General features: G+C 38.3%; 3 protein-coding genes across 3 annotated transcripts; 2 read left to right on the top strand and 1 right to left on the bottom strand.

The window, feature by feature from the left end:
• Positions 1-18600: 18600 nt before the first annotated feature.
• On the bottom strand, positions 18601-21062 carry LOC144020083 (uncharacterized). Its single transcript, XM_077523125.1, has 4 exons — positions 20728-21062; positions 20496-20579; positions 19743-19944; positions 18601-18810 (listed from the first exon to the last, which is right to left on the bottom strand). The coding sequence occupies exons 1-4, from the start codon at positions 20803-20805 to the stop codon at positions 18653-18655; spliced, it is 522 nt and encodes a 173-aa protein (XP_077379251.1). The 5' UTR covers positions 20806-21062; the 3' UTR covers positions 18601-18652.
• Positions 21063-30217: 9155 nt separating this feature from the next.
• Positions 30218-45574, top strand: LOC144020858 (uncharacterized). The gene is made up of 19 exons (XM_077524723.1): positions 30218-30389; positions 30473-30748; positions 30886-30979; positions 31200-31267; positions 31392-31457; positions 32058-32210; positions 32354-32419; positions 32506-32634; positions 32806-32859; positions 33073-33144; positions 33257-33328; positions 33648-33719; positions 33835-33906; positions 34222-34293; positions 34403-34474; positions 34793-34861; positions 35224-35292; positions 35535-35598; positions 45130-45574. The coding sequence occupies exons 2-19, from the start codon at positions 30530-30532 to the stop codon at positions 45144-45146; spliced, it is 1500 nt and encodes a 499-aa protein (XP_077380849.1). The 5' UTR covers positions 30218-30389; positions 30473-30529; the 3' UTR covers positions 45147-45574.
• A 14110-nt stretch (positions 45575-59684) lies between these two features.
• Positions 59685-61390, top strand: LOC144020788 (heterogeneous nuclear ribonucleoprotein A0-like). Its single transcript, XM_077524584.1, has one exon. The coding sequence runs from the start codon at positions 59763-59765 to the stop codon at positions 60660-60662; it is 900 nt and encodes a 299-aa protein (XP_077380710.1). The 5' UTR covers positions 59685-59762; the 3' UTR covers positions 60663-61390.
• Positions 61391-72089: the final 10699 nt, after the last annotated feature.

Raw genomic sequence — 72089 nt, 5'->3', positions numbered from 1 at the left:
GCTAGGTGAAACGTACAACCGGGAATGCTTTGTTAAAGAGGAGTTTTTTAGCTCAAAATGTGATGCCCGGCCCCTGGGGGACTTCCTGTTAGGTTAAGCACATGGCACCAAGAGACTTTTTTGTACATCCTGGACTGTTACATATGTCTACAATTTTTCATCGCTCTAGCTGCTTCGTACAACTGGGAATGCTTCATTAATAAGATTTTTTTTCCTTTGCAAAAAGTGCATGCCACGACAACAGCGTGTGACGAAATAAAAAACTTTCAATAACTTTTCATTTTCAACATCTTAAGATGAATCACACCAAGTTTGAAGATGATCGGATAAAATCTGTAGGAGGAGTTTGTTAAAATATGACCCCTATGAAATGGCCAAAAAAAATGGCAACACATTCCAAAGTAAATCAAAATGGCGGACGTCCTGTTAGGTTTAGCATATGGTTCAAAAGGAGTTTTTTGTAGGTCATAGCCTGTTACATATGTGTACCAATTTTCGTAGCTCTAGATTAAACGTACAACCGGCAATGCTTCGTGAAGTAAGAATTTTTAAACTCTAAATTTGATGCGCCGCCGCCGTCATATAGTATATCAAAAACTTTTCATTTTTCACAATGATGTTGTCCCAGGTGTTGAGATGGTACATCCCAAGATTGAAGTCAATCGGGTTAACCGTGTAGGAGAAGCGGGCAAAAGTATGACCCCTGTAAATGTGCAAAAATTGGCAAAAATTGGACATTTAAATACTCATACCTCACTTTCTGTCTATTTTAGGGTACACACTTCAAAGAGGTTTTTGTTCATTGGGATGTGCTACAGGTGCCACACAATTTTCATAGCCGTCGGACAATCGTAGCGGGACAGGGATCCGTTTAACCTATGTAGGGGGCGCTAAGGAGCCATTTTTCTGTTATCATGTATGGCGACTTTAAAATATAAAATTTTTCGCCAGGCCTGATGTGCGTGTAAAGTTTGGTGAGTTTTCGTTCACGTTTAGTGTCTCAAAAATGCGATTGTTTGCGGAGAAGAAAAAGAACTAGAGCTGCGAGCAGCTATAAAGGGCCCTCGCAGCCCGGGCCACGTTGGGGTACTTGCACGTTGGGGTACTTGCACGTTGGGGTACTGGCACGTTGGGGTACTGGCAAGTTTAGGTAAGGCACATTGGAAGCAGAATTTCTTTGAAAATGGCATGATAAACCTTGACATGTGGATTTTTTTTTTTTTTGTAAAAATACCGTTAAGTTGGTGTATTTTTTTTTATGCCTCTAGGGCTAGGTGGCGCTGTATATATAATGGAATGTTGTCATAGGGATACCTTCAAGCCTTGACTCTAAACATACATGTCAAGTGTGGGATTTTTTTGGAGCATGTACCGTGGAGTTATTAAGCATATCCTTCATTCACGATATTGCTTTTAATGTCCATTAGAGGCTATCAAAAATAAATAAAAAAGTACATGTTTGGATAAGTCTAATGCCAGTGAACATTTTGAGTGGTGGAAAGTAAAAGAATATTCATAAATGACTTAGTTATCACACTTAGAATGAGTTTACATTTTTTGTACAAAATACCGTATGTGGGGTATTTTTTTGTTTTGCCTCAAGGGCGAGGTGGCGCTGCATATATAACTGAATGTTGTCATAGAGATACCTTCAGGCCTTGACGATAAACATACATGTCAAGTTTGGGATTTTTTGGAGCATGTATCGGGGAGTTATTAAGCATATCCTTTTTCAGTGCGAAACACAAATTTTGATGCCCCGCGCTCATCATATAGTATTTCCAAAAGTCAAGATTTTTCCGTCTGTTGTTGGCTCAGGTCTTGGCATGGTCCAGGTCAAGTCATAAGTCAGTCGGATAAAACATGTAGGAGAAGTGGGCAAAAGTATGCCCCCTGAAAATGTGCAAAAATCGTCAAAAATGGGACATTCAAAAATTCGTACCTCACTTCCTGTTCATTTTAGCATATGGGTCCAAGAGACTTTTTTGTAGGTCTTTGGCTCCGTCATACACGTAAAAATTTTCGTAGATCTTGCTTAAACGTAGAATCGGGGCTGCTTCGTTAAAAATTTCTAGGGGGCGCTATTGAGTCATTTTTGTAAAAATAGTACAATCAACAATAAAATATTGTTCATTTTACCAGGCCAGATGTGTGTGCCAAGTTTCATGAGTTTCTGCGCATGTTTAGACCCTCAAAACTAGCGTTGTTTTCTTGGCGAACAGTGCTTAGCCACGCCCACAGCGATTCGCGAAAACTCACAAACTTCGTGTTGTGACATCATGAAGGCCGAAACCCTCATCTGAGCAAATATGAGGTTGGTCCAGTTAACGTGTTTGGAGAAAAATGTACAAGAAAATTCGTAAGAAAAAAAATTGCCACTAGGTGGCGCTATCAGTAAGATGAAATATAAGTTCGTAGATGTCTTTAGGGCTGGACTCTCATCAAATGTGTGAAATTTTGAGAAGATAGGATCATCTCGGTCAAGTTCATGCAGCTTTTATTGTCACGAAAAATTTTCGGACTTTGCGTCACCGTAGCGGCCACGCCCTTTGGCGAAAAGTTACAATATTCGGTGTGGGGCATGATCAACATCTTAAGGCTTTTCTGACCAATTTTCAACTGGATCCCTTCAACGAGCTCGGCACAGTAGCTAAAAACGTAAAGTATGACATTTATTGTTACCACTAGGTGGCGCTATATGTATAACTGAATTTTATCATATAGATGCTTTCAGGCCGTGACTATTACGTTGCCTGAGAAGTTTGAGATTTTTTGGAGCTTGAACATGGGAGTTATCACACTTAGAATGAGTTGACATTTTTTGTACAAAATACCGTATGTGGGGTATTTTTTTTTCACGCCTGAAGGGCTAGGTGGCGCTGCATATATAACTGAATTTTGTCATAGAGATACCTTCAGGCTTTGACTATAAACATACATGTCAAGTTTGGGATTTTTTGGAGCATGTACCGGGGAGTTATTAAGCATATCCTTTTTCAGTGCGAAACACAAAATTTGATGCCCCGCCCTCATCATATAGTATTTCCAAAAGTCAAGATTTTTCTGCCTGTAGTTGGCTCAGGTCTTGACATGGTCCAGGTCAAGTCTAAAGTCAGTCGGATGAAATGTGTAGGAGAAGTGGGCAAAAGTATGCCCCCTGAAAATGTGCAAAAATCGTCAAAAATGGGACATTCAAAAATTCATAGCTCACTTCCTGTTCATTTTAGCACATGGGTCCAAGAGACTTTTTTGTAGGTCATGGACTCCCTCATACACCTAAAAATTTTCGTAGATCTTGCTTAAACGTACAATCGGGGCTGCTTCGTTAAAAATTTCTAGGGGGCGCTATTGAGTCATTTTTGTAAAAATAGGACAATACATGATAAAATATTGCTCATTTTGCCAGGCCAGATGTGTGTGCCAAGTTTCATGAGTTTCTGCGCATGTTTAGACCATCAAAACTAGCGTTGTTTTCTTGGTGAACAGTGCTTAGCCACGCCCACAGCGATTCGCGAAAACTCACAAACTTCGTGTTGTGACATCATGAAGGCCGAAACCCCCATCTGAGCAAATATGAGGTTGGTCCAGTTAACGTGTTTGGAGAAAAATGTACAAGAAAATTCGTAAGAAAAAAAATTGCCACTAGGTGGCGCTATCAGTTAGATGAAATATAAGTTCGTAGATGTCTTTAGGGCTGGACTCTCATCAAATGTGTGAAATTTTGAGAAGATAGGATCATCTCGGTCAAGTTCATGCAGCTTTTATTGTCACGAAAAATCTTCAGACTTTGCGTCACCGTAGCGGCCACGCCCTTTGGCGAAAAGTTACAATATTCGGTGTGGGGCATCATCAACATCTTAAGGCTTTTCTGACCAATTTTCAACTGGATCCCTTCAACGAGCTCAGCACAGTAGCTAAAAACGTAAAGTATGACATTTATTGTAACCACTAGGTGGCGCTATATGTATAACTGAATTTTTTCATATAGGTGTTTTCAGGCCGTGACTATTACGTTGCCTGAGAAGTTTGAGATTTTTTGGAGCTTGTACATGGGAGTTATTCAGCATTTGCTCTTTCTGGACAAATGAAATTTTAAAGGCAATATTTGATGCCCCGCCCCCGTCATATAGTATTTCGAAAACGCAAGATTTTTTGCCTAGTTTTTCTCTTAAGTCTTGAGATGATAAATGCCAAGTTTAAAGTCAATGGGATGAAAAATGTTTGCATAGGGGGAAAAAGCATGACCACAGTGAATGTGCCAAAATAGGCCAAAATTGGACATTAAAAAATTCATAGCTCACTTCCTGTACATTTTAGGAAATGGCTTCCACTGACTTTTTTGTGCGTCTCGTAGTGCTACACGTGCCTGCCATTTTTCGTAGCTCTAGCTCAAACGGACCGGGATTGGTTTTTATTTTTCTACGCTAGGTGGCGCTATAGAGTCGCGTTGTTATGACAACTACATAATATCAAATTTTTCGCCGGGCCCGAAGAGACTGCAAAGTTTGGTGAGTTTTCGTAAATGTTTAGGCCCTCAAAAATGCGATCGTTTACGGAGAAGAAGAAGAAGAAGAATAATAATAATTCTTACAAAAACAAGAGGGACCTCGCAGCGGTCGCTGCTCGGGCCCTAATAATAATAAGAAGAATTCCTACAAAAACAATAGGGCCTCGCAGCGGCACCGTCGCCGCCGCTGCTCGGGCCCTAACTAGAGCTGCGAGCAGCTATAAAGGGCCCTAGCAGCCCGGGCCAGGTTGGGGTCCTTGCACGTTGGGGTACTTGCACGTTGGGGTACTGGCACATTGGGGTACTGGCATATTGGAAGCAAAATTTCTTTGAAAATGGCATAATAAACGTTTACATGAAGAATATTTTTTTGCCAGTGTGTGTATCAAGCTCAACGGGTTTTGGTGATTGTTAAGACCTGCAAAAATCAGCGTCCTTTTTTATTTTTAGGCAATGAGTTGCCCTGATTGGTATTTTTTTGTAAAAGTGTATATACACATCATCGCTCGTTGTACTCATTGCACAATGTTACTTTTATTGTCCAAAGGGGCAATCAAAAATGAATAAAACAAAATGGAAACGTACATACGTTTGGATCGGTGTGAAGCCAGTGAACAATTTGAGTGGTGGAAACTAAAAGAATATTCATAAATGACTTAGTTATCACACTTAGAATGAGTGTACATTTTTTGTACAAAATACCGTATGTGGGGTATTTTTAATTTTTTTTTATATAAGCCTCAAGGGCTAGGTGGCGCTGTATTTATAACTGAATGTTGTCATAGAGATACCTTCAGGCCTTGATTATAAGCATACATGTCAAGTGTGGGATTTTTTTTGGAGCATGTACCGTGGAGTTATTAAGCATATCCTTCATTCACGATATTGCTTTTAATGTCCATAGAGGCTATCAAAAATAAATAAAAATATATATATGTTTGGATAAGTCTGATGCCAGTGAACATTTTGAGTGGTGGAAACTAAAAGAATATTCATAAATGACTGAGTTATCACACTTAGAATGAGTTTACATTTTTTGTACAAAATACCGTATGTGGGGTATTTTTTTTTTCATGCCTCAAGGGCTAGGTGGCGCTGCATATATAACTGAATGTTGTCATAGAGATAACTTCAGGCCTTGACGATAAACATACATGTCAAGTTTGGGATTTTTTGGAGCATGTACCGGGGAGTTATCAAGCATAACCTTTTTCATTGTGAAACACAAATTTTGATGCCCCGCCCTCATCATATAGTATTTCGAAAAGTCAAAATTTTTCCCCCTGTCGTTGGCTCAGGTCTTGACATGGTCCAGGCCAAGTCTTAACTCAGTCGGATGAAACGTGTAGGAGAAGTGGGCAAAAGTCTGCCCCCTGTGAATGTGCAAAAATCGTCAAAAATGGGACATTCAAAAATTCGTAGCTCACTTCCTGTTCATTTTAGCATATGGGTACAAGAGACTTTTTTGTAGGTCTTGGGCTCCCTCATACACCTAAAAATATTCGGCGTTCTTGCTTAAATGTACAACCGGGGCTGCTTCGTTAAAAATTTCGAGGTGGCGCTATTGAGTCATTTTTGTAAAAATAGCACAATCAACAATAAAAAATTGCTCATTTTACCAGGCCAGATGTGTGTGCCAAGTTTCAGGGGTGTCTGTGCATGTTTAGACCCTCAAAACTGGCGTTGTTTTCTTGGCGAACAGCGCTTAGCCACGCCTACAGCAATTCGCGAAAACTCACAAACTTCGTGTTGTGACATCATGAAGGCCGAAACCCTCCTCTGAGCAAATATGAGGTAGGTCCAGTTAACGTGTTTGGAGAAAAACGTAGAAGAAAATTCGTAAGAAAAAAAATTGCCACTAGGTGGCGCTATCAGTTAGATGAAATGTAAGTTAGTAGATGTCTTTAGAGCTGGACTCTCATCAAATGTGTGAAATTTTGAGAAGATAGGATCATCTCGGTCAAGTTAATGCAGCTTTTATTGTCACGAAAAATCTTCAGACTTTGCATCACCGTAGCGGCCACGCCCTTTGGCGAAAAGTTACAATATTCGGTGTGGGGCATGATCAACATCTTAAGGCTTTTCTGACCAATTTTCAACTGGATCCCTTCAACGAGCTCAGCACAGTAGCTAAAAACGTAAAGTATGACATTTATTGTAACCACTAAGTGGCGCTATATGTATGACTGAATTTTGTCATATAGATGTTTTCAGGCCGTGACTATTACGTTGCCTGAGAAGTTTGAGATTTTTTGGAGCTTGTACATGGGAGTTATTCAGCATTTGCTCTTTCTGGAAAAATGAAATTTTAAAGGCAATATTTGATGCCCCGCCCCCGTCATATAGTATTTCGAAAAGGCAAGACTTTTTGCCCAACTGTTCTCTTAGGTCTTGAGATGATAAATGCCAAGTTTGAAGTCAATGGGATGAAAAATGTTTGCATAGGGGGAAAAAGCATGACCACAGTGAATGTGCCAAAATAGGCCAAAGTTGGACATTAAAAAATTCATAGCTCACTTCCTGTACATTTTAGCTACATGGTCCCAATAGACGTTTTTGTGCGTCTCGGGGTGCTACACGTGCCTGCCAATTTTCGTTGCTCTAGCTCAAACGTGCCGGGCTTGGTTTTTATTTTTCTATGCTAGGGGGCGCTATAGAGTCGCGTTGTTAGAACGACTTCATAATATCAAATTTTTCGCCGGACCTGAGGAGTGTGCAAAGTTCGGTGAGTTTTCGTGAACATTTAGGTACCCAAAATCGCGATTGTTTGCGGAGAATAAAGAAGAAGAAGAATAATAACTAGAGCTGCAAGCAGCTATAAAGGGCCCTCGCAGCCCGGGCCACGTTGGGGTCCTTGCACGTTGGGGTACTTGCACGTTGGGGTACTGGCACGTTGGGGTACTGGCATATTGGAAGCAAAATTTCTTTGAAAATGGCATAATAAACGTTTACATGTAGAATATTTTTTTGCCAGTGTGTGTGTCAAGCTCAACGGGTTTTGGTGATTGTTAAGACCTGCAAAAATCAGCGTCCTTTTTTATTTTTAGCAATGAGTTGCCCTGATTGGTATTTTTTTGTAAAAGTGTATATACACATCATCGCTCGTTGTACTCATTGCACAATGTTACTTTTATTGTCCAAAGGGGCAATCAAAAATGAATAAAACAAAATGGAAACGTACATACGTTTGGATCGGTGTGAAGCCAGTGAACAATTTGAATGGTGGAAACTAAAAGAATATTCATAAATGACTTAGTTATCACACTTAGAATGAGTGTATATTTTTTGTACAAAATACCGTATGTGGGGTATTTTTTTTTTTTTTATATATAAGCCTCAAGGGCTAGGTGGCGCTGTATTTATAACTGAATGTTGTCATAGAGATACCTTCAGGCCTTGATTATAAGCATACATGTCAAGTGTGGGATTTTTTTTTGGAGCATGTACCGTGGAGTTATTAAGCATATCCTTCATTCACGATATTGCTTTTAATGTCCATAGAGGCTATCAAAAATAAATAAAAATATATATATGTTTGGATAAGTCTGATGCCAGTGAACATTTTGAGTGGTGGAAACTAAAAGAATATTCATAAATGACTTAGTTATCACACTTAGAATGAGTTTACATTTTTTGTACAAAATACCGTATGTGGGGTATTTTTTTTTCATGCCTCAAGGGCTAGGTGACGCTGCATATATAACTGAATGTTGTCATAGAGATAACTTCAGGCCTTGACGATAAACATACATGTCAAGTTTGGGATTTTTTGGAGCATGTACCGGGGAGTTATCAAGCATATCCTTTTTCATTGCGAAACACACATTTTGATGCCCCGCCCTCATCATATAGTATTTCGAAAAGTCTCAATTTTTCCCCCTGTCGTTGGCTCAGGTCTTGACATGGTCCAGGCCAAGTCTGAACTCAGTCGGATGAAACGTGTAGGAGAAGTGGGCAAAAGTATGCCCCCTGTGAATGTGCAAAAATCGTCAAAAATGGGACATTCAAAAATTCGTAGCTCACTTCCTGTTCATTTTAGCATATGGGTACAAGAGACTTTTTTGTAGGTCTTGGGCTCCCTCATACACCTAAAAATATTCGTCGTTCTTGCTTAAACGTACAACCGGGGCTGCTTCGTTAAAAATTTCGAGGGGGCGCTATTGAGTCATTTTTTTAAAAATAGCACAATCAACAATAAAATATTGCTCATTTTACCAGGCCAGATGTGTGTGCCAAGTTTCAGGAGTTTCTGTGCATGTTTAGACCCTCAAAACTGGCGTTGTTTTCTTGGCGAACAGCGCTTAGCCACGGCCACAGCAATTCGCGAAAACTCACAAACTTCGTGTTGTGACATCATGAAGGCCGAAACCCTCATCTGAGCAAATATGAGGTAGGTCCAGTTAACGTGTTTGGAGAAAAACGTAGAAGAAAATTCGTAAGAAAAAAAATTGCCACTAGGTGGCGCTATCAGTTAGATGAAATGTAAGTTAGTAGATGTCTTTAGAGCTGGACTCTCATCAAATGTGTGAAATTTTGAGAAGATAGGATCATCTCGGTCAGGTTAATGCAGCTTTTATTGTCACGAAAAATCTTCAGACTTTGCGTCACCGTCGCGGCCACGCCCTTTGGCGAAAAGTTACAATATTCGGTGTGGGGCATCATCAACATCTTAAGGCTTTTCTGACCAATTTTCAACTGGATCCCTTCAACGAGCTCAGCACAGTAGCTAAAAACGTAAAGTATGACATTTATTGTAACCACTAAGTGGCGCTATATGTAGAACTGAATTTTGTCATATAGATGTTTTCAGGCCGTGACTATTACGTTGCCTGAGAAGTTTGAGATTTTTTGGAGCTTGTACATGGGAGTTATTCAGCATTTGCTCTTTCTGGACAAATGAAATTTTAAAGGCAATATTTGATGCCCCGCCCCCATCATATAGTATTTCGAAAAGGCAAGACTTTTTGCCCAGCTGTTCTCTTAGGTCTTGAGATGATAAATGCCAAGTTTGAAGTCAATGGGATGAAAAAAGTTTTGCATAGGGGGAAAAAGCATGACCACAGTGAATGTGCCAAAATAGGCCAAAATTGGACATTAAAAAATTCATAGCTCACTTCCTGTACATTTTAGCTACATGGTCCCAATAGACTTTTTTGTGCGTCTCGGGGTGCTACACGTGCCTACCAATTTTCGTTGCTCTAGCTCAAACATGCCGGGCTTGGTTTTTATTTTTCTATGCTAGGGGGCGCTATAGAGTCGCGTTGTTATAACGACTTCATAATATCAAATTTTTCGCCGGACCTGAGGAGTGTGCAAAGTTCGGTGAGTTTTCGTGAATATTTAGGTACCCAAAATCGCGATTGTTTGCGGAGAATAAAGAAGAAGAAGAAGAAGAAGAAGAAGAAGAAGAAGAAGAAGAAGAAGAATTTTTACAAAAACAATAGGGACCTCGCAGCGGTCGCTGCTCGGGCCCTAATAATAATAATTTTTACAAAAACAATAGGGACCTCGCAGCGGTCGCTGCTCGGGCCCTAACTAGAGCTGCGAGCAGCTATAAAGGGCCCTCGCAGCCCGGGCCACATTGGAGTCCTTGCACGTTGGGGTACTTGCACGTTAGGGTACTGGCACGTTGGGGTACTGGCATATTGGAAGCAAAATTTCTTTGAAAATGGCATAATAAACGTTTACATGTAGAATATTTTTTTTGCCAATGTGTATCAAGCTCAATGGGTTTTGGGGATTGTTAAGACCTGCAAAAATCTGCGTCCTTTTTTATTTTTAGGCAATGAGTTGCCCTGATTGGTATTTTTTGTAAAAGTGTATATATACATCATCGCTCGTTGTACTCATTGCACAATGTTACTTTTATTGTCCAAAGGGGCAATCAAAAATGAATAAAACAAAATGGAAACGTACATACGTTTGGATCGGTGTGAAGCCAGTGAACATTTTGAGTGGTGGAAACTAAAAGAATATTCATAAATGACTGAGTTATCACACTTAGAATGAGTTTACATTTTTTGTACAAAATACCGTATGTGTTTTTTTTTTTTTTTATATAAGCCTCAAGGGCAAGGTGGCGCTGTATTTATAACTGAATGTTGTCATCGAGATACCTTCAGGCCTTGATTATAAGCATACATGTCAAGTGTGGGATTTTTTTTGGAGCATGTACCGTGGAGTTATTAAGCATATCCTTCATTCACGATATTGCTTTTAATGTCCACAGAGGCTATCAAAAATAAATAAAAATATATATATGTTTGGATAAGTCTGATGCCAGTGAACATTTTGAGTGGTGGAAACTAAAAGAATATTCATAAATGACTTAGTTATCACACTTAGAATGAGTTTACATTTTTTGTACAAAATACCGTATGTGGGGTATTTTATTTTTATGCCTCAAGGGCTAGGTGGCGCTGCATATATAACTGAATGTTGTCATAGAGATAGCTTCAGGCCTTGACGATAAACATACATGTCAAGTTTGGGATTTTTTGGAGCATGTACCGGGGAGTTATTAAGCATATCCTTTTTCAGTGCGAAACACAAATTTTGATGCCCCGCCTTCATCATATAGTATTTCGAAAGGTCAAGATTTTTCCCCCTGTCGTTGGCTCAGGTCTTGACATGGTCCAGGTCAAGTCTTAACTCAGTCAGATGAAACTTGTAGGAGAAGTGGGCAAAAGTCTGCCCCCTGTGAATGTGCAAAAATAGTCAAAAATGGGACATTCAAAAATTCGTAGCCAACTTCCTGTTCATTTTAGCATATGGGTCCATGAGACTTTTTTGTAGGTCTTGGGCTCCCTCATACACCTAAAAATATTCGTCGTTCTTGCTTAAACGTACAACCGGGGCTGCTTCGTTAAAAACTTCTCGGGGGCGCTATTGAGTCATTTTTTTAAAAATAGCACAATCAACAATAAAATATTGCTCATTTTACCAGGCCAGATGTGTGTTCCAAGTTTCATGAGTTTCTGTGCATGTTTAGACCCTCAAAACTGGCGTTGTTTTCTTGGCGAACAGCGCTTAGCCACACCCACAGCAATTCGCGAAAACTCACAAACTTCGTGTTGTGACATCATGAAGGCCGAAACCCTCATCTGAGCAAATATGAGGTAGGTCCAGTTAACGTGTTTGGAGAAAAACGTAGAAGAAAATTCGTAAGAAAAAAAATTGCCACTAGGTGGCGCTATCAGTTAGATGAAATATAAGTCAGTAGATGTCTTTAGGGCTGGACTCTCATCAAATGTGTGAAATTTTGAGAAGATAGGATCATCTCGGTCAAGTTAATGCAGCTTTTATTTTCACGAAAAATCTTCAGAATTTGCGGCACCGTAGCGGCCACGCCCTTTGGCGAAAAGTTACAATATTCGGTGTGGGGCATGATCAACATCTTAAGGCTTTTCTGACCAATTTTCAAATGGATCCCTTCAACAAGCTCAGCACAGTAGCTAAAAACGTAAAGTATGACATTTATTGTAACCACTAGGTGGCGCTATATGTATAACTGAATTTTATCATATAGATGTTTTCAGGCCGTGACTATTACGTTGCCTGAGAAGTTTGAGATTTTTTGGAGCTTGAACATGGGAGTTATTAAGCATTTGCTCTTTCTGGACAAATGAAATTTTAAAGGCAATATTTGATGCCCCGCCCCCGTCATATAGTATTTCAAAAAGGCAAGATGTTTTGCCCAGTTGTTCTCTCAGGTCTTGAGATGATAAATGCCAAGTTTGAAGTCAATTGGATGAAAAATGTTTGCAAAGGGGGAAAAAGCATGACCACATTGAATGTGCCAAAATAGGCCAAAATTGGACATTAAAAAATTCATAGCTCACTTCCTGTACATTTTAGCTACATGGTCCCAATAGACTTTTTTGTGCGTCTCGGGGTGCTACACGTGCCTGCCAATTTTTGTTGCTCTAGCTCAAACGTGCCGGGCTTGGTTTTTATTTTTCTATGCTAGGGGGCGCTATCGAGTCGCATTGTTATGACGACTTAATAATATCAAATTTTTCGCCGGGCCTGAGGAGTGTGCAAAGTTCGGTGAGTTTTCGTGAATGTTTAGGTACCCAAAATCGCGATCGTTTGCGGAGAATAAAGAAGAAGAAGAAGAAGAAGAAGAAGAAGAATAACTAGAGCTGCGAGCAGCTATAAAGGGCCCTCGCAGCCCGGGCCACGTTGGAGTCCTTGCACGTTGGGGTACTTGCACGTTAGGGTACTGGCACGTTGGGGTACTGGCATATTGGAAGCAAAATTTCTTTGAAAATGGCATAATAAACGTTTACATGTAGAATATTTTTTTTGCCAGTGTGTGTCAAGCACAACGGGTTTTGGTGATTGTTAAGACCTGCAAAAATCAGCGTCCTTTTTTATTTTTAGGCAATGAGTTGCCCTGGTTGGTATTTTTTGTAAAAGTGTATATATACATCATCGCTCGTTGTACTCATTGCACAATGTTACTTTTATTGTCCAAAGGGGCAATCAAAAATGAATAAAACAAAATGGAAACGTACATACGTTTGGATCGGTGTGAAGCCAGTGAACAATTTGAGTGGTGGAAACTAAAAGAATATTCAGAAATGACTTAGTCATCACACTTAGAATGAGTTTACATTTTTTTGTACAAAATACCGTATGTGGGTTTTTTTTTTTATATAAGCCTCAAGGGCTAGGTGGCGCTGTATTTATAACTGAATGTTGTCATCGAGATACCTTCAGGCCTTGATTATAAGCATACATGTAAAGTGTTGGGATTTTTTTTGGAGCATGTACCGTGGAGTTATTAAGCATATCCTTCATTCACGATATTGCTTTTAATGTCCACAGAGGCTATCAAAAATAAATAAAAATATATATATGTTTGGATAAGTCTGATGCCAGTGAACATTTTGAGTGGTGGAAACTAAAAGAATATTCATAAATGACTTAGTTATCACACTTAGAATGAGTTTACATTTTTTGTACAAAATACCGTATGTGGGGTATTTTTTTTTTATGCCTCAAGGGCTTGGTGGCGCTGCATATATAACTGAATGTTGTCATAGAGATAGCTTCAGGCCTTGACGATAAACATACATGTCAAGTTTGGGATTTTTTGGAGCATGTACCGGGGAGTTATTAAGCATATCCTTTTTCAGTGCGAAACACAAATTTTGATGCCCCGCCTTCATCATATAGTATTTCGAAAGGTCAAGATTTTTCCCCCTGTCGTTGGCTCAGGTCTTGACATGGTCCAGGTCAAGTCTTAACTCAGTCAGATGAAACGTGTAGGAGAAGTGGGCAAAAGTCTGCGCCCTGTGAATGTGCAAAAATTGTAAAAAATGGGACATTCAAAAATTCGTAGCTCACTTCCTGTTCATTTTAGCATATGGGTCCAAGAGACTTTTTTGTAGGTCTTGGGCTCCCTCATACACCTAAAAATATTCGTCGTTCTTGCTTAAACGTACAACCGGGGCTGCTTCGTTAAAAACTTCTAGGGGGCACTATTGAGTCATTTTTGTAAAAATAGCACAATCAACAATAAAATATTGCTCATTTTACCAGGCCAGATGTGTGTGCCAAGTTTCATGAGTTTCTGTGCATGTTTAGACCCTCAAAACCGGCGTCGTTTTCTTGGCGAACAGCGCTTAGCCACACCCACAGCAATTCGCGAAAACTCACAAACTTCGTGTTGTGACATCATGAAGGCCGAAACCCTCATCTGAGCAAATATGAGGTAGGTCCAGTTAACGTGTTTGGAGAAAAACGTAGAAGAAAATTCGTAATAAAAAAAATTGCCACTAGGTGGCGCTATCAGTTAGATGAAATGTAAGTCAATAGATGTCTTTAGGGCTGGACTCTCATCAAATGTGTGAAATTTTGAGAAGATAGGATCATCTCGGTCAAGTTAATGCAGCTTTTATTTTCACGAAAAATCTTCAGACTTTGCGTCACCGTAGCGGCCACGCCCTTTGGCGAAAAGTTACAATATTCGGTGTGGGGCATGATCAACATCTTAAGCCTTTTCTGACCAATTTTCAAATGGATCCCTTCAACAAGCTCAGCACAGTAGCTAAAAACGTAAAGTATGACATTTATTGTAACCACTAGGTGGCGCTATATGTATAACTGAATTTTATCATATAGATGTTTTCAGGCCGTGACTATTACGTTGCCTGAGAAGTTTGAGATTTTTTGGAGCTTGAACATGGGAGTTATTAAGCATTTGCTCTTTCTGGACAAATGAAATTTTAAAGGCAATATTTGATGCCCCGCCCCCGTCATATAGTATTTCAAAAAGGCAAGATGTTTTGCCCAGCTGTTCTCTTAGGTCTTGAGATGATAAATACCAAGTTTGAAGTCAATGGGATGAAAAATGTTTGCATAGGGGGAAAAAGCATGACCACAGTGAATGTGCCAAAATAGGCCAAAATTGGACATTAAAAAATTCATAGCTCACTTCCTGTACATTTTAGCTACATGGTCCCAATAGACTTTTTTGTGCGTCTCGGGGTGCTACACGTGCCTGCCAATTTTCGTTGCTCTAGCTCAAACGTGCCGGGCTTGGTTTTTATTTTTCTATGCTAGGGGGCGCTATAGAGTCGCGTTGTTATAACGACTTCATAATATCAAATTTTTCGCCGGACCTGAGGAGTGTGCAAAGTTCGGTGAGTTTTCGTGAATATTTAGGTACCCAAAATCGCGATTGTTTGCGGAGAATAAAGAATAATAATAACTAGAGCTGCGAGCAGCTATAAAGGGCCCTCGCAACCCGGGCCACGTTGGGGTATTTGCACGTCGGGGTACTGGCATGTTGGGGTACTGTCAAATAGGAAACCATCTAAATTGTAAACGTTTTTGCCATGCTTTGTGTTTGTAAAGGTTCATGGAAAGGCCAAAAATGATGCACAATTAACAAAAAAAAAAAAAAAAAAAAAAAAAAAAAATCCAAATGGATTGGCACATGGCTATATAGAATACTTTTTGAATATATTCGGCATGCCTGCCAATATTCACACATCTAGCTGAATCATATAAACGGAAAGACTTCATAAAAATGTCTAAAGGGCGCTATTGAGCCATTTATTACAATTGCACAACAAATATCTAAATAAAATATTCATGTTCCAGACAGGTCTGGTGTGTGTGCAAAGTTTTGTGTGTTTTCGCCCATATTTAGACTCTCAAAGAAGCATTTTTCTTCACAAACAATGCATGGCTAGAGCAAAGGCGTGTGACAAAATAAAAAAATTCAATAACTTTTCATCTTAAATATCTTAAGATGAAACACGCCAAAGAATGAAGACGATCTGATAAGTTCTGTTGAAAATATGACCCCTATAAAAGGCCCCAAAAAATGGCTACAAATACCAAAGTAAATCCAAATGGCAGACTTCCTGTTTGATTCAGCATATGGCTTTAGAAACCTTTTTGTAAGTCTTAGGCTGATAGGTATCCCAATTTTTACAAATCTAGCTGAATCATAAAATACAAAACATTTGCAAAAGCTTCATAAAAATGTCTAGAGGGCGCTATTGAACCATCCATCCATCCATCCATTTTCTTGACCGCTTATTCCTCACAAGGGTCGCGGGGGCTGCTGGCGCCTATCTCAGCGGGCTCTGGGCAGTAGGCGGGGGACACCCTGGACTGGTTGCCAACCAATCGCAGGGCACACAGAGACGAACAACCATCCACACTCACACGCACACCTAGGGACAATTCGGAGCGCCCAATTAACCTGCCATGCATGTCTTTGGAATGTGGGAGGAGACCGGACGCTATTGAACCATGTATTGCAAATTGAATAAGAAATCTCTAAAATATTCATGCTTATGACAAGCCTGATGTTTGTGTAAAGTTTCATGAGTTTTTGCACATGTTTAGACCAAAAAAAAAAGCATTATTTTACTTGGCAAACAATGCATCACCATGACAATGGCGTGCGACAAAATAAATAACTTTCGATAACTTTGCATCTTAAACATCTTAAGATGAAGCACACCAAGTTTAAAGACAGTCGGATAAATTTTGTAGGAGGAGTCCGTTAAAATATGACCCCGAAAAAAGGCCACAAAAAATGGCTACAAATCCCAACGTAAATCAAAATGGCGGACTTCCTGTTTGGTTTAGCAGATGGTTCCAAGAGACTTTTTTGTACATCGTGGGCTCTTATGTATGCCTCTAAATTATCATAGCGCTAGGTGAAACGTACAACCGGGAATGCTTCGTTAAAGATTTTTTTTAGCTCAAAATGTGATGCCCGGCCCCTACGGGACTTCCTGTTGGGTTTAGCACATGGCACCAAGAGACTTTTTTGTACATCGTGGGCTGTTACATGTGTCTCCAAATTTTCGTAGCTCTAGCTGCTTCGTACAACTGGGAATGCTTCATTAAGAAGGAATTTTTTCCTTTGCAAACTGTGCATGCCACGGCAACAGCGTGCGACAAAATAAAAAGCTTTCAATAACTTTTCATCTTCAACATCTTAAGATGAATCACACCAAGTTTGGAGATGATCGGATAAACTCTGTAGGAGGAGTTCGTTAAAATAAGACCCCTATGAAATGGCCCAAAAAATGGCAACACGTTCCAAAGTAAATCAAAATGGCGGACTTCCTGTTCGGTTTAGCATATGGTTCAAAAAGAGTTTTTTGTACCTTGAGGGCTGTTACATATGTCTTAAAATTTTGGTAACTCTAGGTGAAATGTACAGCCGGGAATGCTTCATTAAGTAAGAATTTTGAAACACAAAATTTGATGCCTCGCCTCTGGCGGACTTCCTGTTAGGTTTAGCATATGGCACCAACAGGCTTTTTTGTAGATCATAGTCTGTTACATATGTGTACCAATTTTCGTAGCTCTAGATTAAACGTACCACCGGCAATGCTTCGTTAAGTAAGAATTTTGAAACTGTAAATTTGATGCCCCGCCACCGTCATATAGTATGTCAAAAACTTTAGATTTTTTACCATGATGTTGTCCCAGGTGTTGAGATGGTACAGCCCAAGTTTGAAGTCAATCGGGTTAACCGTGTAGGAGAAGCGGGCAAAAGTATGACCCCTGTAAATGTGCAAAAATGGGCCAAAATTGGACATTCAAATACTCATACCTCACTTCCTGTCTATTTTAGGGTACACATATCAAAGAGGTTTTTGTTCATCTGGATGTGCTACAGGTGCCACACAATTTTCGTAGCCATAGGACAATCGTAGCGGGACAGGGATCCGTTTAACCTATGTAGGTGGCGCTACAGAGCCATTTTTCTGTTATCATGTATGGCGACTTTAAAATATCAAATTTTTCGCCAGACCCGATCTGCGTGTAAAGTTTGGTGAGTTTTCGTTCATGTTTAGTGCCTCAAAAATGTGGTTGTTTGCGGAAAAGAATAATAACAAAGAAAAAGAAGAAGAAGAAGAAGAAGAATAACTAGAGCTGCGAGCAGCTATAAAGGGCCCTCGCAACCCGGGCCACGTTGGGGTATATGCAAGTCGGGGGACTTGCACGTTGGGGTACTGTTAAATAGACAAGGACCATGGAAAATAGAAATGCATTTGCCGTGCCTTGTGTGTAAAAAGGTGCAGTAAAAGGCCAAAAATGATGCACAATTCCCAAAATAAATTCAAAAGTGTGGACTTTCTGATGTGTGTGCAAAGTTTCATGAAAAGTCGCTCGTTTGATATTCAAAACCAGCATCTGTTTATTTGAAAACATTGCATGGCACAGAGATGGTGTGTGATCAAATAAAAAGCTTTTTGATGACTCTTAATGTGGTGTCGCTGTGCAACACATATGTATTCATGACATAGTGAAGTATTGTGACAGTTTTGTAGGGTCCAGCAAACAGTAAATGTGTGACAGTTATTCAAGAAAAAATGTAGCTTTGAAGCAGGCTAACCAATGACATCATCTAAAGGGGAAAAAAGCACATGAGCAAGCATAGGTATAAGTAGAGGAGAAAAAGAGATGAAAGAAGTGCGAGAGATGGAACAGGAGAGGAATGCAGCTGTTTATGTATAGCTGTTGTAACAGGACAGATTAAATAACACTTTAACCTGGGGTTAACAGCGCCCTAGGATAGATAAACTCTTTAGTGTAAAAGTTTTCTGGGACAGATGAATCCCTTGGGGTCAAAGAGTTTGGGTTAGCACATAGTCTGTCTTAGGATAATGTAACCTCCATGGATGAATTAGTCCTAGGACGCTTTGACCTGCGGGCTAAAACTTCAGGGGGGTTAACCTGTCCTGTTATATTGTGATCATCGTCTTCGTGCATGTCCTCAGTGGCTTCTTCTGTCTGTGTGGCAGCATTTGATACATCTGTAGAACAAAAAAGAATGAAGAATCATGTTAGATCTGTGAAGTTTGGTTGTCTTAGGTGTAGTTTACAGAACAGTCGTGTGCATATTTTTAGCATGGTAGTGTCTTAATACAAATGCATATTATGTAATGCACTGTATATGGATATTACAGACGTAATATTTGACGGTGATCTTATATTCATAGTTTTTGCCCGTTAATAAATAATATAGCTAGTAAGTAATAAGACACGCAAAAATGGTATAGTTGAATCCTCTGGGTCAAAAAGCAATGTTTTAGGATTGTGTGATGAAATGATGAATAAAAGTAAGGATACGACAGGTACATAAATGGTTATGTAAGTGTAAAATTTGGCATGGTGTGTCCAGATACATGCAGGATAAGTATAAAATATTATGGTGTGTGATTGATTTTTTCTTAGTAAAAATTAGTATTGTAAAGGTCAAGTCACAGTATGTCCAAAATTTGTTTTAAAAAAAATCTATGGTATAGAAACATCATAATCAGGGGCAAAGACATAAACATAATAATAGTAATTAATAATGATAGAATTTAAATACAATCTTTTCCATGAATATGTCAGTTATTTTGAGAAGATACAGAAAAAAAAGAACTTTGAAGTGTCTATCAGTGGATGAAAGAGGGCAAGATCACAGCATAGCTACATGATATCAGTCACATTTGAAAGTAATCAAGTGTAGTATGTATTCACATTATATACATTGAGAAATTGCGGCTCAATAATCAGTCAGTGTTTTAGTTAACAGTCCAATGTTACCTTCAAGATATTCCTAACAGAAAAAAAGGAACGTGCATTAACAAAAAAATGTAAAAATGTCCATTGTCAAACATGTCATTCATTATACACAATGTGTAGGATGGGGATGCTTGCTGTGTTAGTGTTTGTGTGTCTTCCATGTCATATAGCTTACCATCACGGACAAATGCATCACATGCATCCTTTATATCCAATGCAGTCTGGAGTTCTTTCACAAGCTTGGTTTTGAAGTCTATCTGTTTTTCAAGTGCTCGATTGACTCGAGTCACATGGACTAGTTGGTTCATTTGGGAATGAAGATCAAGGCTGCGCTGGTATAAGTCGTTGCGACTGAAAGCATGATCAATGCATGCATACTGTAATGACAAAGCATTCAATGAAAATCAGTCATGTTAGATTCCATGATTCTAAATAGCAGAGGTAACGTGTTGGTGCAAAACGTTGTGGTCGTGTTGCATGTTACTCAATGGCTGTGTGTGTCAAAACGAGTTTATTTGAAAGAATATACAAATATATACACACGGACATATATATTTATACAGTATAACAGTACCGCATGTATTGGTTTTAAGGAAAGAGTTGAAAAGCAGTATTCAGAAAAAAGCATAAGACGCACAAAGTACCATTTCACTACATGTAATAAGTTGTCAAGTAGACATGTGAATTAAGTGGTTAAGATAGTGGCTACTGTGCAAGTAAGCTTCAATTGTCTCTAAAAGGTTAGCATATGTGTTCTACATGATATCAATGGCTAGACGTGCTCGTGGAGAAACATTACAAACAGAAAAACACACTAAAGGTGCCTTTAACAAACCTGTTAATAAATGAGAACTTAATACATATATGTATGGCATACTGTATATGATTGAGAAAGTTGTCCTGTTTAGTTTATGTATTGTATACTTACGGAAAAAAGTTGGCAATCTTTGCGTATGGAGATGATTAGAGGGTCTTTATCAAAAGAGAATTTGCTTGGTGATTTGTTCATGTTCTGTAGAAAAGCAAAGGAGTAGAAATAAATACAGTATCATACTTCATAAACATACAAGAAATTTGTAGCTGTATTAACCATTGTTGGTATTTGAAGTGATAATTTAAGAATAGAAGTGTAGTGATTGCAGAATTTATAGAGTGCTTACCTTGTATGACTTTGTAGATGGAAATGTCTTTTGTTGAAAGAGCTCTTTGTTGTCTACTATATATGCAAGGACAAGCATAAGTAGGTGTGGTTATGAAGTTCTTGACCATTGAAATAAAGCAGTGGTATCAAATGTATGGACCGTGGTTTGGCTCAGGCCTGCAAAGGGGTTTAATGTGGCACAAGAGATAATCTTGTAAGGTACAAAAAATAATAATAATATAATAGGTATGCCTCTGAGTTTTCACAAATCTAGGTCAAGTCAAGTCATCTTTAGTTATTTCGCGCTTGAATCATCCAATCGGAAATGCTCCATAAAAAATGTATAGAGAGTGCGATTTATTGCAAATTGCACAAGAAATCTCTAAAAATTCATGTTAATGACAAGTCTGATGTGTGTGCAAAGTTTCACGAGTTTTCACACATGTATAGATAAAAAAAAACAAAGCAGCACTTTACTTGGCAACCAATGCATCGCTATAGCAGCAGCGTGCGACAAAATAAAAAACTTTCGATAAATTTGCATCTTAAACATCTTAAGATGAAACACACCAAGTTTGAACACGGTCGGATGAATTTTGTAGGAGGAGTTAAAATATGACCCCTAAAAAAGGCCACAAAAAAAGGCTACAAATCCCATCATAAATCAAAATGGCGGACTTCCTGTTTGGTTTAGCACATGGTTCCAAGAGACTTTTTTGTACATCGTGGGCTCTTATGTATGCCTCTAAATTATCATAGCGCTAGGTGAAACGTACAACCGGGAATGCTTCGTTAAAGAGGAGTAATTAGCTCAAAATGTGATGCCCGGCCCCTACGGGACTTCCTGTTGGGTTTAGCACATGGCACCAAGAGACTTTTTTGTACATCGTGGGCTGTTACATTTGTCTCCAAATTTTCGTAGCTCTAGCTGCTTCGTACAACTGGGAATGCTTCATTAAGAAGTAATTTTTTCCTTTGCAAACTGTGCATGCCACGGCAACAGCGTGCGACAAAATAAAAAGCTTTCAATAACTTTTCATCTTCAACATCTTAAGATGAATCACACCAAGTTTGGAGATGATCGGATAAACTCTGTAGGAGGAGTTCGTTAAAATAAGACCCTTATGAAATGGCCCAAAAAATGGCAACACGTTCCAAAGTAAATCAAAATGGCGGACTTCCTGTTCGGTTTAGCATATGGTTCAAAAAGAGTTTTTTGTACCTTGAGGGCTGTTACATATGTCTTCAAATATTGGTAACTCTAGGTGAAATGTACAGCCGGGAATGCTTCATTAAGTTAGAATTTTGAAACACAAAATTTGATGCCTCGCCTCTGGCGGACTTCCTGTTAGGTTTAGCATATGGCACCAACAGGCTTTTTTGTAGATCATAGTCTGTTACATATGTGGACCAATTTTCGTAGCTCTAGATTAAACGTACCACCGGCAATGCTTCGTTAAGTAAGAATTTTGAAACTGTAAATTTGATGCCCCGCCACCGTCATATAGTATGTCAAAAACTTTAGATTTTTTACCATGATGTTGTCCCAGGTGTTGAGATGGTACAGCCCAAGTTTGAAGTCAATCGGGTTAACCGTGTAGGAGAAGCGGGCAAAAGTATGACCCCTGTAAATGTGCAAAAATGGGCCAAAATTGGACATTCAAATACTCATACCTCACTTCCTGTCTATTTTAGGGTACACATATCAAAGAGGTTTTTGTTCATCTGGATGTGCTACAGGTGCCACACAATTTTCGTAGCCATAGGACAATCGTAGCGGGACAGGGATCCGTTAAACCTATGTAGGTGGCGCTACAGAGCCATTTTTCTGTTATCATGTATGGCGACTTTAAAATATCAAATTTTTCGCCAGACCCGATCTGCGTGTAAAGTTTGGTGAGTTTTCGTTCATGTTTAGTGCCTCAAAAATGTGGTTGTTTGCGGAAAAGAATAATAACAAAGAAAAAGAAGAAGAAGAAGAAGAAGAATAATAACTAGAGCTGCGAGCAGCTATAAAGGGCCCTCGCAACCCGGGCCACGTTGGGGTATTTGCACGTCGGGGTACTGGCATGTTGGGGTACTGTCAAATAGGAAACCATCTAAATTGTAAACGTTTTTGCCATGCTTTGTGTTTTTAAAGTTTCATGGAAAGGCCAAAAACGATGCACAATTAACAAAATAAAATCAAAATGGATTGGCACATGGCTATATAGAATACTTTTTGAATATATTCGGCATGCCTGCCAATATTCACACATCTAGCTGAATCATATAATCGGAAATACTTCATAAAAATGTCTAGAGGGCGCTATTGAGCCATTTATTACAAATTGCACAACAAATCTCTAAATAAAATATTCATGTTCCAGACAGGTCTGGTGCGTGTGCAAAGTTTTGTTGAGTTTTCACCCATATTTAGACTCTCAAAAAAGCATTTTTCTTCACAAACAATGCATGGCTACAGCAAAGGAGTGTGACAAAATAAAAAAATTCAATAACTTTTCATCTTAAATATCTTAAGATGAAACACGCCAAAGAATGAAGACGATCTGATAAGTTCTGTTGAAAATATGACCCCTATAAAAGGCCCCAAAAAATGGCTACAAATACCAAAGTAAATCAAAATGGCAGACTTCCTTTTTGATTCAGCATATGGCTTTAGAAACCTTTTTGTAAGTCTTAGGCTGATAGGTATCCCAATTTTTACAAATCTAGCTGAATCATAAAACACAAAACATTTGCAAAAGCTTCATAAAAATGTCTAGAGGGCGCTATTGAACCATTTATTGCAAATTGAATAAGAAATCTCTAAAATATTCATGCTGATGACAAGCCTGATGTGTGTGTAAAGTTTCATGAGTTTTTGCACATGTTTAGACCAAAACAAAAAAGCAGCATTTTACTTGGCAAACAATGCATCGCCATGACAACGGCGTGCGACAAAATAAATAACTTTCGATAACTTTGCATCTTAAACATCTTAAGATGAAGCACACCAAGTTTAAAGACAGTCGGATAAATTTTGTAAGAGGAGTTCGTTAAAATATGACCCCTAAAAAAGGCCACAAAAAATGGCTACAAATCCCAACGTAAATCAAAATGGTGGACTTCCTGATTGGTTTAGCATATGGCTCCAAGAGACTTTTTTTGTACATCCTGAGCTCTTATGTTTGCCTGCAAATTATCATAGCTTTAGGTGAAACGTACAACCGGGAATGCTTTGTCTGTTTAATCAAAACGCAAAATATGGTGTGCAATTCGATGCATTGCTATGTCAACAGCGTGTGACAAAATAAAAAACTTTCGATTACTTTGCATCTTAAACATCTTAAGATGAAACATACCAAGTTTGAAGACAGTCGGATAAATTTTGTAGGAGGGGTTCGTTAAAATATGACCCCTGAAAAAGGCCACAAAAAATGGCAACAAATCCCATCATAAATCAAAATGGCGGACTTCCTGTTTGGTTTAGCACATGGTTCCAAGAGACTTTTTTGTACATCGTGGGCTCTTATGTATGCCTCTAAATTATCATAGCGCTAGGTGAAACGTACAACCGAGAATGCTTCGTTAAAGAGGAGTTTTTTAGCTCAAAATGTGATGACCGGCCCCTACGGGACTTCCTGTTGGGTTTAGCACATGGCACCAAGAGACTTTTTTTGTACATCCTGGGCTGTTACATATGTCTACAATTTTTCGTCGCTCTAGCTGCTTCGTACAACTGGGAATGCTTCATTAAGAAGGATTTTTTTCCTTTGCAAAAAGTGCATGCCACGACAACAGCGTGTGACGAAATAAAAAACTTTCAATAACTTTTCATTTTCAACATCTTAAGATGAATCACACCAAGTTTGAAGATGATCGGATAAACTCTGTAGGAGGAGTTTGTTAAAATATGACCCCTATGAAATGGGCAAAAAAAATGGCAACACATTCCAAAGTAAATCAAAATGGCGGACGTCCTGTTAGGTTTAGCATATGGTTCAAAAAGAGTTTTTTGTACCTCGAGGGCTGTTATATACCTCTACAAATTTTGGTAACTCTAGGTGAAACGTACAGCCGGGTATGCTTTGTTAAAGAGGAGTTTTTTTAGCTCAAAATGTGATGCCCGGCCCCTGGGGGACTTCCTGTTGGGTTTAGCACAGGGCACCAAGAGACTTTTTTGTACATCTTGGGCTGTTACATATGTCTACAAATTTTCGTAGCTCTAGCTGCTTCGTACAACTGGCAATGCTTCTTTAAGGATATTTTTTTTCCTTTGCAAACAGTGTATGCCATGACAACAGCGTCCGACGAAATACAAAGCTTTCAATAACTTTTCATCTTCAACATCTTAAGATGAATCACACCAAGTTTGAAGATGATCGGATAAACACTGTAGGAGGAGTTCGTTAAAATAAGGCCCCAATGAAATGGCCAAAAAAATGGCAACACGTTCCAAAATAAATCAAAATGGTGGACTTCCTGTTAGGTTTAGCATATGGTTCAAAAAGAGTTTTTTGTAGGTCATAGTCTGTTACATATGTGTACCAATTTTCGTAGCTCTAGACTAAACGTACAACCGGCAATGCCTCGTGAAGTAAGAATTTTTAAACTCTAAATTTGATGCGCCGCCGCCGTCATATATTATATCAAAAACTTTTCATTTTTCACAATGATGTTGTCCCAGGTGTTGAGATGGTCCATCCTAAGTTTGAAGTCAATCGGGTTAACCGTGTAGGAGAAGCGGGCAAAAGTATGACCCCTGTAAATGTGCAAAAATTGGCAAAAATTGGACATTTAAATACTCATACCTCACTTTCTGTCTATTTTAGGGTACACACTTCAAAGAGGTTTTTGTTCATTGGGATGTGCTACAGGTGCCACACAATTTTCATAGCCGTCGGACAATCGTAGCGGGACAGGGATCCGTTTAACCTATGTAGGGGGCGCTAAGGAGCCATTTTTCTGTTATCATGTATGGCGACTTTAAAATATCAAATTTTTCGCCAGGCCTGATGTGCGTGTAAAGTTTGGTGAGTTTTCGGTCACGTTTAGTGTCTCAAAAATGTGATCGTTTGCGGAGAATAATAATAATAATAATAATAATAATAAGAATTCCAACAAAAACAATAGGGCCTCGCAGCGGCACCGCCGCCGCCGCTGCTCGGGCCCTAATAATAAGAATTCCTTCAGGAACAATAGGGACCTCGCAGCGGTCGCTGCTCGGGCCCTAATAATAAGAATTCCTTGAAAAACAATAGGGACCTCGCAGCGGTCGCTGCTCGGGCCCTAATAAGAATTCCTTCAGGAACAATAGGGACCTCGCAGCGGTCGCTGCTCGGGCCCTAACTAGAGCTGCGAGCAGCTATAAAGGGCCCTCGCAACCCGGGCCACGTTGGGGTATATGCAAGTCGGGGGACTTGCACGTTGGGGTACTGTTAAATAGACAAGGACCATGGAAAATAGAAATGCATTTGCCGTGCCTTGTGTGTAAAAAGGTGCAGTAAAAGGCCAAAAATGATGCACAATTCCCAAAATAAATTCAAAAGTGTGGACTTTCTGATGTGTGTGCAAAGTTTCATGAAAAGTCGCTCGTTTGATATTCAAAACCAGCATCTGTTCATTTGAAAACATTGCATGGCACAGAGATGGTGTGTGATCAAATAAAAAGCTTTTTGATGACTCTTAATGTGGTGTCGCTGTGCAACACATATGTATTCATGACATAGTGAAGTATTGTGACAGTTTTGTAGGGTCCAGCAAACAGTAAATGTGTGACAGTTATTCAAGAAAAAATGTAGCTTTGAAGCAGGCTAACCAATGACATCATCTAAAGGGGAAAAAAGCACATGAGCAAGCATAGGTATAAGTAGAGGAGAAAAAGAGATGAAAGAAGTGCGAGAGATGGAACAGGAGAGGAATGCAGCTGTTTATGTATAGCTGTTGTAACAGGACAGATTAAATAACACTTTAACCTGGGGTTAACAGCGCCCTAGGACAGATAAACTCTTTAGTGTAAAAGTTTTCTGGGACAGATGAATCCCTTGGGGTCAAAGAGTTTGGGTTAGCACATAGTCTGTCTTAGGATAATGTAACCTCCATGGATGAATTAGTCCTAGGACGCTTTGACCTGCGGGCTAAAACTTCAGGGGGGTTAACCTGTCCTGTTATATTGTGATCATCGTCTTCGTGCATGTCCTCAGTGGCTTCTTCTGTCTGTGTGGCAGCATTTGATACATCTGTAGAACAAAAAAGAATGAAGAATCATGTTAGATCTGTGAAGTTTGGTTGTCTTAGGTGTAGTTTACAGAACAGTCGTGTGCATATTTTTAGCATGGTAGTGTCTTAATACAAATGCATATTATGTAATGCACTGTATATGGATATTACAGACGTAATATTTGACGGTGATCTTATATTCATAGTTTTTGCCCGTTAATAAATAATATAGCTAGTAAGTAATAAGACACGCAAAAATGGTATAGTTGAATCCTCTGGGTCAAAAAGCAATGTTTTAGGATTGTGTGATGAAATGATGAATAAAAGTAAGGATACGACAGGTACATAAATGGTTATGTAAGTGTAAAATTTGGCATGGTGTGTCCAGATACATGCAGGATAAGTATAAAATATTATGGTGTGTGATTGATTTTTTCTTAGTAAAAATTAGTATTGTAATGGTCAAGTCACAGTATGTCCAAAAAATTTTTTAAAAAAAATCTATGGTATAGAAACATCATAATCAGGGGCAAAGACATAAACATAATAATAGTAATTAATAATGATAGAATTTAAATACAATCTTTTCCATGAATATGTCAGTTATTTTGAGAAGATACAGAAAAAAAAGAACTTTGAAGTGTCTATCAGTGGATGAAAGAGGGCAAGATCACAGCATAGCTACATGATATCAGTCACATTTGAAAGTAATCAAGTGTAGTATGTATTCACATTATATACATTGAGAAATTGCGGCTCAATAATCAGTCAGTGTTTTAGTTAACAGTCCAATGTTACCTTCAAGATATTCCTAACAGAAAAAAAGGAACGTGCATTAACAAAAAAATGTAAAAATGTCCATTGTCAAACATGTCATTCATTATACACAATGTGTAGGATGGGGATGCTTGCTGTGTTAGTGTTTGTGTGTCTTCCATGTTACTCAATGGCTGTGTGTGTCAAAACGAGTTTATTTGAAAGAATATACAAATATATACACACGGACATATATATTTATACAGTATAACAGTACCGCATGTATTGGTTTTAAGGAAAGAGTTGAAAAGCAGTGTTCAGAAAAAAGCATAAGACGCACAAAGTACCATTTCACTACATGTAATAAGTTGTCAAGTAGACATGTGAATTAAGTGGTTAAGATAGTGGCTACTGTGCAAGTAAGCTTCAATTGTCTCTAAAAGGTTAGCATATGTGTTCTACATGAAATCAATGGCTAGACGTGCTCGTGGAGAAACATTACAAACAGAAAAACACACTAAAGGTGCCTTTAACAAACCTGTTAATAAATGAGAACTTAATACATATATGTATGGCATACTGTATATGATTGAGAAAGTTGTCCTGTTTAGTTTATGTATTGTATACTTACGGAAAAAAGTTGGCAATCTTTGCGTATGGAGATGATTAGAGGGTCTTTATCAAAAGAGAATTTGCTTGGTGATTTGTTCATGTTCTGTAGAAAAGCAAAGGAGTAGAAATAAATACAGTATCATACTTCATAAACATACAAGAAATTTGTAGCTGTATTAACCATTGTTGGTATTTGAAGTGATAATTTAGGAATAGAAGTGTAGTGATTGCAGAATTTATAGAGTGCTTACCTTGTATGACTTTGTAGATGGAAATGTCTTTTGTTGAAAGAGCTCTTTGTTGTCTACTATATATGCAAGGACAAGCATAAGTAGGTGTGGTTATGAAGTACTTGACCATTGAAATAAAGCAGTGGTATCAAATGTATGGACTGTGGTTTGGCTCAGGCCTGCAAAGGGGTTTAATGTGGCACAAGAGATAATCTTGTATGGTACAAAAAATAATAATAATATGAGTAATGTCTTACCAATTAATCAGATGGCCAAAATCAAAACAAAGAAATCTGTCATTTCAAAAGTAGTTTTTAGATGACCAATCAATTAGAACACGGAATGGATCAGCATGTCATTATTTTACACACAAGCTAAAGTTATGGATTGTTGGGGAAAAAAAGACAGACAAACATAAATGTGCTGAATATGACACTCATTCAGTTATTGGTAACACAAACACAATATGGTGTGAATTAATGTCCAATAACTTCATTAATTGTGTCACACAGTACATTGTAGAAATAATATATATATGAAAGACAGGTAGATATAACACGCTCGGAACTCATATAGGCAGTGTTGCCACGTTCCATTTGCATGTGAGTTATTCTTAGGAAAAATGTATTTACAGTTGAGCCTTGCTATTTAGGGCTGTTCTACAAATAGCAAAAATCTGTCTATAACTGATGCCGATTGTATTTAAGTTATATATCATGATGTTATCAGTCTAGCCAACTTAGTTATAGAGTATATTGTCCTTCATGTGGCCACTGAGCTAATAAAAGTTGATAAAAAAGCATGATCACAAGTGGTGAGTGACAATTAGTAAGAATAATAATTGTATCTATGTTGTGTGCTACAATGAAAGTATTGATAGTGACATGTTATGATATATAATACAATTTTCTAAGTAGCATTTGAAACATCAGTATCTTTAATTGATTGACAAGAAAACACAGGAATGTATGGATATTGATGTTGACAGATCAAAAAGCAATATTTTCTACATACTATCAGTTAGCATTACAAGTATTTCTAGTAAGTAAAATAAATGCTGTTAATTGTGAAATTGGAGTGCTAAAAATTATTTAAAATTTTCTTGTACATGTGAAGTAATTGTAATCATTAGCAAAGGCAATAGGAAACAAACAGAATGCACATAGCTTACAAAACATAAAAGTAGTTGTATAAAAGTGTTGATGTTTAAATTTCATTGTGTAACAGTGTTGATGTTTAAATTTCATAGAAGTATCATATTTCGCCCGCCCCTTCTGTTCTTATTGGTCAAAAGTCTGACTCTTTCAAGGGCGGCTACATTTAAACCACCGTCACTGAAAGAGACTTCCTCTTGTTGTTCTTCACTGGTTTTGCGTCAGCAGATTCAGAGAGCACAGACAGCAAGATTTCCACAAACGTTATTTCAGCTGTTGGAGTATCTTCTAGTTTATGTATTTATTTAGTAGTAACAGGTAATTGTATATTCAATATTTATTATTTAATTGGAGTGTAGATACTTAGCTTCTCAGATGCCTCGGGGGAAAGGCTATCATCGTTCGCAGGCAGCCACAAAGAGGATGACTGAACGTCTTCAACTTGGTGATGTTCAGCAATCATTTCATGCAACTCGCACACGTAAGTAGCTACTATTTGTGTTTAATATTTTAAGCACGAAGATGTCTGATGAATAATTGTGGAGAAAAATTTAAACAGTGTTTTATTACCTTTGTTGTCATGAAATGTAATTCAATAATGATTATTTCTGTATGTGCTAATAGGTGGTGGTACAGGTGGTCGTCACAAAGTGCAAGAATGGGCAATTTCTTGCGTTACTGGTCGAAGCCACAAGTTGGTCATACCCTCTGAGTGTCCAAACAAGAAGGTATAAATGGTTTCTACATTTAAGAAAAAAGTACAATAGATGGTGATTGTGCTAAATGAAATACTGTACATTATGTCATGTAGTTTGTCTTGCTCATTGGAGACTCGCACCTACGGAGCATCGCAGATGGTTTTGTGGAGATGCCAAAGGGTTCTTTTTCCTTTGGTGTCATGTCGACACCCGGAGCTTGTGCAACTGAGTTGACTACTGAGGTGCAGCATGCTGTTGTGCCTAGAACACCAGACGTGGTTTGTCTTTTGGCTCCTAGCAATAACCTGACATCCAGCCGCACCCCTGACGAGGCAGGAGCAGATTTCTGCAGACTCCTTGGTATTGTCTGTGGTCGCTGGCCTAATAAGGTACATGTATATCATGTTTATTAATAGATGAGCAATACTATTATGAGGATGTATACACGATTGTAGTGTGATGTAGAAATATTTTCATGGGTAAAATAGTACAAACATTAGTTATAAACACTGCTTGTTTTGAATAGGTGTTTGTCTTGGACTTTCCTCCACGTCTAACCGTGGATGTGACTCAGCAGGATTACTTGCGTCAGGAGTTTCATCGTGTGTCAGCACGTATGGGTGAGTTACTAGATAATGACATTCAGTTCGGTCTTACATGTTATATCATATGGTGTGCATTTTTGTTACACTGTAAACTGTGCATCCTACAGAATATAAACTATGAATGTAAAAAGATTTTAATAGGCAATAAACGTAGATATCCTGAATTGGATAAAATTATTGCTGACTGTAGTAGAAAATCATAATGAAGGATGTTCTCTCCCAATGTCTTTTTAAGGGGTCAAGTACATGTCTATTGCAGCGTTCTTCCCTTTGAAGAACTTGAAGCTGTGGAGTAAAGATGGTGTAAGTTCCATTATGGTGTAATAATTGGGAATCATTGGATATGCACATTGATTAGATTTGTATGGTAGTACTGGAATAAAATAGTTAGGTTAGTACTGATATAAAATTGTTACTTTTTTTGCAGGTGCACTTGAGTGATGATCATGGGATGAGTATCCTTGTGCAGTTGATGTGTGATGGTGTTCATCAGGTTAGCCATTTCATATAGTTATTTGTTTCATTTTAGTTTTGCATTATGTTTGTAATGTGCTTAAATTGTTGTGTAGTTGTATGGAAATATGTACATTTTTCTGAATGCAGTATATACAGGACTGTCTCAGAAAATTAGAATATTGTGGTAAAGTCCTTTATTTTCTGTAATGCAATTAAATAAGCAAAAATGCCATACATTCTGGATTCATTACTAATCAACTGAAATATTGCAAGGCTTTTATTGTTTTAATATGGCTGATTATGGCACATTTTTTTACTTGGTCTGAGGAAATATTGTAATATTTTGAGATAAGATATTTGGCAGAAAATGCCATAATCAGCAATATTAAAACAATAAAAGGCTTGCAATATTTCAGTTGATTAGTAATGAATCCAGAAGCATTTTGCGTATTTAATTGCATTTCAGAAAATAATGGACTTTACCACAACATTATAATTTTCTGAGACAGTCCTGTATGTATTTGACATGTATTTTATGTAATGCTGTTTGTGAATCATGATTTAGACAAATATCAGTGATATATAAGTAACATAAATATTATAATTCATGTTATTATTTTGTTTATTTTATTATCAGCAACTTGACCTCCAAACACCTAAGTTGGAGGTACAAGTAGCGTCGAGGCTACCAGTGGTTAAAACTATTCCAAAAATTGTGGTGAAGGGTGAGACTTTGGTTCTTCGTCGATTGAACCCGTTTGAGTGGACTGTTGTTGGACCAGGCAGGAAGGTAATGGTTGCATATAGTAATAGCATGGTTGTTGTAGTTTTTAGTGTTGTGATATATTTGTTTTACATTAGATTCTCCAAAGTTGAGCAAAATAAAGGTCAGTACAGGTTGATAAATAAAAATGATGATGTCTGTCATTGCAGAGGAGGCAAGCAGGACTTGAACAATCCTCTGACGGGGTTCCCAAAAAGAGGAAAATTCAGCATAACGTTAGTTTGTTTAGAATAATTATATACTGTATTTGTTATAGACAAGATGCATTCAGTCACATATTTTCAAAATGTGTATTTCACAGGTTGTGCTAAAGGAATGTTTCATTCCTCTAACCCCAGTTTGGTTCAGCAGTGAAATGTTGGGTGCGATGGATAAGATAAAACCATCAGATCTGTCCAGCCCTGTGAAGGCTGCTCCAAGAGACAAAAAGGTAATTTTCATGTAAATGTCATGGTTCAGGTGTTGTCATTAAGTGAGTCCAGTCATTTACGTGACACATTCTTCTTGATTGATAACATTTAAATTGTGTATAGTGGTCCAAAGAAGCTATCATCTGCATGTGTGGAATATATAAATATATATATATTTTGTCTGTCATTAGATATCAAAAGTGAGATATGGACAAAGAGTTGTTTTCAAAAGGACAAAGTCACAGGTTTGTGTTTCTTTCTTTTTTTTTATTGGGGAGTAATGTAAATATTAGACTAGTTTATAATTGCTGTTATTCAGTTTGAGAAGGGGAGAATAAAATGTTTTATAGTAATGAGCGACAATAGTTATTGTAATATAAATTAGTAAATTTTTAGTTGTTTTGCAGGCAACATTGTACATTCTAAGTATGTATTACTTTTGTTACTGTGTTTAATAGGCAACATCAAGGCCGTTGGTGGATGCAAGTTTGTCTTGTTCCAGTGGTGTGGAAAAGGTTGTGCAGGAGGAGGTTTGTGGCCTGCTTTAGAATGTCACCTTAAAAAAAGAGAACATGTTTTGTAGCAATGAGTGACAATTGTTATATAAATGATATAAGTTCATTGGTAGTTGTTGTTTTGTAGGCAAGACAAAGGATGGTGGTGGATGCCAGTATTTGTTCTTCCAGTGTTGTGGAAGAGGTTGTGCAGCAAGAGGTTTGTTTCTTACTTACAATTTTAAAAAAGAAAGAAAATTATGATAAGTGCCTATTAGTGATGTATGATTGTTGTTATTTATGTTATTGATCTAGCACATTGCTTAAGCATTAACAATATTGGTAATTTATGTATAATCCAGCAGACTAGTGAGGAGGAGTTAAGTGTACTTTGTAATGTGCAAGTAATAGTAAAACAATAAAAAACATACACAGTAGTTTGTTGGCTCAGTGGAGCATGCAACATCATGTCATTGTATAAGCTTTTTGCTGTTGTATACATTCTAAGTATGTATGACTTTTGTTTTTGTGTTTAATAGGCAACACAGAGGCCATTGGTGGATGCAAGTTTGTCTTGTTCCAGTGGTGTGGAAAAGGTTGTGCAGGAGGAGGTTCGTGGCCTGTTTTAGAATGTCACCTTATAGAAGAGAACAAACATGTGTTGTAGCAATGAGTGATAATTGTTATATAAATTATATAAGTTCATTTGTAGTTGATGTTTTGCAGGCAAGACAAAGGATGGTGGTGGATGCCAGTCTTTGTTCTTCCTGTGTTGTGGAAGCGGTTGTGCAGCAAGAGGTTTGTTTCTTGCTTTACAATTTTAAAACAGAAAATTATGATAAGTGTTTATTAGTGATGCATGGTTGTTGTTATTTATGTTATTGATCTAGCACATTGTTTAGGCATTAACAATATTAGTAATTTATGGATAATCAAGCAAACAAATGAGGAGGAATTACATGTACTTTGTAATGTGCAAGTAATAGTGAAAGAATAAAAACATACATAGTCGTTTGTTAGCTCAGTGGAGCATGCAACATCATTTCATTGTCTAACCTTTTTGCTGTTGTATACATTCTAAGTATGTATGACTTTTGTTATTGTGTTTAATAGGCAACACAGAGGCAACTGGTGGATGCAAGTTTGTCTTGTTCCAGTGGCGTGAAAGAGGCTGTGCAGGAGGAGGTTTGTGGCCTGCTTTAGAATGTCACCTTACAGAAGAGAACACGTTTTGTAGCAATGAGTGACCTGTTATATAAATGATATAACTTAATTTGTAGTTGTTGTTTTGCAGGCAACACAAAGGATGGTGGTGGATGCAAGTCATTGTTCTTCCAGTGTTATGGAAGAGGTTGTGCAGCAAGAGGTTAGTTTATTGTTTTACAATTTCAAAAAAGAAAGACAATTCTAAGTGCTTATTAGTGATGCATGGTTGTTGTTATTTATGTTATTGATATAGCACATTCTTTACGCATTAACAATATTGGTAATTTATGTATAATCAAGTCAGACTAGTGAGGAGGAATTAAGTGTACTTTGTAATGTGCAAGCAATAGTAAAACAATGAAAAACATACACAGTCGTTTGTTGGCTCAGTGGAGCACGCAACATCATTTCATTGTCTAACCTTTTTGCTGTTGTATACATTCTAAGTATGTATGACTTTTGTTGTTGTGTTTAATAGGCAACTCAGAGGCCACTGGTGGATGCAAGTTTGTCTTGTTCCAGTGGTGTGAAAGAGGCTGTGCAGGAGGTTGGTGTTCTGCTTTAAAATGACACGTTCCATAAAAGTACATTGTTTTCTATGCAGTGATGTAGTTTGTTGTTGATGATGTAGCCATGGTGGTTGTTATTTATGTTATTGATATAGCACATTGTTGAAGCTTTAGCAATATTGGTCATTTATGTATAAATCAAATAAACTAAGGAGGATGAATTGAGTGATCTTTGTAATGTTGCATAAGTAATGGTGAAAGCATGAAAACATAACATAGTTGTTTGTTGGATACATGGAGCATGCAACATCATTTCATTGTCTACCCTTGTTACTGTTGTATATATTCACATAGCAAGTATGGATTACTTATATTTTATTTGTCTATTTTTTTTTAATAGGTAACACAACGGCCGTTGGTGGATGCAAGTTTGTCTTGTTCCAGTGGTGTGAAAGAGGCTGTGCAGGAGGTTCGTGTTCTGCTATAAAATGACAAGTTCCATAAAAGTACATTGTTTTCTATGTAGTGATGTAGTTTGTTGTTGATGATGTTGCCATTCATCTGGGCGAATGTTGAAGTTGTAACAACATAGATAAGATATCTAACAATTTTTCTGCAACGTTTATCCTATGCCTGTTCCGTGATGTTGTGTAATGTTAAATAAATAAATGAATCATTTGTTAAAGATTTGTTTTTGTCATATACCTATAGTTGCCGAGGGAGAGGACTTCTCACATGCAGCATGCAGCCAAGATCAGTCCCAAGAGTATACAAAGTAAGACCATTGGTGATGCAAATACATCTTTGTGTTATGTTTTAGAGGATGATGTTTCATGTGATTTACACTTGACTGATCGGGATACAACATATGACAGTTATGCACATACTGACGGCTCCAATATGAATGTTCATCCAATATCATTCGGAGCTCCAAGTGATGCTCTAGAGTGTCAACGCAGAAGTGTGAATGGGTCTTTTCATCAAGGAGACAGTCGGTTGAACCATCCAGGTAAGCAGTGTATGGCTATAGCATATGTGGGTCTAGCAAATCACACAGTTAAGAGTGTGTTTTCATGGTGTTCAGAAGATTTAGACAAAGTTGTTGTTTTAGGTGATCATTTGTATACATTATTGCAGAATAGTGACAAGTTCAGTAGCTCAAATAACTATTTAATGGTGCCAGACTTGCCAAAGCAGCTGGTTTTTGAAGGAAAGCAGTTTGCGTTTAAGGAAATAGATGTGGTGTCTGGATTTTTACCAATGGTAAATAAAACTAATATTGTGGAAGGTCAAGACGTGACTATTTTCAACGGATTGCAAAAGATACATGATCAAGTAGATTTATGTTTGCTGACCATGGGTTGTTATACATGTGCAATCATTAGCCAAAATGGACAGTATGCAGTGTTCGATTCCCATGCTCGCAGTGCTTGTGGATTGCCAGATGGTGATGGTAAAAGTGTTATAGTCTACTTTAATTGTCTTCAAGATGTTTATGATCATATATGTAATTTGACAAAAAAAACATGTACGGGGCCAACATTTTTTGAGTTTTCATGTTTTCATGTTGTGTGGACACAAACAAGTTCATATGAACACTCAGTAAAGGGTGTTGGAATGATTGTATTGGATTCCCTGGCTGAAGTTACATGTAATTTAGGGTTGGCTGATAAGAGCACTACATTTGAGCGCTATACATACACAGAGGTTGACAAAATAAATTCACAACCAGTGCCATTTGGAGCTCCAAGTGATGCTTTAGAGCGTTTTGATGACAGAAGCTTGAATGGTTTTCATCAGCGAGACACACTGCAAGCAATGGGTCAATGGTCAGTGGGTCAACTGGCTAAACCCTCTGTAAAGGGTTTTGAAATGACTACACAAGATTGTACTGTTTCACAGCGAAGTAAGATGTCATTGAGAAGTAGAATTTCAAGGACATTGAAAAGTTGTGATGCCACTGCACTGAATGAAGATGTTCAGATAATGGGCAACGTGACTTATAAAAAGATCCAGTTTAAGCCTATTGGTAAACAAGTCGCCCAAACTTTATGTACACGTTTTAAATGGGATTTAGATAAATTTTTTGCACAAGAGTGTGCAAGTGATGGTTTATTGGGGCCTCCATGCCAGAAAGAGAAAATAATGGGTGATGGGAACTGTTTTTTTCGAGCAGTATCTCAAGCTGTGTGTGGTTCACAAAAGAACCACAGAAAAATCAGACTAGCTGTTGTAAAACAAATGGAATTGAATGCAATTGTGTATGAAACATTTTTAAGAAGTGAGTACTCATCAGTGGGTGAGTATATACAAAAATCAAAAATGCGATATGTTGGCATTTGGGCTACTGAAGTGGAGGTTCAAGCAACTGCAGATTGTTTGGGGGTAAATATATTTACATATTATGATGGCAAGTGGTTAGAATATAGTTCAAATTCAAAAGAGGGAATTTACCTAGAAAACAGCAATGGTAATCATTATGAAACTGTTATTTGTGTGCATAATCCAGAACTGCAAAGGTGTTATGGTTTATGTAAAGCCAATCTGGCCAACTCCAAAGCATACAATTTCCGAAGTCAAAATATGGTTCAGGCTTCATGTGTACCAGTAAGTATTAAAGGTGCAAACGATACTGACAATTTGAATTCATCTAAAACGTTAACTATTAAGAAAGAAGTAGTGAATATTGAGGATGTTACAGCTCAACCAAAATGTGCAAACAGTAATAGGTTTATTTCTAAGTATTTAATACTTAAGTATAGATCTCTCAAGACAAGTAAATATCAAGAAAATGTTTTACACAGAAATAAACTAAAGCAAATGTGTGTTGAGAAATATCGCCAAAATGCATTACATCGGGAGAAACTTAGGGATAAAAGTATAATCAATTATCAGCAAAATACAGTGCACAGAGAAAAAGTAAAAGAAATAAGTGTAAAGAAATATCATCAAAACAAATTGCATAGAGAAAAAGTGAAAGAATGGAGTGCAAAGAAATATCAGCAAAATGAATTGTATAGAGAAAAAATGAAAGAAAGGAGTGCAAAGAAATATCGGCAAAACGAATTGTATAGAGAACGTGTGAAAGAAACGATTACAAAGAAATATTGGCAAAACAAATTGCATAGAGAAAAAGTGAAAGAAAGGAGTACAAAGCAATATTGGCAAAACGAATTATATAGAGAAAAAGTGAAAGAAAAGAGTACAAAGCAATATTGGCAAAACGAATTATATAGAGAAAAAGTAAAAGAAAGGAGTACACAGAAATATTGGCAAAATAAACAACATAGAGAAAAAGTTAAAGAAAGGAGTACAGAGAAATATTGGCAAAATGAACAACATAGGAAAAACGTGAAAGAAATGAGCATAAATAATTATCGGTATAATGTAGTGCACAGGCAAAATGTAAAAGTTCGAAGTAAAAGTAAGTATGATAGTAATCCTGATCACAAGAAAAAAGTAAAAGCAGCTACCAAATTAAGGATTCAAAAAAGAAAAGAAAAGTCAACACAGATAGATTTCATAATGGCAAATTTTTTAGATAAAGTAAAAAACGGGCCTGAATTTGTCTGTAGCGTCTGCCATAGATTGTTGTTTAGACGCCAGGTTTTACTATATAAAATAGATAATTATAAGAAGAATAAAAAAATAGCTTTAATAGCTGAGAAATGTGTAACAGAAGAATATTTGCACAAATGTAGTACAGACTGTCTAATACCATGTATGGCATTACAGTCAGCTCGAGGCCAGCTGTGGATTTGCTTCACATGCAATAGTAAGATTATTCAAGGTGAAATACCTCCGGAATGCGTAATTAACAAATTGTCAGTCCAACCAATTCCACCTGAATTGGCATGTTTAAATAGCTTGGAACAACATTTGATCGCCTTACATATACCGTTTATGAAAATGCTAGCATTACCTAAAGGTGGGCAAAATGGAGTACATGGACCAGTGACATGTGTTCCAGCCAATATTGTGCAAACAAACAATTTGCTGCCTCGTTCTAATATGGAAGGATCTTTATTGCCTGTAAAACTGAAGCGTAAATTAACATATAAAGGTTATTATGAATACCAATTTGTTGATACAATGCGCATCAGACAAGCATTACAAATTTTAAAACAAACAAATGTGCATTATAAAGATGTTGATTTTAACGAAGCTTGGATAAATGAGTTTTGTAGGCAACAAGGTGAAGTCGTAGAAAATGTCAATAATGCTGAAAGCGGTGAAAACTCAAATGTTGAAGACGAGCTTTTGCATGATAGACAACAACATTGTATGTTTCAAGACACCTGTCTGATGCCTGTTGATATTGGTCAGGAAGCGCTTGATCAATACTTTGATGATGTATTAAATTTGGCACCAGCAGAAGGGAACAATCCTGTGAAATTGCTTTCTGATCATACAAATGAAGCCAAATGCTTCCCAGTCTTATTTCCACAGGGACGAAATACATACCATGATAGTCGGCAATATCGACTCACTTTGGCGCGTTACTTCAACAACAGAATTTTACATGCTGATGGGAGGTTTGCACAAAATGTTGAATATATCTTTTTTGCTCAGTACATGTCTGAGATTGAACAGGTTATTTCGAGTGTATCCATTGCATTGCGCAAAGGAAACAAAGGTCAAACATTAAAAAAGCTGAGCGAAGATATGTTAAAAAATGAAGATTCATTGAGGGATTTATTGAAGTTTGATGAAGGTTATCGTTTCCTTAAACCTATAAGAGGAACCCCCGCATTTTGGCAGGGAGTTCAACGAGACCTGGTAGCTTGTGTCCGTCAACTTGGTGTCCCTACCTGGTTTTGTTCATTTTCTTCGGCTGACCTGCGATGGCAAACTCTTCTCTACAGTATTTTGAAAACCCAAGGTCGAACACAGACAGTCGAAGACTTGGAATGGGCAGACAAATGTGAACTGCTGCGTCACAATCCTGTTGCTGCAGCAAGATATTTTGATTTTCGGTGGCATATCTTTTTGCGAGAGGTGATTATGTCAGATTTAGATCCAATTGGTAAAGTCCTGGATTACTTTCATAGGGTGGAATTTCAACAGCGTGGTTCACCTCATACTCACTGCTTTTTTTGGATTTTCAATGCTCCACAGATTGACAAAAATACAGATGATGAAGTATGTGAATTTATAGATAAATATGTAACATGTGATTTGCCCTCAGAAGATAAGGCATTATTAGACATAGTCACATCTGTACAGGAGCATTCAAAGCAACATACCAAATCATGTAAAAAGAAAAACACAGTTTGTCGTTTCAATTATCCCAGGCCAGCATCAAGTAGGACATTTATTTCCCGGCGGAAAACTGATGAAAATTCCAAAAAACTATGTGAATGTAAGGTAGATAAAGATGCTTTAGCAAAATGTGCGTGTAAAAATGTGGATCAGCAAGAATCTACCAAAGCAGCAGAAATTATGACAGCAGTAAAAACTGCTCTTTCAGATAAAAATGCTACCTACGACTCTGTGGAACATTTGTTTGAAAGCCTTGGCATAAATCAAGAAATGTTTGAGGATGCATATCAACGCTTTAGTCGAAATACACAAGTTGTATTGAAAAGGGATGTTAACGCGGTTTGGGTAAATCAGTATAACAAGTCACTACTAAAATGTTGGAATGCTAACATGGACATACAGTATGTTATTGATGCATATGCATGTATAGTGTACATAATTTCTTATATTTCAAAGGCAGAAAGGGAAATTGGACTATTGTTAAGGAATGCTCAAAGGGAAGCTGCAAAAGATGGAAATGTTTCTGCAAAAGATGCATTAAAAAATCTTGGTAGTGTTTATTTGCACAATAGAGAGGTGGGGGCTCAAGAGGCAGTTTATCGTTTAACAAATATGCATCTGAAGGAATGCTCAAGGAAAGTAGTATTTGTACCAACAGGGGACAATCAAGTGAAAATGAGTTTGCCTTTAAATGTGTTAAGGCAAAAGGCGGCTTCACGTAATCTTACCACGGAAGACATGTGGATGACCAGTACAGTAGAACGGTATAAAAATAGACCAAATGATGCAGCTTTTAATGATATGTGTATGGCTACATTTGCATCAGAGTATCGTGTTTTGAGTAAGAATGAGAAAAGCCAAAATCGGATAACACTGATTAATGATTGCGGTTTCATTGCAAAAAGAACACGCACAAAACCTGCAGTAGTTCGGTACATGCGCTTTTCTGAAAGTAAAAATCCAGAATCGTTTTACCAAAGTATCATGCAGTTATTTTTACCATATCGGTTAGATGCGCAGCTGAAACCACCAAACTGTGAATTATTTGAACAGTTTTACAAAAATGGTCATGTGAGGTTGAGTGATGGTTTAAAACATTCTGTAAAGTCGGTTGTTGATTTGAATAGAAGTAAATTTGAAATAGAAGCAAATGAATTGGAAGCTATCCAGAATATGATAGATTCTGATGGCATTTTAGAAAATGCCTGGTGTGAGCTGTTCCCCGAGCAAGAACTAGAGCGATTACAATGTGAGGAGGAACGGAAAAACAAAGACCAGATCGTCGACGAACATGTAGAAAATATTCCTGATTTAGGTGTAAGTAACCAAAAAATAGCACATTTGGAAAAGAGAAATAATATAATGAGCAGAGGTGACGGCTTGGCTTTAATTAGATCTCTCAATGACACACAGTTGTCTGTTTTCTATCAAATTCGACGATGGTGTTTAGAAAAGGTAGCAGGGAAAAATCCTGATCCATTCCATGTATTTATTACAGGTGGTGCCGGCACAGGAAAAAGCCATTTAATAAAAGCTATTCAGTATGAAGCAACTAGATTGTTGTCAACAATCTGTTGCCATCCTGACAGTGTTTGTGTTTTGATAACTGCTCCAACAGGGATTGCTGCATACAATTTACATGCATCAACTATCCATCATACATTTAGCATAGGCAAAGATTGTCGCTTACCTTACACACCATTAGGTGAAGAAAAGCTTAATTCTTTGCGCGCTAACTATAGTGATTTGCAAATTCTCATAATAGATGAAATATCTATGGTTGATCATAAAATGTTATCATATATTCATGGTAGATTAAGGCAAATTAAACAAACTGGTGACGTTCACCCCTTTGGTAAAGTAAGTGTAATTGCTGTCGGAGATTTTTTCCAGTTGCCTCCAGTAAAAGGAAAACCCCTGTATGTCGATGATGTTGGTTTTAACTTGTGGTCTGATCAATTTAGAGTTGTCGAATTGAAAGACATAGTTAGGCAAAAAGACCATGTCTTTGCTGAGTTGCTGAATAGAATACGAACTCGTTCCAAAGGCACCCCAATGTTAAAAACTGATATAGAAATTCTAAAACGCTGTGAAACTGGTGAAGTTAGCTCCGCATTGCACATATTTCCTACAAATAAACAAGTAAATGAACACAACATTCAGCAGCTATTTAAGACTTGTCCTGAATATATCGAGATAGATGCTCAGGATTTCATGACTAATAAGAAAACAGGAAAACTAGAGTTAAAAAGTGGACACCACGCAAAAACTCATGATGCATGTTTGGCAGAAAAATTGTTGTTGGGAAAAGATGCACGAGTTATGTTGTGTAAGAATGTGGATGTTACGGATGGTCTGGTAAATGGTGTATGTGGTACAGTAACACATATTGTTACTACCCAGAATAATAAATTTCCTCACAAAGTGTATGTGAAATTTGATGATGATCAAATAGGCGCTCAGAGTAGGAAACTATCTACAGGTTCCAATTCGTTTGTTTCAATGGGTGCCACTGCGATAATGCCAGAACAAGAAAGAGTCACAAAACAAGGAGGGTTGCGCAGACAATTTCCACTAAAACTTGCGTGGGCCAGTACAATACATAAAGTACAAGGAATTACAGTTGACAATGTAGTAGTGTCTCTCAAAAAAATATTTTCCGCAGGACAGGCGTATGTGGCCTTAAGTCGTGTTACCAGTCTGTCAGGGTTAGTTATTCAAAATTTTGAAGATAAGGCTCTGTATTGTAAAGATCACATTAAAGATGCAATTCAGAGCATGCCCAAATTCCCGATAGAATGCACAACAAAACCCAAATTCAACACACAAGCTTTTTCTTTATTTATGATGAATGTGCAAAATTTGACTTGTCATGTTGCAGATTTGGCATTGTGCACACAGAATATGCGGCTTAACTGTATTGCTGTTACAGAAACCTGGCTACCGGCTGTTTTTTCAATGGAAGCAGTCCAACTTAATGGTTACAATTTTCACAGTGCGCCACGTGCTTTAGCATACAATGGCAACCACCCTGCTTTGGTTGCCTTGCAACACCAACAACATGGTGGTGTTGGCATGTATGTTTCACAAAATATGAAATATGACATTCTCAAACTACCAAATTTCAACTTGGAATGTTGGGCTTGTAAATGTATAACTTACAATATATTAATAGCAGTCATTTATCGACCACCATCATATCCTATGTCTTTATTTACAGAAAATCTAGGAAAGTTACTTGATTGGCTAGATCCTCAAAGTAACACAATAGCTGTTATGGGAGATTTCAATGATGACCTTCTGAAATCATCCAGAATCTGTAAATTTGTAACAGACAGAGGGTATTCTCAGTTTGTTGCAGAATCCACAACAGAAAAAGGTACACTAATTGATCATGTGTATGTTAAAACTACATATTATGATGTGCAGTCAATAGTTTTACCGACATATTTCAGTGATCATGAAGGGCTTGTGTGTTCTTTTACAAATACACACTTATAACGATCCAGAAAACAAACGGATTTTTACACACTTGCATTGACAAAAGTGGCACTTGATAGGGATGTAGTTCTAGAACAAATTATCGGAATCCTCTTACTTTTAAAATAATGTCAAGAATATTACCACTGGAAAATAACTGTTTGCGTACGCAGTGCACCTTTGGGTGCCCTAAGCTTAAAAGTGTGATGGTGCGCCAAATTTTATTTTATTTTTCTTCGCGGAGTGGGAGGCATTTCTAATACAACAATAATAGCTTGCATGGCTTAAAGACCCAACCCCAACCTTTTGTTGTGCCATAGACTGGTTCAAACAAGTTTTTGCAGACCAGCAATCATTCGCAATTCACACGGGTTGGAGTGATCAAAAGATATGATTGATTGCTGCTTTGGTCTGGTGGCTGGCTGCACGGCTACTTAGTAGCGGCTAAACTGCTAATGGTACGTCGGCAGCCTGTGCAGCTTTCCACATGTTGCTCCACTAGCTTATTTCAACAGGATTGTTGTGTTAACTGTTTTTGAGTACTTGCCTTGCACAACCCTCTTCATTTACTTCACGAAATACCACCAGAAAAACGACGGGGAAGGTCACCATCTTGTCGAATCTGTTTCATTTTGGGAAGATGACGCCAAGGCACGGCTTGTTTAGCTGCGCGTTCGGTCATTGTTTACTTCTTGTTTCTTTTACTTTCTGTTTACGTCTTCAACTTGCAAACCGCAGAAGAGAGGGGAAACCTGCTGTGATGTCACGCACATTTCCATCGCATCTGATCAGTCGCCTGCTCCCAGCTCCATGTCATTATGATATCACAATTCTTTTAAATTATAAAATTATTCCAAGTACCCTCTAAAGTGCTCATGTAGTATTTATTTCTGTTTGATACATTGAATGAGTTTTTCTATGTATGTTTGTATATATCTAAATAAAAATCCAACTGTGTGAGAAGTCATTGAATTTACAAGAGTTTACCGCCGAATGTGACTGACGTGCTTCGTTTTCTTTTGCTTCTCTCCCTTACCACCCCCCCCCCCCCCAAAAAAAAAAACGTGTTTATGTAACTGATAATCACAATAAATGGGTTCTTCATGTCTTAAAATGAAAACAAGTGTAGTAATGTTGCATCTAGTGCTTGCAGGACGAGTGATAACCCCCCCCCTGGCACGGGTGTTCACAGATGAAACATGTCAAATGCATGCGTGCGCTGTGCCCACAGGCAAATGGGGCCCCACACCGTCGATGGTGCCCCACACACTATGCGTACTTTGTGTATAGGGTGCGCCAGCCCTGTGCGTACCAACATTTACATTATGGCAGTGACTTTTGAGATTGACATCCTTTGTGGTTTTCAGGTGTATTAGAAAAGCCTGCAGTTAGTAAAAACTGCTGCAGCAAGACTCGTGACGAAGACAAGAACATTTGTATTTTGCTGATAATGACCAACTTAAATTGTTACACAGTCCACAGTTACATTTGTGAAAATCATACATTGGCCTGTTTGACTGCTGCTTGTCCTCTCTTTCTTGCCCGCTCCACCTCCAACTTGGAGGCGGGGCTAGGTGGTGATGAGAGAATGTGATGCTTTTGCTGTATGGATTCTGCATTGACTGGCCGCGACAAGATCTGAGGAGGAGGAAAGCCGCATCCCCAGAGGCTTTGCTATGGAGAAATCTGTATTGGCTGACCAGGCCAGTTCCTGGGGAAGAAGCACTTTAATGTCTACTTGTGGCGCTTCATCTCAATACAATGACTGTCTTGCCTTTAGAGCTAACATTTTACAGCACTATACTACAGTATTTGTGAAATCTTGCCAATGCGTCATCTATTGCAGCCTGGTCATCCTGGAAGGGGGATCCCTCCCTCTGTGGTCCCTTCTCAAGGTTTCTCACTTTTTCCCTAAATGGGGTTTTTGAGTTTTTCCTTGCCCGGTTGGAGGGTTAGATCAGGGGATGTCGCAACTTGTTTGTGGTTAAGTGCTACAGAAGTAAATGTGTCTTAACAACCTCATGATTGAATGTGTTTTCAATTCTCTAGGATGTGATTGGATTGTATCAATTAAATGTTCTTATAACTGATTCAGTGAGTAGTAAAAATAGTGTGTCAAGTATAATGACATGAAATATAAGGAATACAAAAAACAAAACAAGAACCCTCTAAATTACACATTTTGTTCCAGGCTTTATGTGCGTGCATAGTTTGAGTATACACCTAGGTTTAGGCCAGGAGTGTTCAAACCTTTTGCAAAGAGGGCCGGGTATGGTAAGGTGAAAATGTGTGGGGCCTAATCAACCATTTAGTTTAGCCTGACATAATTTTTTTACATGCATATGTAAATATATATATGTGGACAAATGTGTACATATGTCTACAAATTTTTGTAGCTCGAGCTGCTTCGTCCAACTGGGAACGCTGCATTAAGAAGGATTTTATTTTCCTTTGCCAACAGTGCATGCCACGACAACAGCGTGCGACGAAATAAAAAGCTTTCAATAACTTTTCATCGTCAACATCTTAAGATGAATCACACCAAGTTTGAAGATGATCGGATAAACTCTGTAGGAGGAGTTCGTTAAAATAAGACCCCTATGAAATGGCCAAAAAAATGGCAACATGTTCCAAAGTAAATCAAAATGGCAGACTTCCTGTTAGGTTTAGCATATGGTTCAAAAAGAGTTTTTTGTACCTCGAGGGCTGTTTCATATGTCTTCAAATTTTGGTCACTCTAGGTGAAACGTACAGCCGGAAATGCTTCATTAAGTAAACATTTTGAAATGCAAAATTTGATGCCCTGCCTCTGGCGGACTTCCTGTTAGGTTTAGCATATGGCACCAACAGGCTTTTTTGTAGATCATAGTCTGTTACATATGTGTACCAATTTTCGTAGCTCTAGATTAAACGTCTAACCGGCAATACTTCAGATGAAACATGCCAAAGAATGAAGACAATCTGATAAGTTTTGTAGAAAATATGAGGCCTATAAAAGGCCCCCAAAAAATGGCTACAAATAGCAAAGTAAATCAAAATGCCGGACTTCCTGTTTGGCTTAGCATATGGTTCTAAAAGACTTTTTTGTACATCGTGGGCTCTTATGTATGCCTCCAAATTATCATAGCGCTAGGTGAAAGGTACAACCGGGAATGCTTCGTTAAAGAGGAGTTTTTTAGCTCAAAAAGTGATGCCCGGCCCTTGCGGGACTTCCTGTTGGGTTTAGCACAAAGCAGCAAGAGACTTTTTTGTACATCGTGGGCTGTTACATATGTCTACAAATTTTCGTAGCTCTAGCTGCTTCGTACAACTGAGAATTCTTCATTAAGAAGAATTTTTTTCCTTTGCAAACAAGTGCATGCCACGACAACAGCGTGCAGCGAAATAAAAAGCTTTCAATAACTTTTCATCTTCAACATCTTAAGATGAATCACACCAAGTTTGAAGATGATCGGATAAACTCTATAAGAGGAGTTCGTTAAAATAGGACCCCTATGAAATGGCCAAAAAAATGGGAACACGTTCCAAAGTAAATCAAAATGGTGGACTTTCTGTTAGGTTTAGCATATGGTTCAAAAAGAGTTGTTTGTACCTTGAGGGCTGTTACATATGTCTTTAAATTTTGGTAACTCTAGGTGAAACGTACAGCCGGGAATGCTTCATTAAGTAAGAATTTTGAAACTCAAAATTTGATGCCCCGCCTCTGGCGGACTTCCTGTTGGGTTTAGCATATGGCACCAACAGACTTTATTGTAGGTCATAGTCTGTTACATATGTGTACCAATATTCGTAGCTCTAGGTTAAACGTACAACCGCCAATACTACGTTTAGTAAGAGTTTTGAAACTCTAAATTTGATGCCCCACCGCCGTCATATAGTATGTCGAAAACTTTAGATTTTTTACCATGGTGTTGTCCCAGGTCTTGAGATGGTACATCCCAAGTTTGAAGTCAATTGGATTAACCGTGTAGGAGAAGCAGGCAAAAGTATGACCCCTGTAAATGTGCAAAAATTGGCCAAAATTGGACATTTAAATACTCATATCTCACTTCCTGTCTATTTTAGGGTACACACATCAAAGAGGTTTTTGTTCATCTGGATGTGCTACAGGTGCCACACAATTTTCATAGCCGTCGGACAATCGTAGCGGGCCAGGGATCTGTTTAACCTATGTAGGTGGCGCTATGGAGCCATTTTTCTGTTATCACCTATGGTGACTTTAAAATATCAAATTTTTCGCCAGGCCTGACGTGTGTGTAAAGTTTGGTGAGTTTTCGTTCACGTTTAGTGTCTCAAAAATGTGATTGTTTGCGGAAAAGAATAATAACAAATGAAAGGTACAACCGGGAATGCTTCGTTAAAGAGGAGTTTTTTAGCTCAAAAAGTGATGCCCGGCCCTTGCGGGACTTCCTGTTGGGTTTAGCACAAAGCAGCAAGAGACTTTTTTTGTACATCGTGGGCTGTTACATATGTCTACAAATTTTCGTAGCTCTAGCTGCTTCGTACAACTGAGAATTCTTCATTAAGAAGAATTTTTTTCCTTTGCAAACAAGTGCATGCCACGACAACAGCGTGCAGCGAAATAAAAAGCTTTCAATAACTTTTCATCTTCAACATCTTAAGATGAATCACACCAAGTTTGAAGATGATCGGATAAACTCTGTAAGAGGAGTTCGTTAAAATAGGACCCCTATGAAATGGCCAAAAAAATGGGAACACGTTCCAAAGTAAATCAAAATGGTGGACTTTCTGTTAGGTTTAGCATATGGTTCAAAAAGAGTTTTTTGTACCTTGAGGAAAATGTTAGTTTTTTCCATGCCTTGTCTGTGCAAAGTTTAATGAAAGAGGCCAAAAATGATGTATAATTCCCAAAATAAAATCAAAATAGCGGACTTCCTCTTTGGTTTGGCAAATGGCTACATAATACTTTTTTGTAGGTATTAGGCTGATAGGGGTCTGTCCTAATTTTCACAAATCTAGCAGAATCATACAATCGGAAATACTTCATAAAAATGTCTAGAGGGCGCTATTTATTGCAAATTGCACAATAAATCTCTAAAAATTCATGTTCATGACAAGTCTGATGTGTTTGCAAAGTTTCATAAGTTTTCACACATGTATAGATAAAAAAACAAAGCAGCACTTCACTTGGCAAACTGCATCGCTATAGCAGCAGCGTGCGACAAAATAAAAAACTTTTGATAACTTTGCATCTTAAACATCTTAAGATGAAACACACCAAGTTTGAAGACGGTCGGATGAACTTTGTACGAGGAGTTCGTTAAAATATGACAACTCAAAAAGGCCACAAAAAATGGCAACAAATCCCATCGTAAATCAAAATGGCAGACTTCCTGTTTGGTTTATCACATGGTTCCAAGAGACTTTTTTGTACATCGTGGGCTCTTATGTATGCCTGCAAATTATCATCGCGCTAGGTGAAACGTACAACCGGGAATGCTTCGTTAAAGAGGAGTTTTCTAGCTCAAAATGTGATGCCCGGCCCCTGGGGGACTTCCTGTTGGGTTTAGCACATGGCACCAAGAGACTTTTTTGTACACTGTGGGCTGTTACATATGTCTACAATTTTTTGTAGCTCTAGCTACTTCGTACAACTGGGAATGCTTCATTAAGAGGGATTTTTTTCCTTTGCAAAAAGTGCATGCCACGACAACAGCGTGCGACGAAATAAAGAGCTTTCAATAACTTTTCATCCTCAACATCTTAAGATGAGTCACACCAAGTTTGAAGATGATCGGATAAACTCTGTAGGAGGAGTTCGTTAAAATATGACCCCTATGAAATGGCCCAAAAAATGGCAACACATTCCAAAGTAAATAAAAATGGCGGACATCCTGTTAGGTTTAGCATATGGTTCAAAAAGAGTTTTTTGTACCTCGAGGGCTGTTATATACCTCTACAAATTTTGGTAACTCTAGGTGAAACGTACAGCCGGGTATGCTTTGTTAAAGAGGAGTTTTTTTAGCTTAAAATGTGATGCCCGGCCCCTGGGGGACTTCCTGTTGGGTTTAGCACAGGGCACCAAGAGACTTTTTTGTACATCTTGGGCTGTTACATATGTCTACAAATTTTCGTAGCTCTAGCTGCTTCGTACAACTGGCAATGCTTCTTTAAGGATATTTTTTTTCCTTTGCAAACAGTGCATGCCATGACAACAGCGTGCGACGAAATACAAAGCTTTCAATAACTTTTCATCTTCAACATCTTAAGATGAATCACACCAAGTTTGAAGATGATCGGATAAACACTGTAGGAGGAGTTCGTTAAAATAAGACCCCAATGAAATGGCCAAAAAAATGGCAACACGTTCCAAAATAAATCAAAATGGCGGACTTCCTGTGAGGTTTAGCATATGGTTCAAAAAGAGTTTTTTGTAGGTCATAGCCTGTTACATATGTGTACAAATTTTCGTAGCTCTAGATTAAACGTACAACCGGCAATGCTTCATGAAGTAAGAATTTTTAAACTCTAAATTTGATGCGTCGCCGACGTCATATAGTATATCAAAAACTTTAGATTTTTTACAATGATGTTGTCCCAGGTGTTGAGATGGTCCATCCCAAGTTTGAAGTTAATCGGGTTAACCGTGTAGGAGAAGCGGGCAAAAGTATGACCCCTGTAAATGTGCAAAACTGGGCCAAAATTGGACAGTCAGATGATCATACCTCACTTTCTGTCTATATAATCGGAAAGACTTCATAAAAATGTCTAGAGGGCGCTATTGAAGCATTTATTGCAAATTTAATAAGAAATCCCTATGCTTATGCTTATGACAAGCCTGATGTGTGTGTAAAGTTTCATGAGTTTTTGCACATGTTTAGACCAAAAAAAAAAAGAAGCAGCATTTTACTTGGCAAACAATGCATCGCCATGAAACGGCGTGGGACAAAATAAATAACTTTCGATAACTTTGTATCTTAAACATCTTAAGATGAAGCACACCAAGTTTGAAGACAGTCGGATAAATTTTGTAGGAGGAGTTCGTTAAAATATGACCCCTAAAAAAGGCCACAAAAAATGGCTACAAATCCCAACGTAAATCAAAATGGCGGACTTCCTGTTTGTTTTGGAAGATAAACATAATAATAGTAATTAATAATGATAGAATTTAAATACAATCTTTTCCATGAATATGTCAGTTATTTTGAGAAGATACAGAAAAAAAAGAACTTTGAAGTGTCTATCAGTGGATGAAAGAGGGCAAGATCACAGCATAGCTACATGATATCAGTCACATTTGAAAGTAATCAAGTGTAGTATGTATTCACATTATATACATTGAGAAATTGCGGCTCAATAATCAGTCAGTGTTTTAGTTAACAGTCCAATGTTACCTTCAAGATATTCCTAACAGAAAAAAAGGAACGTGCATTAACAAAAAAATGTAAAAATGTCCATTGTCAAACATGTCATTCATTATGCACAATGTGTAGGATGGGGATGCTTGCTGTGTTAGTGTTTGTGTGTCTTCCATGTCATATAGCTTACCATCACGGACAAATGCATCACATGCATCCGTTATATACAATGCAGTCTGGAGTTCTTTCACAAGCTTGGTTTTGAAGTCTATCTGTTTTTCAAGTGCTCGATTGACTCGAGTCACATGGACTAGTTGGTTCATTTGGGAATGAAGATCAAGGCTGCGCTGGTATAAGTCGTTGCGACTGGAAGCATGATCAATGCATGCATACTGTAATGACAAAGCAATCAATGAAAATCAGTCATGTTAGATTCCATGATTCTAAATAGCAGAGGTAACGTGTTGGTGCAAAACGTTGTGGTCGTGTTGCATGTTACTCAATGGCTGTGTGTGTCAAAACGAGTTTATTTGAAAGAATATACAAATATATACACACGGACATATATATTTATACAGTATAACAGTACCGCATGTATTGGTTTTAAGGAAAGAGTTGAAAAGCAGTGTTCAGAAAAAAGCATAAGACGCACAAAGTACCATTTCACTACATGTAATAAGTTGTCAAGTAGACATGTGAATTAAGTGGTTAAGATAGTGGCTACTGTGCAAGTAAGCTTCAATTGTCTCTAAAAGGTTAGCATATGTGTTCTACATGATATCAATGGCTAGACGTGCTCGTGGAGAAACATTACAAACAGAAAAACACACTAAAGGTGCCTTTAACAAACCTGTTAATAAATGAGAACTTAATACATATATGTATGGCATACTGTATATGATTGAGAAAGTTGTCCTGTTTAGTTTATGTATTGTATACTTACGGAAAAAAGTTGGCAATCTTTGCGTATGGAGATGATTAGAGGGTCTTTATCAAAAGAGAATTTGCTTGGTGATTTGTTCATGTTCTGTAGAAAAGCAAAGGAGTAGAAATAAATACAGTATCATACTTCATAAACATACAAGAAATTTGTAGCTGTATTAACCATTGTTGGTATTTGAAGTGATAATTTAGGAATAGAAGTGTAGTGATTGCAGAATTTATAGAGTGCTTACCTTGTATGACTTTGTAGATGGAAATGTCTTTTGTTGAAAGAGCTCTTTGTTGTCTACTATATATGCAAGGACAAGCATAAGTAGGTGTGGTTATGAAGTACTTGACCATTGAAATAAAGCAGTGGTATCAAATGTATGGACCGTGGTTTGGCTCAGGCCTGCAAAGGGGTTTAATGTGGCACAAGAGATAATCTTGTAAGGTACAAAAAATTAGAGGCATACATAAGAGCCCACGATGTACAAAAAAGTCTCTTGGAACCATGTGCTAAACCAAACAGGAAGTCCGCCATTTTGATTTATGATGGGATTTGTAGCCTTTTTTTGTGGCCTTTTTTATGGGTCATATTTTAACTCCTCCTACAAAATTCATCCGACCGTGTTCAAACTTGGTGTGTTTCATCTTAAGATGTTTAAGATGCAAATTTATCGAAAGTTTTTTATTTTGTCGCACGCTGCTGCTATAGCGATGCATTGGTTGCCAAGTAAAGTGCTGCTTTGTTTTTTTTTATCTATACATGTGTGAAAACTCGTGAAACTTTGCACACACATCAGACTTGTCATTAACATGAATTTTTAGAGATTTCTTGTGCAATTTGCAATAAATCGCACCCTCTATACATTTTTTATGGAGCATTTCCGATTGGATGATTCAAGCGCGAAATAACTAAAGATGACTTGACTTGACCTAGATTTGTGAAAACTCAGAGGCATACCTATTATATTATTATTATTTTTTGTACCTTACAAGATTATCTCTTGTGCCACATTAAACCCCTTTGCAGGCCTGAGCCAAACCACGGTCCATACATTTGATACCACTGCTTTATTTCAATGGTCAAGTACTTCATAACCACACCTACTTATGCTTGTCCTTGCATATATAGTAGACAACAAAGAGCTCTTTCAACAAAAGACATTTCCATCTACAAAGTCATACAAGGTAAGCACTCTATAAATTCTGCAATCACTACACTTCTATTCCTAAATTATCACTTCAAATACCAACAATGGTTAATACAGCTACAAATTTCTTGTATGTTTATGAAGTATGATACTGTATTTATTTCTACTCCTTTGCTTTTCTACAGAACATGCACAAATCAACAAGCAAATTCTCTTTTGATAAAGACCCTCTAATCATCTCCATACGCAAAGATTGCCAACTTTTTTCCGTAAGTATACAATACATAAACTAAACAGGACAACTTTCTCAATCATATACAGTATGCCATACATATATGTATTAAGTTCTCATTTATTAACAGGTTTGTTAAAGGCACCTTTAGTGTGTTTTTCTGTTTGTAATGTTTCTCCACGAGCACGTCTAGCCATTGATATCATGTAGAACACATATGCTAACCTTTTAGAGACAATTGAAGCTTACTTGCACAGTAGCCACTATCTTAACCACTTAATTCACATGTCTACTTGACAACTTATTACATGTAGTGAAATGGTACTTTGTGCGTCTTATGCTTTTTTCTGAACACTGCTTTTCAACTCTTTCCTTAAAACCAATACATGCGGCACTGTTATACTGTATAAATATATATGTCCGTGTGTATATATAACCATTTATGTGCCTGTCGTATCCTTACTTTTATTCATCATTTCATCACACAATCCTAAAACATTGCTTTTTGACCCAGAGGATTCAACTATACCATTTTTGCGTGTCTTATTACTTACTAGCTATATTATTTATTAACGGGCAAAAACTATGAATATAAGATCACCGTCAAATATTACGTCTGTAATATCCATATACAGTGCATTACATAATATGCATTTGTATTAAGACACTACCATGCTAAAAATATGCACACGACTGTTCTGTAAACTACACCTAAGACAACCAAACTTCACAGATCTAACATGATTCACACGCAGATCGGGTCTGGCGAAAAATTTGAGATTTTAAAGTCGCCATACATGATAACAGAAAAATGGCTCTGTAGCGCCACCTACATAGGTTTAACGGATCCCTGTCCCGCTACGATTGTCCTATGGCTACGAAAATTGTGTGGCACCTGTAGCACATCCAGATGAACAAAAACCTCTTTGATATGTGTACCCTAAAATAGACAGGAAGTGAGGTATGAGTATTTGAATGTCCAATTTTGGCCCATTTTTGCACATTTACAGGGGTCATACTTTTGCCCGCTTCTCCTACACGGTTAACCCGATTGACTTCAAACTTGGGCTGTACCATCTCAACACCTGGGACAACATCATGGTAAAAAATCTAAAGTTTTTGACATACTATATGACGGTGGCGGGGCATCAAATTTACAGTTTCAAAATTCTTACTTAACGAAGCATTGCCGGTGGTACGTTTAATCTAGAGCTACGAAAATTGGTACACATATGTAACAGACTATGATCTACAAAAAAGCCTGTTGGTGCCATATGCTAAACCTAACAGGAAGTCCGCCAGAGGCGAGGCATCAAATTTTGTGTTTCAAAATTCTAACTTAATGAAGCATTCCCGGCTGTACATTTCACCTAGAGTTACCAATATTTGAAGACATATGTAACAGCCCTCAAGGTACAAAAAACTCTTTTTGAACCATATGCTAAACCGAACAGGAAGTCCGCCATTTTGATTTACTTTGGAACGTGTTGCCATTTTTTGGGCCATTTCATAGGGGTCTTATTTTAACGAACTCCTCCTACAGAGTTTATCCGATCATCTCCAAACTTGGTGTGATTCATCTTAAGATGTTGAAGATGAAAAGTTATTGAAAGCTTTTTATTTTGTCGCACGCTGTTGCCGTGGCATGCACAGTTTGCAAAGGAAAAAATTACTTCTTAATGAAGCATTCCCAGTTGTACGAAGCAGCTAGAGCTACGAAAATTTGGAGACAAATGTAACAGCCCACGATGTACAAAAAAGTCTCTTGGTGCCATGTGCTAAACCCAACAGGAAGTCCCGTAGGGGCCGGGCATCACATTTTGAGCTAAAAAACTCCTCTTTAACGAAGCATTCCCGGTTGTACGTTTCACCTAGCGCTATGATAATTTAGAGGCATACATAAGAGCCCACGATGTACAAAAAAAGTCTCTTGGAACCATGTGCTAAACCAAACAGGAAGTCCGCCATTTTGATTTATGATGGGATTTGTAGCCTTTTTTTGTGGCCTTTTTTAGGGGTCATATTTTAACTCCTCCTACAAAATTCATCCGACCGTGTTCAAACTTGGTGTGTTTCATCTTAAGATGTTTAAGATGCAAATTTATCGAAAGTTTTTTATTTTGTCGCACGCTGCTGCTATAGCGATGCATTGGTTGCCAAGTAAAGTGCTGCTTTGTTTTTTTTTATCTATACATGTGTGAAAACTCGTGAAACTTTGCACACACATCAGACTTGTCATTAACATGAATTTTTAGAGATTTATTGTGCAATTTGCAATAAATCGCACCCTCTATACATTTTTTATGGAGCATTTCCGATTGGATGATTCAAGCGCAAAATAACTAAAGATGACTTGACTTGACCTAGATTTGTGAAAACTCAGAGGCATACCTATTATATTATTATTATTATTTGTACCTTACAAGATTATCTCTTGTGCCACATTAAACCCCTTTGCAGGCCTGAGCCAAACCACGGTCCATACATTTGATACCACTGCTTTATTTCAATGGTCAAGTACTTCATAACCACACCTACTTATGCTTGTCCTTGCATATCTTCTTCTTTTTCTTTGTTATTATTCTTTTCCGCAAACAACCACATTTTTGAGGCACTAAACATGAACGAAAACTCACCAAACTTTGCACGCAGATCGGGCCTGGCGAAAAATTTGATATTTTAAAGTCGCCATACATGATAACAGAAAAATGGCTCTGTAGCGCCACCTACATAGGTTTAACGGATCCCTGTCCCGCTACGATTGTCCTATGGCTACGAAAATTGTGTGGCACCTGTAGCACATCCAGATGAACAAAAACCTCTTTGATATGTGTACCCTAAAATAGACAGGAAGTGAGGTATGAGTATTTGAATGTCCAATTTTGGCCCATTTTTGCACATTTACAGGGGTCATACTTTTGCCCGCTTCTCCTACACGGTTAACCCGATTGACTTCAAACTTGGGCTGTACCATCTCAACACCTGGGACAACATCATGGTAAAAAATCTAAAGTTTTTGACATACTATATGACGGTGGCGGGGCATCAAATTTACAGTTTCAAAATTCTTACTTAACTAAGCATTGCCGGTGGTACGTTTAATTGAGAGCCACGAAAATTGGTACACATATGTAACAGACTATGATCTACAAAAAAGCCTGTTGGTGCCATATGCTAAACCTAACAGGAAGTCCGCCAGAGGCGAGGCATCAAATTTTGTGTTTCAAAATTCTTATTTAATGAAGCATTCCCGGCTGTACATTTCACCTAGAGTTACCAACATTTGAAGACATATGTAACAGCCCTCAAGGTACAAAAAACTCTTTTTGAACCATATGCTAAACCGAACAGGAAGTCCGCCATTTTGATTTACTTTGGAACGTGTTGCCATTTTTTGGGCCATTTCATAGGGGTCTTATTTTAACGAACTCCTCCTACAGAGTTTATCCGATCATCTCCAAACTTGGTGTGATTCATCTTAAAATGTTGAAGATGAAAAGTTATTGAAAGCTTTTTATTTCGTCGCACGCTGTTGCCGTGGCATGCACAGATTGCGAAGGAAAAAATTCCCTCTTAATGAAGCATTCCCAGTTGTACGAAGCAGCTAGAGCTACGAAAATTTGGAGACAAATTTAACAGCCCACGATGTACAAAAAAGTCTCTTGGTGCCATGTGCTAAACCCAACAGGAAGTCCCGTAGGGGCCGGTCATCACATTTTGAGGTAAAAAACTCCTCTTTAACGAAGCATTCCCGGTTGTACGTTTCACCTAGCGCTATGATAATTTAGAGGCATACATAAGAGCCCACGATGTACAAAAAAGTCTCTTAGAACCATCTGCTAAACCAAACAGGAAGTCCGCCATTTTGATTTACGTTGGGATTTGTAGCCATTTTTTGTGGCCTTTTTTAGGGGTCATATTTTAACGAACTCCTCCTACAAAATTTATCCGACTGTCTTCAAACTTGGTGTGCTTCATCTTAAGATAAAATGTTAGTTTTTTCCATGCCTTGTCTGTGCAAAGTTTAATGAAAAAGGCCAAAAATGATGTATAATTCCCAAAATAAAATCAAAATAGCGGACTTCCTCTTTGGTTTGGCAAATGGCTACATAATACTTTTTTGTAGGTCTAGCATAATCATACAATCGGAAATGCTTCATAAAAATGTCTAGAGGGCGCTATTTATTGCAAATTGCACAATAAATCTCTGAAAATTCATGTTCATGACAAGTCTGATGTGTTTGCAAAGTTTCATGAGTTTTCAAGTGTATAAAAAAAAAAAAGCAGCACTTGACAAACAATGCATTGCTATGGCAACAGCGTGTTACAAAATAAAAAACTTTAGATTACTTTGCATCTTAAACATCTTAAGATGAAACACACCAAGTTTGAAGACAGTCGGATAAATTTTGTAGGAGGGGTTCGTTAAAATATGACCCCTGAAAAAGGCCACAAAAAATGGCAACAAATCCCATCATAAATCAAAATGGCAGACTTCCTGTTTGGTTTAGCACATGGTTCCAAGAGACTTTTTTGTACATCATGGGCTCTTATGTATGCCTGCAAATTATCATAGCGCTAGGTGAAACGTACAACCGGGAATGCTTCGTTAAAGAGGAGTTTTTTAGCTCAAAATGTGATGCCCGGCCCCTGGGGGACTTCCTGTTAGGTTAAGCACATGGCACCAAGAGACTTTTTTGTACATCCTGGACTGTTACATATGTCTAAAATTTCTCGTCGCTCTAGCTGCTTCGTACAACTGGGAATGCTTCATTAATAAGATTTTTTTTTCCTTTGCAAAAATTGCATGCCACGACAACAGCGTGTGACGAAATAAAAAACTTTCAATAACTTTTCATTTTCAACATCTTAAGATGAATCACACCAAGTTTGAAGATGATCGGATAAACTCTGTAGGAGGAGTTTGTTAAAATATGACCCCTATGAAATGGCCCAAAAAAATGGCAACACATTCCAAAGTAAATCAAAATGGCGGACGTCCTGTTAGGTTTAGCATATGGTTCAAAAAGAGTTTTTTGTACCTCGAGGGCTGTTATATACCTCTACAAATTTTGGTAACTCTATGTGAAACGTACAGCCGGTATGCTTTGTTAAAGAGGAGTTTTTTAGCTCAAAATGTGATGCCCGGCCCCTGGGGGACTTCCTGTTGGGTTTAGCACAGGGCACCAAGAGACTTTTTTGTACATCTTCGGCTGTTACATATGTCTACAAATTTTCGTAGCTCTAGCTGCTTCGTACAAATGGGAATGCTTCTTTAAGGATATTTTTTTTCCTTTAAAAACAGTGCATGCCATGACAACAGTGTGCGACGAAATACAAAGCTTTCAATAACTTTTCATCTTCAACATCTTAAGATGAATCACACCAAGTTTGAAGATGATCGGATAAACACTGTAGGAGGAGTTCGTTAAAATAAGACCCCAATGAAATGGCCAAAAAAATGGCAACACGTTCCAAAATAAATCAAAATGGTGGACTTCCTGTTAGGTTTAGCATATGGTTCAAAAAGAGTTTTTTGTAGGTCATAGCCTGTTACATATGTGTACCAATTTTCGTAGCTCTAGATTAAACGTACAACCGGCAATGCTTCGTGAAGTAAGAATTTTTAAACTCTAAATTTGTTGCGCCGCCGCCGTCATATAGTATATCAAAAACTTTTCATTTTTCACAATGATGTTGTCCCAGGTGTTGAGATGCTACATCCCAAGTTTGAAGTCAATCGGGTTAACCGTGTAGGAGAAGCGGGCAAAAGTATGACCCCTGTAAATGTGCAAAAATTGGCAAAAATTGGACATTTAAATACTCATACCTCACTTTCTGTCTATTTTAGGGTACACACTTCAAAGAGGTTTTTGTTCATTGGGATGTGCTACAGGTGCCACACAATTTTCATAGCCGTCGGACAATCGTAGCGGGACAGGGATCCGTTTAACCTATGTAGGGGGCGCTAAGGAGCCATTTTTCTGTTATCATGTATGGCGACTTTAAAATATCAAATTTTTCGCCAGGCCTGATGTGCGTGTAAAGTTTGGTGAGTTTTCGTTCACGTTTAGTGTCTCAAAAATGCGATTGTTTGCGGAGAAGAAAAAGAAGAATAATAAGAAGAATTCCTACAAAAACAATAGGGCCTCGCAGCGGCACCGCCGCCGCCGCTGCTCGGGCCCTAATAATAATAATAAGAAGAATTCCTACAAAAACAATAGGGCCTCGCAGCGGCGGCGGCTGAACAAAGGGTAAGTTACTATTTGTATTGTTTAAATACCAATCACAGTTTGTATTGAATTTCGTTAACGTAGACGTTTTGGAAATTTTATAATACGTCATAAAGGCAATTAGTACAGGTAGCTTTGAACATTTTTAAAGGACGCGTTGCCTTTAACGAAGAAAAAAAATGGGAGCGTATCAGCAAAGGGGGCGGTACCTAAGTCGACGCGGGGCGTGGCTTCCTGGTGCTACAATATAAAAACAACTGCGTTGCTTCTCGTCCACCATTTTGAGACTTGCTACGTTGAGGTAAACGATTCCCCCGTGTTATCAGACTTCAAACATGTCTGACCAGCTTTGTAAACTCTTTGTCGGCGGCCTCAACGTTGATACCGACGAAGAAGGCCTCCGCGCGCACTTCGAGCAGTACGGCTCGATCACCGACTGCGTGGTGGTAGTCAACAAGCAGCTCCAACGCTCCCGCTGCTTCGGATTTGTGACCTACTCGACGCCCGAGGAGGCCGACGCCGCCATGAACGGCAGGCCGCACACAGTCGACGGCAACACGGTCGAGGTGAAGCGGGCCATGTCGCGAGAGGACGCCAACAAACCCGAAGCGCTCGCCAAAGTGAAGAAAATCTTCGTGGGAGGGCTGAAAGACGACATCGAAGAGGATCACCTCAGCGACTATTTCTCCCAGTATGGTCAAATCGAGAAGTCGGAGGTAATCTCCGACAAGGACACTAGAAAGAAGAGGGGCTTCGGCTTCGTGTACTTCACCGACCACGACTCCGCCGACAAGGCCGTCGTGATCAAGTTTCACACCATCAACGGACATAAAGTGGAGGTGAAGAAGGCCCTCACCAAACAGGAGATGCAGGCGGCCAACCGGGGCGGCATGACTCCGAGAGGAAGGTCCAGCCGAGGCATGAGGGGGAATCAAAATGGCTACGGCAGTAGAGACTACGGTGGAAACTACAACTACGGAAATGGCGGTGGAGGCTACAACTGCGGCGGAGGCTACGGGGGCTACGGCGGACATTATGGTTACGGCGACCAGGGCGGCTACGGTGGCGGCAACGGCTACAGCGACTTCGGCGGCGGCTACGGCCAACATTCCTCCACCTACGGTCCTATGAAAGGACCCTTCGGCGGCCAGAGGAACCCGGCCCCCTACACACGTGGAGGCGGCGGTGGTGGCGGTTACCCCAGGGGGGGCTACGGCGGCGGCGGTGGCTACTAGACCAGACCAGACAAGACCCCATCCACACCTACCCTGACATCGCTCAGCAATCTTCCAGATTAGGCCTCCAGCCCCGGATTTGGACGTCAAAAGTCAAAATTCACTAACAAAACAAAATGAAGACCTCAGAGCCCCCAAACAGGTAGGAAGGTCACTTCCTAAAAGAATCAGATTATAACAAATTAAGACACTCGAAATGCAAATTTAAAAAAAAAAAAAAAGAAGAAGAAAGAATAGCCGCTTATGTACCATTACCCACACGTGTAGTTGACGTTCAAACAAATAAACCCTTTGCGTTCACCAGTTAAGTTGAATGTAGACTTTTTTCGTGATTTTTTTTTTTTTTTTTTTTTAGTATTTTAGATGCCTAGTTTTGTTTGTAGTGCACAGGCGTGAGGATATTTCTGGTCTGTTGGATTTTTTTTTTTTTTTTGCCGTAGCTGTTGTCACGAGGCCATTTTGTGACTACTCACGTTTGCCCCAAGTAAAGATGGCGGGAGACGCGCTGCTTTTGTTTCCCCCTCGTTTTGCCCAAAACTGACCATGCTTTTATTTGAGCTAATTTGTAATTTACCTACATTAGTGTCAATTTGTAATTTACCCCCATTCAGCCTGTAGAGCAATATCCAAATGTATGCTGTGTACTTTCATGTTCTTGAGAAAACATTCATTACTGTTTGAAGACACTTAATCTGTATGTTCATTCTTAAATAAAAGGTTACACCACATAGCTTAGTTTTACTTATTGCTCAAGTTTATTCACAGGTCAGCTTTGTAGTTACGAGGCCTCTATTCCAAGTTTTAAAGTCAGGTGGGTGTATTGCAAAAAAAAAAAAAACTAGAGCTGCGAGCAGCTATAAAGGGCCCTCGCAACCTGGGCCACGTTGGGGTACTTGCACGTCGGGGTACTGGCACGTTGGGGTACTGTCAAATCGGACAAGGACCATCTAAAATGTTTTTGACAAGCTTTGTGAGTGCAAAAGGCCAAAGATGGTGTGCAATTCCCAAAATAAATTCAAAATGGCGGACTTCCTTTTAGGTTTAGCATACGGCTACAGAATACTTTTTGTAGGTCTTAAGCTAATAGGTATGCCTCCCAGTTTTCAAAAATCTAGGTCAAGTCATCTTTAGTTGTGTATCGCTTGAATCATACAATTGGAAATGCTCCATAAAAATGCATAGAGGGCGCTATTGAGCACAACGTTGGGTTACTTACACGTCAGTGTACTGGCACGTTGGGGTACTGTTACATGGAACAAGGACCATTTAAAATGTTAGTTTTTCCCATGCCTTGTCTGTGCAAAGTTCTATGAAAGAGGCCAAAAATGATGTATAATTCCCAAAATAAAATCAAAATAGCGGACTTCCTCTTTGGTTTGGCAAATGGCTACATAATACTTTTTTGTAGGTATTAGGCTGATAGGGGTCTGTCCTAATTTTCACAAATCTAGCAGAATCATACAATCGGAAATACTTCATAAAAATGTCTAGAGGGCGCTATTTATTGCAAATTGCACAATAAATCTCTAAAAATTCATGTTCATGACAAGTCTGATGTGTTTGCAAAGTTTCATGAGTTTTCAGACATGTATAGATAAACCAGCATCTGTTCATTTGAAAACATTGCATGGCACAGAGATGGTGTGTGATCAAATAAAAAGCTTTTTGATGACTCTTAATGTGGTGTCGCTGTGCAACACATATGTATTCATGACATAGTGAAGTATTGTGACAGTTTTGTAGGGTCCAGCAAACAGTAAATGTGTGACAGTTATTCAAGAAAAAATGTAGCTTTGAAGCAGGCTAACCAATGACATCATCTAAAGGGGAAAAAAGCACATGAGCAAGCATAGGTATAAGTAGAGGAGAAAAAGAGATGAAAGAAGTGCGAGAGATGTTTGAATTTATTTTGGGAATTGTGCATCCTTTTTGGCCTTTTACTGCACCTTTTTACACACAAGGCACGGCAAATGCATTTCTATTTTCCATGGTCCTTGTCTATTTAACAGTACCCCAACGTGCAAGTCCCCCGACTTGCATATACCCCAACGTGGCCCGGGTTGCGAGGGCCCTTTATAGCTGCTCGCAGCTCTAGTTATTATTCTTCTTCTTCTTTTTCTTTGTTATTATTCTTTTCCGCAAACAACCACATTTTTGACGCACTAAACATGAACGAAAACTCACCAAACTTTACACGCACATCAGGCCTGGCGAAAAATTTGATATTTTAAAGTCGCTATACATGATAACAGAAAAATGGCTCCGTAGCGCCACCTACATAGGTTTAACGGATCCCTGTCCCGCTACGATTGTCCTATGGCTACGAAAATTGTGTGGCACCTGTAGCACATCCAGATGAACAAAAACCTCTTTGATATGTGTACCCTAAAATAGACAGGAAGTGAGGTATGAGTATTTGAATGTCCAATTTTGGCCCATTTTTGCACATTTACAGGGGTCATACTTTTGCCCGCTTCTCCTACACGGTTAACCCGATTGACTTCAAACTTGGGCTGTACCATCTCAACACCTGGGACAACATCATGGTAAAAAATCTAAAGTTTTTGACATACTATATGACGGTGGCGGGGCATCAAATTTACAGTTTCAAAATTCTTACTTAACAAAGCATTGCCATGGTACGTTTAATTGAGATCCACGAAAATTGGTACACATATGTAACAGACTATGATCTACAAAAAAGCCTGTTGGTGCCATATGCTAAACCTAACAGGAAGTCCGCCAGAGGCGAGGCATCAAATTTTGTGTTTCAAAATTCTTATTTAATGAAGCATTCCCGGCTGTACATTTCACCTAGAGTTACCAACATTTGAAGACATATGTAACAGCCCTCAAGGTACAAAAAACTCTTATCGCTATAGCAGCAGCGTGCGACAAAATAAAAAACTTTCGATAAATTTGCATCTTAAACATCTTAAGATGAAACACACCAAGTTTGAACACGGTCGGATGAATTTTGTAGGAGGAGTTAAAATATGACCCCTAAAAAAGGCCACAAAAAAAGGCTACAAATCCCATCATAAATCAAAATGGCGGACTTCCTGTTTGGTTTAGCACATGGTTCCAAGAGACTTTTTTGTACATCGTGGGCTCTTATGTATGCCTCTAAATTATCATAGCGCTAGGTGAAACGTACAACCGGGAATGCTTCGTTAAAGAGGAGTTTTTTAGCTCAAAATGTGATGCGGGACTTCCTAAAACCAGCATCTGTTTATTTGAAAACATTGCATGGCACAGAGATGGTGTGTGATCAAATAAAAAGCTTTTTGATGACTCTTAATGTGGTGTCGCTGTGCAACACATATGTATTCATGACATAGTGAAGTATTGTGACAGTTTTGTAGGGTCCAGCAAACAGTAAATGTGTGACAGTTATTCAAGAAAAAATGTAGCTTTGAAGCAGGCTAACCAATGACATCATCTAAAGGGGAAAAAAGCACATGAGCAAGCATAGGTATAAGTAGAGGAGAAAAAGAGATGAAAGAAGTGCGAGAGAGTTACAATATTCGGTGTGGGGCATGATCAACATCTTAAGGCTTTTCTGACCAATTTTCAACTGGATCCCTTCAACGAGCTCGGCACAGTAGCTAAAAACGTAAAGTATGACATTTATTGTTACCACTAGGTGGCGCTATATGTATAACTGAATTTTATCATATAGATGCTTTCAGGCCGTGACTATTACGTTGCCTGAGAAGTTTGAGATTTTTTGGAGCTTGAACATGGGAGTTATCACACTTAGAATGAGTTGACATTTTTTGTACAAAATACCGTATGTGGGGTATTTTTTTTTCACGCCTGAAGGGCTAGGTGGCGCTGCATATATAACTGAATTTTGTCATAGAGATACCTTCAGGCTTTGACTATAAACATACATGTCAAGTTTGGGATTTTTTGGAGCATGTACCGGGGAGTTATTAAGCATATCCTTTTTCAGTGCGAAACACAAAATTTGATGCCCCGCCCTCATCATATAGTATTTCCAAAAGTCAAGATTTTTCCCCCTGTCGTTGGCTCAGGTCTTGACATGGTCCAGGTCAAGTCTTAACTCAGTCAGATGAAACGTGTAGGAGAAGTGGGCAAAAGTCTGCCCCCTGTGAATGTGCAAAAATCGTCAAAAATGGGACATTCAAAAATTCGTAGCTCACTTCCTGTTCATTTTAGCATATGGGTCCAAGAGACTTTTTTGTAGGTCTTGGGCTCCCTCATACACCTAAAAATATTTGTCGTTCTTGCTTAAACGTACAACCGGGGCTGCTTCGTTAAAAACTTCTAGGGGGCGCTATTGAGTCATTTTTGTAAAAATAGCACAATCAACAATAAAATATTGCTCATTTTACCAGGCCAGATGTGTGTGCCAAGTTTCATGAGTTTCTGTGCATGTTTAGACCCTCAAAACTGGCGTTGTTTTCTTGGCGAACAGCGCTTAGCCACACCCACAGCAATTTGCGAAAACTCACAAACTTCGTGTTGTGACATCATGAAGGCCGAAACCCTCATCTGAGCAAATATGAGGTAGGTCCAGTTAACGTGTTTGGAGAAAAACGTAGAAGAAAATTCGTAAGAAAAAAAATTGCCACTAGGTGGCGCTATCAGTTAGATGAAATATAAGTCAGTAGATGTCTTTAGGGCTGGACTCTCATCAAATGTGTGAAATTTTGAGAAGATAGGATCATCTCGGTCAAGTTAATGCAGCTTTTATTTTCACGAAAAATCTTCAGACTTTGCGTCACCGTAGCGGCCACGCCCTTTGGCGAAAAGTTACAATATTCGGTGTGGGGCATGATCAACATCTTAAGGCTTTTCTGACCAATTTTCAAATGGATCCCTTCAACAAGCTCAGCACAGTAGCTAAAAACGTAAAGTATGACATTTATTGTAACCACTAGGTGGCGCTATATGTATAACTGAATTTTATCATATAAATGTTTTCAGGCCGTGACTATTACGTTGCCTGAGAAGTTTGAGATTTTTTGGAGCTTGAACATGGGAGTTATTAAGCATTTGCTCTTTCTGGACAAATGAAATTTTAAAGGCAATATTTGATGCCCCGCCCCCGTCATATAGTATTTCAAAAAGGCAAGATGTTTTGCCCAGTTGTTCTCTCAGGTCTTGAGATGATAAATGCCAAGTTTGAAGTCAATTGGATGAAAAATGTTTGCAAAGGGGGAAAAAGCATGACCACAGTGAATGTGCCAAAATAGGCCAAAATTGGACATAAAAAAATTCATAGCTCACTTCCTGTACATTTTAGCTACATGGTCCCAATAGACTTTTTTGTGCGTCTCGGGGTGCTACACGTGCCTGCCAATTTTTGTTGCTCTAGCTCAAACGTGCCGGGCTTGGTTTTTATTTTTCTACGCTAGGGGGCGCTATCGAGTCGCATTGTTATGACGACTTAATAATATTAAATTTTTCGCCGGGCCTGAGGAGTGTGCAAAGTTCGGTGAGTTTTCGTGAATGTTTAGGTACCCAAAATCGCGATTGTTTGCGGAGAATAAAGAAGAAGAAGAAGAAGAAGAAGAATAATAATAATAATAATAATAACTAGAGCTGCGAGCAGCTATAAAGGGCCCTCGCAACCCGGGCCACGTTGGGGTATATGCAAGTCGGGGGACTTGCACGTTGGGGTACTGTTAAATAGACAAGGACCATGGAAAATAGAAATGCATTTGCCGTGCCTTGTGTGTAAAAAGGTGCAGTAAAAGGCCAAAAATGATGCACAATTCCCAAAATAAATTCAAAAGTGTGGACTTTCTGATGTGTGTGCAAAGTTTCATGAAAAGTCGCTCGTTTGATATTCAAAACCAGCATCTGTTCATTTGAAAACATTGCATGGCACAGAGATGGTGTGTGATCAAATAAAAAGCTTTTTGATGACTCTTAATGTGGTGTCGCTGTGCAACACATATGTATTCATGACATAGTGAAGTATTGTGACAGTTTTGTAGGGTCCAGCAAACAGTAAATGTGTGACAGTTATTCAAGAAAAAATGTAGCTTTGAAGCAGGCTAACCAATGACATCATCTAAAGGGGAAAAAAGCACATGAGCAAGCATAGGTATAAGTAGAGGAGAAAAAGAGATCAAAGAAGTGCGAGAGATGGAACAGGAGAGGAATGCAGCTGTTTATGTATAGCTGTTGTAACAGGACAGATTAAATAACACTTTAACCTGGGGTTAACAGCGCCCTAGGACAGATAAACTCTTTAGTGTAAAAGTTTTCTGGGACAGATGAATCCCTTGGGGTCAAAGAGTTTGGGTTAGCACATAGTCTGTCTTAGGATAATGTAACCTCCATGGATGAATTAGTCCTAGGACGCTTTGACCTGCGGGCTAAAACTTCAGGGGGGTTAACCTGTCCTGTTATATTGTGATCATCGTCTTCGTGCATGTCCTCAGTGGCTTCTTCTGTCTGTGTGGCAGCATTTGATACATCTGTAGAACAAAAAAGAATGAAGAATCATGTTAGATCTGTGAAGTTTGGTTGTCTTAGGTGTAGTTTACAGAACAGTCGTGTGCATATTTTTAGCATGGTAGTGTCTTAATACAAATGCATATTATGTAATGCACTGTATATGGATATTACAGACGTAATATTTGACGGTGATCTTATATTCATAGTTTTTGCCCGTTAATAAATAATATAGCTAGTAAGTAATAAGACACGCAAAAATGGTATAGTTGAATCATCTGGGTCAAAAAGCAATGTTTTAGGATTGTGTGATGAAATGATGAATAAAAGTAAGGATACGACAGGTACATAAATGGTTATGTAAGTGTAACGTGTTGGTGCAAAACGTTGTGGTCGTGTTGCATGTTACTCAATGGCTGTGTGTGTCAAAACGAGTTTATTTGAAAGAATATACAAATATATACACACGGACATATATATTTATACAGTATAACAGTACCGCATGTATTGGTTTTAAGGAAAGAGTTGAAAAGCAGTGTTCAGAAAAAAGCATAAGACGCACAAAGTACCATTTCACTACATGTAATAAGTTGTCAAGTAGACATGTGAATTAAGTGGTTAAGATAGTGGCTACTGTGCAAGTAAGCTTCAATTGTCTCTAAAAGGTTAGCATATGTGTTCTACATGATATCAATGGCTAGACGTGCTCGTGGAGAAACATTACAAACAGAAAAACACACTAAAGGTGCCTTTAACAAACCTGTTAATAAATGAGAACTTAATACATATATGTATGGCATACTGTATATGATTGAGAAAGTTGTCCTGTTTAGTTTATGTATTGTATACTTACGGAAAAAAGTTGGCAATCTTTGCGTATGGAGATGATTAGAGGGTCTTTATCAAAAGAGAATTTGCTTGGTGATTTGTTCATGTTCTGTAGAAAAGCAAAGGAGTAGAAATAAATACAGTATCATACTTCATAAACATACAAGAAATTTGTAGCTGTATTAACCATTGTTGGTATTTGAAGTGATAATTTAGGAATAGAAGTGTAGTGATTGCAGAATTTATAGAGTGCTTACCTTGTATGACTTTGTAGATGGAAATGTCTTTTGTTGAAAGAGCTCTTTGTTGTCTACTATATATGCAAGGACAAGCATAAGTAGGTGTGGTTATGAAGTACTTGACCATTGAAATAAAGCAGTGGTATCAAATGTATGGACCGTGGTTTGGCTCAGGCCTGCAAAGGGGTTTAATGTGGCACAAGAGATAATCTTGTAAGGTACAAAAAATAATAATAATATAATAGGTATGCCTCTGAGTTTTCACAAATCTAGGTCAAGTCAAGTCATCTTTAGTTATTTCGCGCTTGAATCATCCAATCGGAAATGCTCCATAAAAAATGTATAGAGGGTGCGATTTATTGCAAATTGCACAAGAAATCTCTAAAAATTCATGTTAATGACAAGTCTGATGTGTGTGCAAAGTTTCACGAGTTTTCACACATGTATAGATAAAAAAAAAACAAAGCAGCACTTTACTTGGCAACCAATGCATCGCTATAGCAGCAGCGTGCGACAAAATAAAAAACTTTCGATAAATTTGCATCTTAAACATCTTAAGATGAAACACACCAAGTTTGAACACGGTCGGATGAATTTTGTAGGAGGAGTTAAAATATGACCCCTAAAAAAGGCCACAAAAAAAGGCTACAAATCCCATCATAAATCAAAATGGCGGACTTCCTGTTTGGTTTAGCACATGGTTCCAAGAGACTTTTTTGTACATCGTGGGCTCTTATGTATGCCTCTAAATTATCATAGCGCTAGGTGAAACGTACAACCGGGAATGCTTCGTTAAAGAGGAGTTTTTTAGCTCAAAATGTGATGCCCGGCCCCTACGGGACTTCCTGTTGGGTTTAGCACATGGCACCAAGAGACTTTTTTGTACATCGTGGGCTGTTACATTTGTCTCCAAATTTTCGTAGCTCTAGCTGCTTCGTACAACTGGGAATGCTTCATTAAGAAGGAATTTTTTCCTTTGCAAACTGTGCATGCCACGGCAACAGCGTGCGACAAAATAAAAAGCTTTCAATAACTTTTCATCTTCAACATCTTAAGATGAATCACACCAAGTTTGGAGATGATCGGATAAACTCTGTAGGAGGAGTTCGTTAAAATAAGACCCCTATGAAATGGCCCAAAAAATGGCAACACGTTCCAAAGTAAATCAAAATGGCGGACTTCCTGTTCGGTTTAGCATATGGTTCAAAAAGAGTTTTTTGTACCTTGAGGGCTGTTACATATGTCTTCAAATATTGGTAACTCTAGGTGAAATGTACAGCCGGGAATGCTTCATTAAGTTAGAATTTTGAAACACAAAATTTGATGCCTCGCCTCTGGCGGACTTCCTGTTAGGTTTAGCATATGGCACCAACAGGCTTTTTTGTAGATCATAGTCTGTTACATATGTGTACCAATTTTCGTAGCTCTAGATTAAACGTACCACCGGCAATGCTTCGTTAAGTAAGAATTTTGAAACTGTAAATTTGATGCCCCGCCACCGTCATATAGTATGTCAAAAACTTTAGATTTTTTACCATGATGTTGTCCCAGGTGTTGAGATGGTACAGCCCAAGTTTGAAGTCAATCGGGTTAACCGTGTAGGAGAAGCGGGCAAAAGTATGACCCCTGTAAATGTGCAAAAATGGGCCAAAATTGGACATTCAAATACTCATACCTCACTTCCTGTCTATTTTAGGGTACACATATCAAAGAGGTTTTTGTTCATCTGGATGTGCTACAGGTGCCACACAATTTTCGTAGCCATAGGACAATCGTAGCGGGACAGGGATCCGTTAAACCTATGTAGGTGGCGCTACAGAGCCATTTTTCTGTTATCATGTATGGCGACTTTAAAATATCAAATTTTTCGCCAGACCCGATCTGCGTGTAAAGTTTGGTGAGTTTTCGTTCATGTTTAGTGCCTCAAAAATGTGGTTGTTTGCGGAAAAGAATAATAACAAAGAAAAAGAAGAAGAAGAAGAAGAAGAAGAATAATAAGAATTCCTTCAGGAACAATAGGGACCTCGCAGCGGTCGCTGCTCGGGCCCTAAAAAGAAGAAGAATAATAAGAATTCCTTGAAAAACAATAGGGACCTCGCAGCGGTCGCTGCTCGGGCCCTAATAAGAATTCCTTCAGGAACAATAGGGACCTCGCAGCGGTCGCTGCTCGGGCCCTAATAATAATAATAATAATAATAATAATAATTTTTACAAAAACAATAGGGACCTCGCAGCGGTCGCTGCTCGGGCCCTAATAATAATAATAATAATAATTTTTACAAAAACAATAGGGACCTCGCAGCGGTCGCTGCTCGGGCCCTAACTAGAGCTGCGAGCAGCAAAAAAGGGCCCTCGCAGCCCGGGCCACGTTGGGGTACTTGCACGTTGGGGTACTTGCACATTGGGGTACTGGCACATTGGAAGCAGAATTTCTTTGAAAATGGCATGATAAACATGTGGATTTTTTTTTTTTGCCAGGTGTGATGAGTGTGTCAAGCTCAATGGGTTGTGGTGATTGTTAAGATCTGCAAAAATCAGCGTCTTTTTTTATTTTTAGGCAATGAGTTGCCCTGATTGGTATTTTTCGTAAAAGTATATATACACACATCATTGCTCGTACTCATTGCACAATGTTGCTTTTATTGTCCATAGAGGCGATCAAAGAAAATGAAACTAAATTAAAAAAGTACATATGTTTGGATCGGTCTGATGCCAGTGAACACATTGAGTGGTGGAAAGTAAAAAAATATTCATAAATGACTTAGTTATCAAACTTACAATGAGTTTACAATTTTTGCAAAAATACCGTAAGTGAGGCATTTTTTTTTTTTTATGCCTTAAGGACTAGGTGGCGCTGTATTTATAACTGAATTTTGTCATAGAGATACCTTCAGGCCTTGACTATAAATATACATTTCAAGTATGGGATTTTTTGGAGCATGTACCTGGGAGTTATTAAGCATAGCCTTCATTCACGATATTGCTTTTAATGTCCATAGAGGCTATCAAAAATACATAAAACTAAATAACAAAAATATGTATGTTTGGTTAGGTCTGATGCCAGTGAACATTTTGAGTGGTGGAAAGTAAAAGAATATTCATAAATGACTTCGTAATCACACTGAGAATGAGTTTACAATTTTTGTAAAAATACCGTAAGTGGGGTATTTTTTTTTCATGCCTCAAGGGCTAGGTGGCGCTGTATTTATAACTGAATGTTGTCATAGAGATACCTTCAGGCCTTGATTATAAGCATACATGTCAAGTGTGGGATTTTTTTTTGGAGCATGTACCGTGGAGTTATTATGCATATCCTTCATTCACGATATTGCTTTTAATGTCCACAGAGGCTATCAAAAATAAATAAAAATATATATATGTTTGGATAAGTCTGATGCCAGTGAACATTTTGAGTGGTGGAAACTAAAAGAATATTCATAAATGACTTAGTTATCACACTTAGAATGAGTTTACATTTTTTGTACAAAATACCGTATGTGGGGTATTTTTTTTTATGCCTCAAGGCTAGGTGACGCTGCATATATAACTGAATGTTGTCATAGAGATAGCTTCAGGCCTTGACGATAAACATACATGTCAAGTTTGGGATTTTTTGGAGCATGTACCGGGGAGTTATTAAGCATATCCTTTTTCAGTGCGAAACACAAATTTTGATGCCCCGCCTTCATCATATAGTATTTCGAAAGGTCAAGATTTTTCCCCCTGTTGTTGGCTCAGGTCTTGACATGGTCCAGGTCAAGTCTTAACTCAGTCAGATGAAACGTGTAGGAGAAGTGGGCAAAAGTCTGCGCCCTGTGAATGTGCAAAAATTGTCAAAAATGGGACATTCAAAAATTCGTAGCTCACTTCCTGTTCATTTTAGCATATGGGTCCAAGAGACTTTTTTGTAGGTCTTGGGCTCCCT

Source organism: Festucalex cinctus, chromosome 6 (assembly GCF_051991245.1).
Source record: "Festucalex cinctus isolate MCC-2025b chromosome 6, RoL_Fcin_1.0, whole genome shotgun sequence".
NCBI classification, from domain to species: Eukaryota; Metazoa; Chordata; class Actinopteri; order Syngnathiformes; family Syngnathidae; genus Festucalex; species Festucalex cinctus.
Note: the sequence above shows the minus strand (reverse complement) of the source record. Positions and strands in the feature narration are given on the sequence as shown.

Bases quoted from the DNA above. Each gene is read 5' to 3' on its own strand.
- LOC144020083 (XM_077523125.1), bottom strand. From the start codon at position 20,805: ATGCTTGTCCTTGCATATATAGTAGACAACAAAGAGCTCTTTCAACAA. The intron at 20,580-20,727 runs GTAAGCACTCTA...GCTTTTCTACAG, and splicing joins CATCTACAAAGTCATACAAG to AACATGAACAAATCACCAAG. The intron at 18,811-19,742 runs GTAAGCTATATG...TTTGTTCTACAG, and splicing joins TGATGCATTTGTCCGTGATG to ATGTATCAAATGCTGCCACA.
- LOC144020858 (XM_077524723.1), top strand. From the start codon at position 30,530: ATGCCAAAGGGTTCTTTTTCCTTTGGTGTCATGTCGACACCCGGAGCT. The intron at 34,294-34,402 runs GTTTGTGGCCTG...GTTGTTTTGCAG, and splicing joins AAGAGGCTGTGCAGGAGGAG to GCAACACAAAGGATGGTGGT. The intron at 34,862-35,223 runs GTTGGTGTTCTG...TTTTTTTAATAG, and splicing joins TGAAAGAGGCTGTGCAGGAG to GTAACACAACGGCCGTTGGT.
- LOC144020788 (XM_077524584.1), top strand. From the start codon at position 59,763: ATGTCTGACCAGCTTTGTAAACTCTTTGTCGGCGGCCTCAACGTTGAT.